The sequence below is a fragment of the Lytechinus pictus genome, chromosome 18 (genome assembly GCF_037042905.1).
Source record: "Lytechinus pictus isolate F3 Inbred chromosome 18, Lp3.0, whole genome shotgun sequence".
NCBI classification, from domain to species: Eukaryota; Metazoa; Echinodermata; class Echinoidea; order Temnopleuroida; family Toxopneustidae; genus Lytechinus; species Lytechinus pictus.
This window is the reverse complement of record NC_087262.1, coordinates 6,974,077-7,046,165: the sequence shown is the minus strand read 5'-3', so window position 1 is coordinate 7,046,165 and position 72,089 is coordinate 6,974,077. Positions and strand designations below refer to the sequence as shown.

General features: G+C 37.2%; 1 protein-coding gene across 1 annotated transcript; it reads right to left on the bottom strand.

Annotated features, from left to right (window-relative positions):
* Positions 1-22,551: 22,551 nt before the first annotated feature.
* LOC129282305 (calcium-activated potassium channel subunit alpha-1a-like) lies at positions 22,552-48,251 on the bottom strand. Its single transcript, XM_054918236.2, has 7 exons — positions 48,197-48,251; positions 45,871-46,003; positions 42,644-42,737; positions 36,052-36,163; positions 26,527-26,678; positions 23,256-23,426; positions 22,552-22,666 (listed from the first exon to the last, which is right to left on the bottom strand). The coding sequence occupies exons 1-7, from the start codon at positions 48,249-48,251 to the stop codon at positions 22,571-22,573; spliced, it is 813 nt and encodes a 270-aa protein (XP_054774211.2). The 3' UTR covers positions 22,552-22,570.
* Positions 48,252-72,089: the final 23,838 nt, after the last annotated feature.

Below are 72,089 nucleotides of genomic sequence, written 5' to 3'. Positions count from 1 at the left end.
TGTAACTGCTGATTTCAAGGGGCTATTTTTGTGCACTGGGCAAATTTGCAGTAATTACAGTATGCAAATATCATTTTTCGGCCGTGTTAAGAATATTGATTTTTGTTGTACTTCGCATGCAGATCTCGAGGGATCTCTAGTCTCTAGAGAAGATGATTGCCAAAAAGAATACCTTTTGGGGGGTTCAATTTGGGCTGTGATTAGAGAAAAATTACCCACTGCCTTCACGTGTTTATTACACAGGTATGGACCCACTGTCAAAGGTATGATCCACATGCAACGAACTCTGTGGAGTGCATTTACCTCGGTGTAATGAAGCGAAACCTAACATGGAATTTGTCTCAATTAGGAGACACAGAAACCACCTAAACATGAAACATGAATTACAACATTCTTGACTATTTTCTCATATTCAGAAGTCTGGAATGTACTCAATCGAACATTAATTGTGGTTTCCATGACAACTACAGCCGCAGTTTCCATGATAATTAATTATATTACGGATATAATGAATTCTTACTCAAACTTAAATTGTCGTTGACAGACTGGATAAGGTGGCGGAGAAAAATGAAAACATTAAAAAGAAAACTACAGTTGAAGGGGAAATAAAGTTGATCTTTCACACGTTCTTCCCATTTATGATCAAGCGAGGGTGGTTTTCTTTCCTTTCCATGATAAAAGCAATAAGGGCCTAACTCACACTTTATGTATAAAGAATACAAGCATAAGAAATCAGCATTAATGTTCATACATGTACATGAAGATACATCCTAAACATTACTCATACATCATGTATTAAACAGCCTCAAAACTCTGCCAAATTAATAAACAATTATGACTGTGTAAATGAGTGACAACATAGATAAATAGATAGTAAACGCAAATCAACTATCCAAAATGTGTACATTACATTCCATTATTATTGTAAATTACACAATACAGATAATCGGCCATACACCATCTTGAATTGACTTTGTTTTTAAGGATTAACTGTTAATAAAAAGTGGACAGGTTCACAAAATCCTTTTATGAAAATTGAATACAGTCAGTAAAGCTTTCGATGTTTGAAGAAGCAAAAAAATCAAATGTTTAAGGTTTATATCTTCATAATACCTGTGTCGACTCTATACAAACGCTCATATTCACCTGGTGAAAATATCAATGAGGGGGTGAGATCGAGGGTGCAATTGATTAAAGTAAAGCAAGAAAAAACTGTTTTCACATAGATCAGATGGTGAATACACTTCATAGTATTTGCTCATGGTTTAATATCATACCCATCATCAATCTATATACACACAACGATGATCGGCCCGCTGCACGATCACGCTAAGGCATTAATCTATTTTGAATGCGAGTAATGATAACATGCTGGGGGATGCGAGCCCTCCAACTGCTATTCTTTCTCTTTCTTTCACTCACTTTTCTGCTCTTTCGTGCATTCCTTCGCTCCCGATGGGAACGATTTAATCAAGGAGAGGAAAAGGAGTGTGACTGTTGCCTGTAGGAGGGGAGCTAGTCTTCCTCACCAGTCGTTTCTATCAAAATCAAGGGTCAATAAAAACCACAGTCATGGGCCCGTATTCTCAAGTCGGGTTTAACTTAAACTCAGGTTTAAAGTTGTGGTTTAATTATGGATAGCCAGTTGTTCCATAAATCACTAACAGAAGAGATATCATATTTCAGCTCATTTGGCTCTCCAATCCTTCATAATTGTCTAGGAAGTATAAATAGATGATTGTCTTCACCACTGAAGAATCAGGAAAGAGCACAGTAAACATAAGAAACATACAACTTAATTTTTTTTAAATGACACTTTTGGCTTCCCATAATTGTAGCAAAGAGTTAGACCATGGTCTAAATTAAACCTGACTTCAGATTACAGGCCATGGGGTCTTATGCCAAGTGAGAAAAAAAAAACTTCACACTTCGAAATTGCCAATTTCATTAAAGTCTTTGTCATGAAAAAGCAACTAATATATTTCCAAAATAATATGATACCATTTAGTGTGAAATGTTTACACTTGGATAATCAGGAGGGATTGTTTAGTTTAAAGTCAAATTAATCCAGTAACCATGAAGCCAATATCATCCGATATGATTTCAAGTACAAAAAGTCAATTAAATCAAAATGATAATTGATACTAAAAGTGTTTATAATTCTCATGTTAATTCATAAATGTTCTTATTTACAACTAACAATAAAAACATTATGTGGGACACTGTCACCTACACAATAGAGTACACAGTCTTTCCAAATGGGTGTTTCATAAAGCTCTTCCTAAAGTTACAAGTAATTTTATGAGCGACTGGAACACGTTCTTAGGTGGCAAAGTTTGAAATGAAGGGATATGCATGTATCATTTAGCACAAGAAAGTTTTACCAGTCGTGCACAAAGTCATTTGTAACTTTGCACAAACAGCTTTATAAAACACCCACCTGACTCGATGGTCCTCTGCATACAAGTAGGTTGCAGAAGCAAGCCTACATGTCGTCATGGGCACGTGTGGAAAGACGGACCCTTCCCCCCTCCCTGCGAATATCTAATATCAACTGCCACCTCCCATTAAGATGTGATAGTCAGACACCATGCGAGCGATCACGAGAAAATCTAATAAATTCATCAAGTGCGTTTTGCGTTCCTTTGGAGCAAAGTGCTCCTTTTGCATGTCATAACGCAGTACAGCCATGAATACTTGGCACAGTGTCTGTCAACACTTGCTGATATGCATTGAGTTTTTCTTCTTTTTCAGTATACAATATCTAGGCCTTCTGCAAGTAAACTAGTCAAAGTTAGAGCTGACAGATGGCCAATCATTGTCTTTCAATATGAGAAACAAACAAAAAATCCTATTTGGTCATTGCAACATACAAAAGTAATTGTTTGAACCATTTTCAGTTTAAGAAAAATAAAACAATGCAGAAAGTATAAGAAAACAAAAGGGAAGAGTGATTGGTGTAATTCAAATATAAAAAAAATAAGTATGAACTATGAATAATGTTTTGTAAAATTACTCTGAATTACATAGATTTTCTGGCCATGAGAAATATATTATGTACAGTACATTACAAAAAAATGAAATTATATTGAACTTCTACCAACTATGACTACAATTATTTAAATAAATGCCTTCATTTCTATAAATACTAAATGGGCTGATCTGATGAGGTGATTGTTTGAATGAAATGTGTCTTGTTTGGATACAAAGAATACTCCACAGGGAGTGGCAGAGGTGCATGGATTTAAACTGCATCCATACCAGGGTTATTTTGAGCCTCTTGGGCAAAGAGCAAAATGAAAATGAATATAATTATTTATAGACTGACAGTGTGTAATTATAAAATTCTTTTAGACCAAAAAATATAACAATAACAATGCCTGTAATTCAAATCATGTGACCGGCTATTGACCAATCAGACATTAGTATCTATGCTATAGCTATCTAATATTATATTTTTCCAAATCAGTGACTTAATATCTACTGCTGATAACAAAAAATATTGAATCAATTCCCTTGATTTCATATTTTCATAACTCATCAATACCATAATAATAATTTCTATTTACCCAGAGTAGCCACTTCAGCTCTACTGAATTGTTCTTCCAGTGGGCCCTACATAACATAATACTATTATTACCCTTCTCCATTCTAAAGCATAGAGTGCTTGACAAGAAAGCAGAAGGTACATTTTTTTTAAGTCTTTGGTATGACTTGGCAGGGGATTTAACCCACGACCTCCCGTTCATGAGGCCGGATGCCCTACCACCGAGCCACCATGTCATCCATAATATCTCAAGACGACAAAGTGAAATGTAATTTGAAGAAAGAGATTCTAAATCTTTTCATACATTTGCACTGTTTGTGCCAGTCCGCCAAGATATTGATTACTAAAGAAAATGATGGCAGGAATGTGTAAAACCCCATTTTTTTTAATTAGTGCCTTTAAATCAATACTAAAAATAAGGGAGCAGGATGTAAATTGCATGAGTGCTAGATACCTGTTGTATTTGTTTAAGTATCGATCCACATGCAATTTGTGGATAGAAATGTTTTTAAAACCCAAGCAAACAAGAACATTGCATAACAAGAATTTTTTTCAAAAGTGCGTTCACATCTACTCTGGATAACTCAGTGAAGTATATGAAAGAAGAGAAATGATTTAAGAACCAAAGCGAAAAATGAACATTGTATTAAAAGAGTCTTTCAAAGAGATTAAAGGCTGCTCACATTCACAAAACAAGTTTAAAATTTTCAAAGATCACAAAAGGAAGTTCACATCTTCTATAGATCAAAGGAGCATTTCATGAAACATCTAGTCAGAGATTTGCACTGACAAGTGTTATAAGCTACTGAAATACTTGCATCCGATTGGCTCTTAACAAATAAGTCAGTGAAAAATCACACAAAAAAATGCCTCGTGAAACACTCCCCTGGTCAGAGCTCATGTGAACAGGGCCATCCCTGAAAATAATGCACAATACTGTGTAACAAATAAATAAATAAAAGAGAAGTCAGTTGGCATTGTCACCAAAGTGACCAAACAGCTCAAGACAATACATTAACTTTGAAGCAGAATTGATGATATAATAATGCATTACTATGGGTCTCCAATGAGGGGCGAGAACAATTATACTCTCCTTTTATTTTATGTATGCAGTCATCTTGGTAAGATAGCTCTAAGCTAGTTCATTAGAATTCCAATCAATATTGATTGGTTTATACAACTTTGGGGCGGCAGCAATTGGTCTTTTCATCAAACAGTCGTATGGCAATCAAACCGAAACATAATCTAAGAGTTAAAAGCAGAGAGCTAATCAAACTGAAATGCTATAGCTTGCGATCAAGCACGGATTATAGTGTTAAGTGATATTTATTACCTGTGGGTTTGTGGCATCCTAACATTACAAATGCGTAACAAGAAAATGGAGGTAGCTGGGGTCTAGTCTACAAATCAGACATCACACGATCACCAAAATAATTTTAAATCTCTTTGCTACATCATATAAACTTTGATCCATATCCTTTTTTTACCATGCCATGCTATATTTCATCACTTTGTTAAAATATAAAGAATGAGCTCTGAACAAAAACATTCAGAGGTGACAGAAATCTCACTGATACAATCGTCGTCTAGAAAATAGACTACTACGCTGCACTTGCTCTAATCCGATTACAAAATGCATTACTTTAAGGAAGGACAGAAGTATCTGTAGCGATACTATGTATGGGGCTATGCTGTTTTACAGGCTGGAGCAATGCAAAGATGAATGGCTTGTATACATCCATAAATAGTTTATGGTAGTCTTTTTTTCTGGCATTTGAGGATCACTAAAGATCACTATAAATTTTCAAGAACATTATTATCAATAAAATAATACTCGACTTTCACATCCTGTATAAAGGTCATATTGGATGAGGATGGAAAAACTAATTTCATTTCAAAATACATTTTGAGACAAAGTAAGAAAAAGGAAAATAAAAACTGCAATATAACCATATAAATTGTTAACGCCTTAGTTAGTTCCCTTCTTGTGTCGACACAAGAAATATGTTTAAACAGACAAGAGAATTATAAGAATTGAATAATCCTTATAAAGAAACTTAGCATCAATGACATTGTACAAATACAGGGAGTATTATTACCTATTATTGCTACAATAACATTATCTTGTAATTTACCTTACATTTACACTTGACTAAATCACAAATGTGTGGTTTCCAGACAAACTTGAAACCACAAACAACCAATTTTAAAATGTGGTCTGGAGAATGCTACTATTTATTGAATTTGAGATGGTACATTAGTCTTTTTGTGTGGCATACTATAAAAGTACCATAAAAGGCATTTTTTATGAGTGTACATGAAAAGATATGCAGTGACATAAAATTGTGGTTTTCATCCTAAAATCCTATGTTAGAATCTTGATTTTCTTTCCAAACTGGCAAATTGTAAAACATACAATAGATTGATTGGATGGATTAATTACAAACTTTACAATTTTGTGAGTCTCTATCTTATTCCACGAGCAACAACAATGAAAAGTTTTCAACAGTAATATGATAATAATACATACACCTAATTTCTTATTTGAATCATGTAATATAGCAATAAACACATTTTTTAAAGTTTGTATTCAGAGACAAGGCTGTACTTTTGGTCCCCGAGTCCAGTCGTGATATGGGGTTTGAGCCTTGAAGAAAAGGGGAGAGGATTTATTTGAACAGCAGTAGCTAGGTGGGCAACGTGATCGGCCCATTACAGAGTGCAAACAAGCCGCTACATCTCTCAGACACGCCAAAATATTGATGACGTCTTCTACCGGACTCTACGACATTTGCTCCTGAAATAATTGTTCAGTGATAATTCCCACCAATTCTTACTTCAATATGAGAGAAAACGTTATCTTGGCTAACAATAATGAATGAAAAAAAAAGTATTTATTAGCCAGTGACGTAATAATATTGTGTGTATGGGTAAGGCTATATTTATTTCATTTGTTTGGAACTCATTATTAGACTGCTGGAGTTATAGCGCCATCTCAGGGCGAGAAGTGAGGAATCGTAGTGTAATCAAATGTCCTACATGTAGCAGCACAAATACAATGATATCTTAACAGTGATGTTGATTGAAAAAATCATATGAAACTAATTTACATGTAGTTCTTAAACTCGTTAATTGTCAAGATCTTTGACTCTGTGAATTTCTCATGTGTTTCTTTATTGCAACAGTCTGAAAGATATCGCAGAAGTGAACATTAGGATCAGTCAGGCACCGATGGACCGGTCAGTTTAAACCACCCAAAATACCAATCGCTGTATAAAGCTGTATAAAATGCGTATAATGTCCTTCCAAGATTCATAATAAGGGGTGGAACCAAGATATCAAAAACCGGGGGGGGGGGGGGGATTGAGGTGAGGATGTTGTGGCCTCACTTTTATATATAGACACTTTGAATCTGTTATGAATGTGCTCTGTACAAGGAATTCATAGTTTACAATTTGCAGGTCATATCGATCTAACATGATTGAGCAAACATCATTTTGGATATACTCCAAAATGGGAAAGTATTCTAAATAATGCACTTAATCTATTCAGCTCTTATTTATTTCTCTACATTGATATTCAAGTGCACGATCCTCTGTTCACTATTCAGAATGTTAATGTATACGACGTTGGTGTACCCTCCAGTGTTTTTAGTTCATAAAGGTCAGTTGCGCTATATGGGGACATGAAAATACATGTACAATGCTGCAGACTCGGTGCTCATTTACAAATTTATGTTTTCATTTCTGCCCCCATCTAAAAATAATTCCTGGTGCAAACGTGACAGCTCATTAGCATGGCTTCATTGAGGAGAAAACAGAAGGGGGAGTGTGGCAAAAGAAAGGGAAGGGGGAAAATGAGATTACAAAAAGCAAAAGGAAGTGAGAAATTAAGAAAAGGATGGGACAATGCGATGTTTGAGAGGGGAGAAAAGAATTGTTAAACGACACTGGAAAAGAGAGGGGGTACAAAGCTGATGGGGAAGGAGAAGGAATATGTAAGTTTATTATGAGAAAGAGAAATTTTAAAATCAAAGAGAAAGAAAAATGGAAAGTCTAAAATAGAAGCTAAAATAAAGATAGGGACATGAGGTAAGGAAGAGGACATTAGACTGCACACAAAAAAACAAAGCGAAGAACGACAAGATCACAGGTATAAAAGAAATTTAAAAATAAATATATATGGTATTCTGCTTAAGATTCTGGCATGCCTTCGTAGACAATGTATGCCCTTAATAACCATTCCTTGGTGAGCATTGAAATAAGTTTTCCAATTCAGTTGCTAGGCATACTCGTCAAACGAAGCAAGGGGAGGAAATGGAAGGGAAAGAGAGAGAGGGAGAAGAGGGCTATATTTCTTTGAAGCATTCATCAATTTGGACAGGTTGAGAGGGCAGTTTTCAAAGCATGCAAGAAAATGAAAGAGAAAAGGGAGTAAAGAGCGGAAAGGGGGACAGTTGAAAATGAATAATTCAAAAGAAAACACACTACTTGCTCTGAGCAAAGTCAAAGCGTGCCACAGATCGTTATGTACACCAAGGCGCTGAGAGCACTCTCATTCATTAAAGGATCCGAGCAAGCGAAAGATAAACAGCCAGATTTAAAGGTTTTGTTTGTAAACACAATAGGTCCATTCAGAATGAAAAATTGTTTGTCTTCAGTTTTTTTTTAACTTTTGGAATAATGATTAAAAAGTAGAAAGAGATAATAAATTAGTTATACTAAATAATGATTGCCACTTGTTTGAATTTCATACTTTTTTTTTCAATGGAGATTAGTGTAAAAATATAGTATGATTTCTATCAAAGTAATCATGTCATGAAAATTTTAGAATGAATTGACAGCAAAACAATGGAATTTCTCTACAGATATTGACAAAACGAGTGAATACTTATATTTTCACTTTCAGAGTGTACCAATTGGTCTTTAAACAGTAATCCATTATGGCTTCCTTATTGACCACTTCACTAAACCAACACTTTGAGGTGCTAATGGGTCATAATGGATTGAAATGAAAATGATAAATCTATGATACATCAAAACAATATTGAACCTGCCTTATGACATGACCCTATTGTAAGGGCAAATAAAGAGAAAATGAAGTAGTAGTAGTAGTAGTAGTAGTAGCAGCAGCAGCAGTAATAGTAGAAGTACTATCAGTTGTCATTGTCATAGTAGTAGTAGTAGAAGTAGTAGTAGTAGTAGCAGTAGAGGTATGTAAAAGAATGAGGAGTATAGTAATAATAGTATTAGCATAAGAAGCAGTACAAGAAGAGGTAGTAGTAGTTGTAGTAGTAGTAGTAGTAGTAGTAGTAGTAGTAGTAGTAGTAGTAGTAGCGGTAATGGTAGTAGTAGTAGTAGTAGTAGTAGTAGTAGCAGTCGTGGTAGTAGTAGAAGTAGTAGTAGTTGTAGTAGTGGCAGTGGCAGTAGTAGCAGTAGCAGTAGCAGTAGCAGTAGCAGTAGTAGTAGTAGTAGTAGTAGTAGTAGTAGTAGTAGTAGTAGTAGTAGTAGTAGTAGCGGTAATGGTAGTAGTAGTAGTAGTAGTAGTAGTAGCAGTCGTGGTAGTAGTAGAAGTAGTAGTAGTTGTAGTAGTGGCAGTGGCAGTGGCAGTGGCAGTGGCAGTGGCAGTAGCAGTAGCAGTAGCAGTAGCAGTAGCAGTAGTAGTAGTAGTAGTAGTAGTAGTAGTAGTAGTAGTAGTAGTAGTAGTAGTAGTAGTAGTAGTAGCAGCAGCAGTAGTAGTAGTAGTAGTAGTAGTAGTAGTAGTAAAAAGGAAAAAACATCAATACTCTATGAGACACCATAGCAATGGTCCCCATTAAGACAGCTAGTGAAGAGTGAGAGGAAGAGGGAGGAGAAAGAGAGAGGAGAGAGAAAGTGTATAGCTTCAATAACACACATTGATATTCCTCCGAGAAGCCTTGACCTGAAACGCAGAATATGGGACCACAGCCATATACCTACTGTGTGATCAATATAGTCGTTGGCTGTAGTATTCACTATAGTAACCTTCAACAGAGTTCAATTCAGTACATGTAGCTCAATGAAATAGACAAATTCTACAAATTTAATAATTATTTAATTATTTTACTGTCTTTGCCATTACTTACTGTTATGAATAAAATTGCTGAATTCATCTATATTTTCTTCTGCTGCTATGTAAAGCGCATGTATGACTACACCAACATGTACACTACTTTAAGTAATATTCTCTATCATCATCATTAATACTGTTTATATATACCCTTTAAGGGAAAAGATAACTTTATTTAAATGTTCCATCTAATCCTAGAGACAGAAATTACAATTCAGTTTATGCACATATTAGGATCATGTACCTATTATGATAGGGAAGAAGTACTTGTACCTATTTCTATTAATAATAATATGAAAGTCTTCTGTGACCGAATTCTCAATTGATCTTCTTCATGGAGAGGGTTATTGTGTACTTATTCTTGTATTTATAACTCAAGCTGTCAGAAATCATATAAGCAGAATAGGCTACCCTGATAATCAAAGTCACCTGTCTAGAGCAGTAGCGTACACATGATTTTTGAAATGGGGGGGGGGGTTCAAGCTGAATGAAATGTTGTCAAGCCCCCCCCCCCCAAAAAAAAAAAAAGGTCTTCACCACAAATTGTACCTCGTTTCGTACCCGGAAAAATTTGACAAGCAAAAAACAAAATTCAAGGGGGGGGGGTTGAACACCTGCAACGACCCCCTGCGTACACTACTGGTCTAGAGTGTTGTTTTATATATTCTCTTTGAAGCCTGTTTTAGACTGCTTTGATTTCACATGTACAGTTAATAGTACACTAATCCAATAATCTTACTAACATTCACAGGTATGTTCCCTATAAACACAACTGAAGGACAATTTTCACAGCAAATCCTTTCTTCACCGCACTCACAGGAAAATACCAGTTTTCCTGGATGCATTCACACAATTCATATAATATTAAAGGTGCATTAATATTCATGTGTACCTTTACTCTATACTCTGCTCTGCACATACTGTACATGCCCTTTAATTTTGTTTAATAACGTGCTTCTTTATTTTAAAGCAAGGTTCATTCATTTTCACTCTGAACAAACCTTGGCATTCTCCTCAATATGGAAATAAACCAGGTTCAGTGCAGTTTCACTGTGGTCTGAACTGGCCCTTTCATTTAGTTTTGATATAAAAAACCGCTGCATTATGCATTTGCCTTGGTCTGAACACCCTTGACACTCTCATTGTTATGGAATAAAATTTCTTATACGAGGTTCAGCAACTTTTATTTGGTGTGAACCAGCCCTTACATTCTATTTTAAAATGTTACAATGTTCATTTGATCTGGTATAAACAGACCTTTGCACTCTCCTCAATATGGAATAATTTTTCTTTTTTACACCAGGTTCAGTGCAATTTTAATCGTCTGAACAGGCCCTGACATTTGGTTTAATATGCACTTATCAGGGGGACATTACCTGACGTCTAGCTCTTAATCTCATCAAAATCGAATAAAATAAATTTGATCAGGGGAGAGTGATCCAGGTGTAATTGAACAAATGAGCTGCAATCCAGCAATCTAACAGTTCTGTCGCATCTTTCATGCCGGCTACCCTGGTGAAATGTATCCAAGGCAACAGGCCCAGTCTGTTGAATGGATGTCTGACTAGCGTTACATGGGGGCTGTTTCACATGAAGTTGATTGTGAGTTTAAAAACGGAGCTTCTACATGTATGGTTTAAATGATAAATAAGTTCTAATCCCCAGTTTTTCAATTTTTTGTAAAATGCAAATTCTGTGTTCGTCATTGTTCTACACATGTTCTTTGGTGAGAAGCATGAAAAATATTTTAAAAGCAAAAAAAAAGTGAAAACCGTGCACGTTCCCTGCGTAGCGGCATTACACAACATACATGTAGAGTTGCCATTTTTTAAATATCAATGCATTGATAACATAATTCTGAGCAGTTTGATACCTTGATCAACTTTCTACGACCAGTAATAAAGGAATTAGCTTCTCATCAAGAAGAGAAAAATGCAATTGTCCATTTTACATGCACTGTAGATTGTACATTAGATAAAGCTAGGCAAACACCTGCTAAACACTGCAAACAGGTCTGATCAGCAGATTTCCCTTTGATACACCGATTTGTTTATTGGATTTGGCATTGATATTCATGATTTTCACTGCAAATCCTTAGATGAAGTATTGTTTCATATCTAGATTAGATGAACTTCACATAGTACAACGATTTCATAGAGATAGCATAAAATGCATATTTAATATGGGGGGAAGTATTCATAACCATTGTTATAGCTAGTGGTGGTCAGCAGTGGTCAGGCCCAACCAGCAGAGATTATTTCTGACCACTACTCATCACTATAAATACTGTTTACGACCACAACTAATTTCAAATGAAAAATGTTTCAAATACAACTCCTGCACAGAGGGATTGTACTTGTGCTAATATCAATATTTTATCTTGTTTTATTTATACAATAAACATTCTTATAATTGATATTGATAGTCTACTTTCAAAGATTTACCATTGTCAGATAGTTCATAACTATGAGTTTTGATGGAAACATAAAAATAGCATTTATAATAATAATAATAATAATAATAGTAATAATTGGATTTATATAGCGCTTTTTCCAGAGGATACAAAGCGCTGTTGATGGCATAAAACAAGTTAAGGTTTATGGTTATACAGTGCGTCCCAGAAAAAACGAAACCGAGATTTAGCGATGATTTATCATAACTTAATCACAAATACAATAGACAAATGACCTACCATTGTAAAGCTTAGAATCTCCTCTTTCATCTGATATTACTTAGATTATTCCTCATTCACGCATGAGTGAGCAAAAACAATTTGAAGAAAGGATACCAAAAACTCATTTGGCGGGGGGTATCTGAATTTTAAAAAGAAAATCACATGCCTAAAAAGTTCAATATCTGCTCTTTAATTTGATACCTTAATCACAAAAAATGGTCAAGAAGTAAAAAAGGAACGTTCCTTCGAAACAATGCTTGTATTTCCATAATTTCATTAAATAAACGTGTTTTCACCGGTTTCCCACAGAAGCTATCGCATGGTTAACAAAAGACTTCATGCATGGCTGATCGTCAACAAAACGGAGTGTCGAGTGAGTTTGAACGCTAGCCTGTAAAACCTCTTCATTTTATGAAATTATTGAAATTCAAGCCTTATTTCAAATAATCAGAACTTTCTTATTTCTTGACCATTTTCTTTGATTGAGGTATCAAATTAAAGAGCAGATATTGAACTTTTTAGAAATGTGGTTTTCTTTTTGAAACCCAGATACAGCCCGCCAAATGACTTTTTGGTATCCCCTATTCAAAGTGTTTTTGCTCACTTATGCGTGAATGAGAAATAATCTAAGTAATTTCAGATGAAAGAGGAGATTCTAAGCTTTACAATGGTAGGTCATTTGTCTATTGTATTTGTGATTAAGTTATGATAAATCATTGATAAATCTCGGTTTAGTTTTTTGTGGGATGCACTGTATAAGTGTGTTTTCAGACGTTTTTTGAAGAGGTCAAGAGAAGAGAGGAGAGATATTATTATTATTATTATCATTATTATTATTATTAATAAGCCTACATGTACTTACGGGAAACCATTTTAAATACTTGTTTTTGTTCCATTCCCTGCTTCCTCCTCTCGTTTTTACCCTTTTTCAATAACTTTATGATGCAAGCTCACTCTCCATTTCAAAGTTGTTATCTTGTCTACGCTTCGCAGATCATTTCAGACATGAAGTTAATGACCCTTGGTGTTAATATGCACGTTGCATACCTAATGATGATGATGATCATGATGAAGATTACAGTGTAGTCTGTCTGCTACACTACATGTAATAACAACAAGGTTATCAAATTCATGATGACCTGCGTTCAACTTCATGTCTGCTATAATCATGACGATGCAAGAAGAAAATTTGAAGCACTGCTCGATTTGAATAAATACAATCCAAAGCCTCTGGCATTTCTTTCTACCTCCGTGGTGACAACATTGCTACACATGCATGGGGCGACTGAAGAGCTTTTGAGAAAACACGATACCACAAGACAAAGAGGAGCAAAAGTCGGATAAATATCTTTCTACATGTGCTTTATCCAAAATTTCCTTCTTCTTTCAACATTCAATCTCAAATTTCCTGCTTTTTTTCATCCTCCCAAACACGAAGTCTGTCCTCTCTTGATATCGTGTCTGGGACAGTGCTCTTTGCATACAATGGGACGAATGGTATGGTACAGTCATTGGAGCATGATTTGTCTGCCATGCTGAACTGATGTGGCTGACATTACATAAACATCATGACATTGTCTGTTCGATGATAGAGACTGAAGCAGGACACATCAGCCGTTTGACATGTCAAAATGAACATGCATGGCTGAAGGCATCTACCCCAGATTGTACATCAGATTGACAAAGCATAGATAGGTGTTGAAGTGGACTATGAAACTACTGTGGGGACCATCAGAGGCATATTCAGTGAGTCCTTGGGATGGGGTTGACAAACAAGCATTCTATTCCTTGACAACTTGTCTTTGCACAGAAGTTTTGCAATGACATTCCAGTTTAATAAGCTTTATAACAAGCTGCCATCAGGATTATTCCTGCAAGGTACAGGATAAAGGTCCTAACCTTCACTTGCAGGACTTCCTGAACCCCTTTGTTTTGTATTAATAGCCCAGAAGTAGGAAGCTTTAATAGAGGAAAACATGCTTAGTGGGAGATGGGGGTCAACAGTGGCTAGGACTCTCAACATCATGAGCATATTCTGCAAGTCTCCATAACGGGGTAAGAAGACGAGCTGCAAAGATGCTTGACAAAAGTCGTGACCATCATAATAATAATAATAATAATAATGGTGGCTACTTATATAGCGCACAGGTTCACCTTTCGGTGCTCATGGCACTTTAAAAAGGGCCCTGCTATTATTACCCCGGCTAAACTAGGCAACCGATTAAGGCGCACGCAGCTTTTTGAGAAATTACTTCCTGCCGGTACCCATTTACATCACCTGGGTCGAGTGCAGCACACAGTGGATGAATTCCTTGCTGAAGGAAATTACGCCATGGCTGGGATTTGAACCCACAACCCTCTGTTTCAAAGTCCGGGGAGTAATCCACTGGGCCACAACACTCCATTAAAATCATCTGCACATATCACAGAGACTTTCTTGAATCCTCATTCTTTTGTTTGTCAGAGAAATGGGAGGATTAATGTGTAAGATACTGAGTGAGATTCAAGCTGAAAGATGGGGTCAACAATGGCTTGGACTTTTGTTGCATTGGCTGTATTCTTTTGAAACTTTTTCTTCCCCCTTGAAACAGTTTTCCGAGGTTTTATAGTTTAAACCATGGTTGCATTCAATCAAGTTTTGGAAGATCGTAACATTTGTAAAAGCAAGTTGAAACATGAAAATTGGAATTGGAAGGTGGTTCTACAGAACCATTGATGTTGAAATTGGAATGAATGCAACAGAGATCGTGATCATGACTCCTCTACAGGCAGTGCTGCACCAGCCCGAGTTTGCTCAATCTCGAGATTTTAGCCCGATCGGACCTCTTCGCGATTAATCATGAGATTCAAGAAACCCCGTCTCCACCATCGCAAGAAGAGCGATTCCTGCTCGGGTGAGGCATCGATGCATTATGGTCTGACGCCATGAATAAATAATCCCGAGTGCGTAGACCTGCACCTGCGAATTAGCGGGATAATTCGTAAAATAGCGCGCTGTTTTGCAAATAATCCCAAGTTGACTTGGGATTGCAATCTAGAGATTAATCCTAAGAACTAGCGCGATAATTGCGTCTCCATTACAAAATAATCTCGAGATTGTTCAGATCGGGATTATTTGCCGGATCAGAAATGGCGCGCTAATTTGAAAACTTGGGCTGGTGCAGACGGCCCTTATGGTCTTTCTCCCAGTTCAGACAAGTACTACATAAACATCAAGGTCGACTTTTGCTTCCTGGGTCAAACCCATTCGTTTACAATGCATGGAGGGTGTGCTTAAAGAGGGGAGAAAACTGCGATTGAACACTCTCCTGAAATAAATGTATTTTGTGCTTGCGTTTTGATATGTGACCCTAGCCTTAGAGATTTGATTGAATGCAGGCTTAGATACACAAACCATGTCCTTTCTCCTGATATCGGAAAAATGTCTTATGTGAAGAAGGCTGACATTCTCTACACCTCTTCTCTGCCAAAGGGTAGGAATGACGAGACAAGGAGGAGCGGAAGTGTTAGAAACATAATATGTCCACATCTAATTTTGCTCACATTAGGGATGGGGCGGATGCCTTCTGGCCACCGGGAAATGCTGGCTATGTAAGCCAGTGTTACGTATCCATTCACAGGGGTGCTAGACCCGTCACTCTTGCAATGTGTACACGAATGTGACATGGCCTGGCAGACGCTGTGAGAGCACAGACATGCAAACTTTGTTTAGTCTGGATGCAGGGGAAACTGGGTTAAGATAATGAGCACCTCTACAAACGAGCCATCAGCTAGGCAATGCGTGTGACCTTTATTTACAAACATACCTCAGATATTGCCTTACGCATTTAGCACACACCCTTGGTGTCAGTTTTCTCACGCACACAAGTATTCGGGGGGGGGGTTACGGCATGGACATAATTTAAAAGGGATTCTTTAAAGGGGAAGTTCACCCTGACAAACAGTTTATTGTAAAAATAGCAGAAAAAATAATAAAATATATTGTTAAAGGTTTGACAAAAATCCCCCCCCCCAAAAAAAAAAAAGGTATTAGAAATTTAATTATTTGATTTGTGACGTCGTATGCGAGAAGCTTTCCTACATATCGTATGGTAAAAAATTAATAAAATGTCATTTTTCTCCGAAAATTGAAAATGGTTTTTACTGTACCCTCAGTACATTAATAGACAAATCATTTCACACCATTTCTAAAAAGAAAACAAAAATAAGCCGTCACGAACCATTAAAAAAATTGAAATTTATGAATTTGTATTGTATGGGGCAGCTGCTCGTTTATGACGTCACAAATCCAAAAAAATTTAAATTCTTATAACTTTCTTAATCTTTAATCGATTTTCCTCAACCGTCATCAATATTGTTTATCATTATTTCTGCTATTTTTACAACAAACTTTTCTTCAGGGTGAACTTCCCCTTTAATATTAAAGTCAATAGACAGTGGTGCTAAAAATTTAGTAAACCCCACCAAGAAATGCACTCCTTCATGCTGAGTGTTGAATGCAGACAAGAACACTACAATGAACGGCAATCCTTGAAAAACAAACTTCATAGAATGTAATATTCATCACCTGACTTTAAAGTCAAATATCTAAAAGATGGCAGAACTTGAACACTTTCAAATATATCCATTTTATGGTGGGGTTCATTAACTTGTTAGCACCATTGTAGGTTACTGAAGCAAAACATCAATTATCTGGATAATAATAATAACAATAATAATAACAATAATAATAACGCAGTTCTTGTATAGCGCATATCGCATTACATATGTCATAACGTCCCTATGCACTTCCAAAGGACTTGGATATAAATATAACTCAATATGAAATAGTTTCTTCCAGCAACTTTCAGGTACCATTCTTTAATGTCACCGAAAGTCGCTGGAAAGTAGAAATAATCATTATGAGCTATTAAATTCTTTGCATGATATTGGGGAAATTATCGTGAACAAAGGTCTACTGCTAAGAATTATTCTTCAAATGCCCTTAATGCTACGCTACAGCTCTAGCAAAGGCACAGATAAACTTTGGCAAGTCATTTTTCTTCAAAATTAGCCAGTTGCAACAAGAGAAGTACATCTTAGCTCCCTTCTGAGAAGTTTATATCAATTTCGAGTTACAGCCAGTCGACCACCAATTAAGTGATCTACAAGCATGGCTTGTATTTGCCGAGTTAATGTTTTGAGAGGGCGGTAAACAGACGAGGCCCGTCTTTAGCAGAAGCAGTGACAAACAATCGAGTGATGCGACCTGAAGGCTACAATAGTGGATAATCCATTTAAAATTTGTCATCCGTTTTGCCATCATTGGCTTTAAGTGGCCTGCCACCCAGTTCTCTATGTGTGCCACTAACTACAGCAGCGGAGCAAGGGAATTCAATTAAGGCTCTGTTTTCACTAGCTGAAATTGGTAGGTGTGTTGAATTAGATCTATCAAATCAGATGCTAGAGATTACAAGGGATCAAGGTATGATCGCCGTTTGCCTTGCCGGCACTTGTTCACAATAAGTTTTAGCTAATAATTAATCAAAATACTGATTTAACAGTCTTAATCATATGACTTTTAATAGTCAAGGAATTCCTGAGGCCTATGTGATTTCCTTAAGTGCTTCCCCGTTAAGAATGTATTAAAGAGAAATGCCAGTAGTTGCAGTAAACACTGATTTCATGAGAAAGTCTGTAAAACCAGGCTTAATTGTCAGTATATCATCGAGGATCTAGATCTGGTACAGTTACATAAACTGAACTTTGTGAAATCTTGAAATCTACGCTGAAAAATGTTCACACTGAAGATCACCAACACAGATAGGCACACGTGGGACAGTATTATTATTGCTGGAATAAAGACCCGACGGAAGTGACCGAATCCGCGCTTATTTTGCTTATTTCTCAGCAATTACACAATTTCTTCCAGAATCCTTTGGCACATATTTTTTATTCATACAAACAGACACTTGGGTGGTCATTATATTAGATTCTGTAAAAAGTCATTTTGAGATCGTTACCAGAACTGGAATTTATCTTTAATCTCCAACTTCCACTGAAGATGGGAGTATAGATGTATCAAGCATATCAAGCCTGGTATTTACCCTTCCCTTTAATCATAAAAGAATAAGAGAGCATTTTGTTAATAGTTTACTACCAGGTAATTATTTTGCTTTACAAATTTGAATAGCATTTTTTGGTCATAAGAGAAAGGCTCTCAACTAAGTAATGTACAGTCCTATGTAAAAATATGCTATACAAAAGACTTTATGCATAGCAGCCTTTCAAAAATGTGGAGCAAATTGCGATGCGATACCAGGAAAATTATTCCCTGACTACTATAAATGACACACAAGTGTAGCTTCTACAGAAGTCTTCTTATAACAAAATGAATAGGATGGATCAATGGCTTTTAGCATCATTCATTTTGCTATAAATTCATAGATATTCAGGGCAATAGCAAATCAATTGTGCATTGCCAAATGCAAATCTCTTTAAAAGTAACATTATTCATCCGTTTATTTAGATTGGAAGATACTAACGTCACAGAGGGTCTAATCGTGATTAGAGTACATCAGCACTTATCAGTGGTTTGCCCATGCTTGACTCTATTTGAACGCTGTGCCACTATCGAGGCGAAGCGTATTAGTACGCCAGTGCAAACAGGCCCATTAAACGCACACCGCTTGGACGGCCAATAAAACACTAGGAGAACACAAGCACAGGGTTGATTAACTCGATTCTCGGGAGAATGCGGCGAGCGGCCACCCCTACCCGCTCCAATCAAGCCCAGACGATGTTGACACAATAACAGATGCTCCGTACAGTCTCTCATCATCTAAACAAATTTGAACACCATAAACACGGCTTTTACACGCATAGGGCTCCCTCGCTCAATCATTTATCCAACATCTTGATTAATGCCCTCTGATGTAAACAACTGTGAGTATATACACACCCCCTCAGAAGTATTCTGCAGTTTGAAAAAATATCATACACGACTCCTATTATTAGAGAATCATATCATAGTTTTAGTAAACTCTCGCTAATTTGTTTTTCTAATACACTCCCCTAAATATTTTATTCAAAACTCTCTCCCTAAATATGTTTTTCAATACATTCCCCCCTAATTATTTCTTTTGAGCTGGGGCCCCATTTTCAAAAGAAATTTATGGTGATAACTTTACCATTGTGGTGACTTCTATACGAATCTTGCTTTTGATCGATTGCTGAGCTATAATCAGAAGTTTTCAATGAAATGCGGGCTTAAAAACTATAATAATAAGAGTAAATACTATAATTAATTTGCATTTATAAATAATGAAGAGCTGTTAAAAACCAAATGGGCCACTGTGGATTTGATTTTATATCCATTTTACAGATAAATATGAATGTCTTTTCAATGTGTTATCGCTACATGGGACTAATATCTATTAAAAACCTAGAATTCTATGACTAGTTTCCTCCAGGCCTAATAAATTGACCATTTTCAGTCGCATATAACGGTAGCTTATAACCGTTTTAAGAAACCGGGTCCCTATCAGTGTGAAATTTAGCAGATGTTGAACGCAGTGCGTTGCAGACTGAAGGGCTGTTTAATGACTGTGCCACTTAGTTGTTATAGCTTTCACATCACACGCTTAATCTAACGCAAGACAATGTCTTGTAATTGCACTCTCGGTCGTAACTATCCAGATGGCACTTCCCAAACACTATTGGCGGAAGATATTACACCTTTTCCAGGCTTTTTCATTTCACTAAGCCATTACAGGAGCCTAGCATTTTAATCAAGATGGTATTAAATTATCCAAGATGACAAGAACCCCGCTGGGTTAGTTGGAATTTAGTTCAAGGTTTGTAATCCCAAGATCAAGTTGGTGGGTTGGGTAAAGTAGTGTAAGTTTTGTGGTCCTGAAGTATTAAGACTTAAAAGTATTAAGAAAAGTACTCAAGATTTGGGTTGGTTTTTTTTTAGTTGAATGATGTCTTGGATTCATTATTTTAGGTAATTAATGAAGAAATTGAGGTTCCTTTAAATACTTAAATACATATACTTGGAAGGGAAGTGTTCTAAATATAACAAACAATAACTGATGTGATCACTGCTGCATTATGGGATCATTCTTGGTCCAAAGGACCTAGATGGCTCATTGATGCATAACTTGGTCAATGCCTCCTAATACAAAAGGTCAACATTCTTCGAGACAGCAAGCCCTTCAAATGAATTAGATATTCGCCATCTCTTCCGCTACGATTCTCTTCCAGGTTAGGATAATCACTCACACAGGGCCCTTTCCATTAGCCTGAATTTTCATACTTATCCATCAACATTTAAATACCTATATACACATCTATTCAATGCTTCCTACTCATAAATGTCAATTACTCCTCAAGTACTTTAATTTACCATTGCCTACATCCAATTCCTTTTCTCTCTCTCTCTTCCTTCTTTCAGAGTAGATTTGCTGCATTATAATGTAAATCGCGTCTACTACTTTTATGATGATCATTATTATTATTACTATCATTATCATTATTATTGTTATTATTATCGTTATCATTGTCATTGTGATCATTATTACTATAATCATTATTATTATTAGTAGTAGTAGTAGTAGTAGTAGTAGTATTATCATTATTATTATTCTTATCATAATTATTATTGTAATTATTATCAATATCATCATCATCATTCTTATTATTATCATTATTAATAACATCATTAATACTATTATTATTATCACCATTATTATTATTATCATTATTATTAGTATTAGTATTTTTATGATTATTTTACGATTCTCTTCCAGGTTAGGATAATCACTCACACAGGGCCCTTTCCATTAGCCTGAATTTTCATACTTATCCATCAACATTTAAATACCTATATACACATCTATTCAATGCTTCCTACTCATAAATGTCAATTACTCCTCAAGTACTTTAATTTACCATTGCCTACATCCAATTCCTTTTCTCTCTCTCTCTTCCTTCTTTCAGAGTAGATTTGCTGCATTATAATGTAAATCGCGTCTACTACTTTTATGATGATCATTATTATTATTACTATCATTATCATTATTATTGTTATTATTATCGTTATCATTGTCATTGTGATCATTATTACTATAATCATTATTATTATTAGTAGTAGTAGTAGTAGTAGTAGTAGTATTATCATTATTATTATTCTTATCATAATTATTATTGTAATTATTATCAATATCATCATCATCATTCTTATTATTATCATTATTAATAACATCATTAATACTATTATTATTATCACCATTATTATTATTATCATTATTATTAGTATTAGTATTTTTATGATTATCCTCATTATCATTATCATGATTATTTTTACTATTGCTGGTCTGGCGAACCATCTCAATCAGCACAATCACAATATATTTCGTAATGAAGACACAATTCAGGTTATTTTCCGGGGCAACTTTTCACATCCGATTGCCTATAAAACCTACAACATTGGATAAGCTTTAACATTGCAGTAAATGGGGAATTTCAGGGGATCTTTCGAGCATTTCTGGGGTGAAATCGCCGGAGCCACGTGTCATTTTTTCCCTAATTAGCACGTATGGGTGACATCAGAACAATGGAACAGTTGGTGCACATGTATTTTGAAATGCATGAATTGGCCTCAATGTAAAACCCAAAGACTGAGCGATCTTCGGCTGGTGGAGAACGCTCTGTGGATGGAGCACATTAGTAACGCATCAATGGAACATATATCCAACATCCAAGTCTGTGTTTTGGATGTAAACAACTCTTTCCATCAAGTGTCAGGCAATCGGCAGGGTTCGCTTTGATCCGGGCCGCTGTTAGCCATGGCCTTGATGAAAATTTGATTTTTAAATCAGTATACGATTCTCCGCTGACTGGGCATCAGAAGGGAATGTATACTATATATATATATCTTTTTAAGAAAAATTTATAGAATAGTACATTTAAATGAAACTAGTAATTCTATAATGAGCAGAATGTCTTCATACATAACAAAACATTAAATATACAATGTCTATCTTAATTTCTAAAACTGTTGAAAATGTGCTTGAACACTTTTAAAAACTTTATGACATAAAATTTTGACAAACTTTCTCTTTATATTGTAACCAAAAGCAAGGGCTGGTTACTGTGCACTTCTGCGAATTGGTTGGATCGCCAAAATTTATGCTTCATTGACATTCACACACTCCACCAAGGCAAGCATTAAAGCTGAAATAGGCATTTGATAAATCTAATTGTTGTAAATGGACTTACTTTTTGCCCTTCTCTGATTGTAATGATCCACTGTATTTCCCTCTCTGGCTTACAATTTCATAGATTTCTGGAACCACTGTTGCAAACATGGCCTGGAGAAGGATGAAACAACGACAATGGTAAATTTTGATGGTGGTGGCGGTGGTGGTGCTATTGGTGGTGGTGCTGGTGCCGCTGGTGGTGGTGGTGGGATTGGTGGTGTTGGTGGTGGTGGTGGAGGTGGTGTATGTGGTGGTGGTGGTGTTGGTGATGATGATGATGATGGTGATGATGGTAATAGTGATGATAAAGGGGTGTTGAAAAAAATGATGATGAAGATGATCATGATGATGATGATGATGGTCATAATGAAGATAATGGTGATGATGGTAATAGTGATGATAATGTGGTGTTGAAAATAATGATAATCATGATGATAATCATGATGATCATAATCATGATGATGATGGTGATGATAATGTGGAGTTGATGAAGATGATGAAAATTATCACAACTGGGAAGAAAAAAATTATACTAATCCCCGAAAGAAATGCAACAAAAACATTTATGCCAGCTCTTTGTTAATGTACCTCTTCCACAGATTTATCAATGCAACATGGAAAGTGTTTGATTAAAAAAAAATTATTGCCTACTACTTTATATAAGAGGTGATCTCTCAAACAGTTGGCTCAATCAACTCACCAAGCCACCGAAGATGAAGGTAGTAGCAAAGATCCTTCCAAGAACTGTTTTTGCATACACATCTCCATAGCCGACCGTAGACATGGTGACGACCAGGAAGTAAATACACGTCCAATAGGAGAGGGGTTGCTTGTTGGCAAATTGCATCCATGGGTCACCCGAATTCTCGACCTGGAAGTAATCATTAAAAATATGTGTATAAAATCAATCATGAATACTGTATGCACAGAGCATTCATGGAACCCTAATCAAGACTTCACAGACATGAATTATTTTTAAATTCAGACTTCCTATTCATATACCTTTTTTTTTAATTCAACATCAGCCCAATTTTTCAAGACTTTACAGACAGGAATATTTTTGCATCCAGATTTTATATTATTAGAATTTTGAAAAACTATATGGGGTAATACAGTATAGCATTGGCAACAGCAAGTAATGGCAACTTTAGATCCCTCAGAAGCAGAAAATATTAATAATGGAAAAGTATGTTCAGTATCGAACATTTATCTCGGAGCTTTCACTCCCTATCAAAATTCTACAACTGCCATTGGCAAAGGCAATTCCAACCGGTAATAGAATGACAATTCTGAATTTTAAGGGTTAAGTAAATTCCAAATAAGTTGATAAGACAAAAATTGCTTTTTCAACAAATCATGTTCTTAAAGCAGGTATTGAAACAGACTTCAAAGAAAGATTAAAATAAAATCAAAAGAATCCCTCTTATTACAATTTTATGCACAAGCCCCCCCCCCCCTCCTCCATATGAAAACAACCCAAGACCCATAATCATTTTGATAATCATTTTATTAGTATGCATCATATATTAAAGATAAGTTGATAGCTGGAGCATAAATACACTTTTAACAGAGCACAGTTGAGCTACTGTAAACATGAAAGAAATGGGATTTTTTATTAATGTACAAATACATAAATCAGGCTTTATTTTGACAGCACTTTGCCAATATAACAAATCATGAATGGAAACCAAAGGCTGCGAGCCCAATAGAAACAAAATCTAATTAACGAAAGAAGCATGGATCTAATTGTTATTTCAGCACAACGTCTGTCATCCATACAGGTGTGTATGAATACTGCATGGGCCAACTGAAATGAACGAATGCAAAATTCAAAAAGCCCCACACCGAAGGTTTTCATTCCGTTCACGCACTTGCGATTGGCAATTACCTTGCCTCACGCCTGCACTGCCAAATTGCTGCATGTTTTATTAGAATTCCCGCAAATAAATCTCATTATCCGAGAATGGATTCAGGCCCGTTTCAACATTCACGGCTGGCGGGGTACATGAATTTTGCTTGGGAAGATTTATTCACACACAATATATCTGAATTTTATTCTTTGAATGCATAACTAATCCACCCCCCTCTCTCTCTCTCTCTGCTTTCAATGATGGGCAATATAGTATTTCGGCCTACGTACTGTGTGTGTGAAAGTGAATGAAATATTTATTTGAATTCATGATTGTAACATACATTAAGAAGATGCATGCAGTCTTTACTTCTATCTCTCATCAGATTTTCTGGAGCTTTATGCAGACTGGATGGTTCACTTTTTTTAAGACTAGAAAAAATCTCTTTCTCTCTTCTCTCTTCCACTTCTTCCTCTTCTCCCTCTTCTTCCTCCTCTTCCTTTTCTTCCTCTTCTTCCTCCTTTTCTTCTTCTTCCTCTTCTTCTTCCTCGTCTTCTTCCTCTTATTCTACTTCCCCTCCACTTCCTCCTCACCTTCTTCCTCCTACTCCCCCTCTTCTTCCTCCTTCCTCCTCTTCTTCCTCCTCTTCTTATTCTTCTTCTTCTTCTCCCTCCTCTTCCTCTTCTTCTTCCTCCTCTTCCTCTTCCTCCTCCTACTCTTCCTCTTCCTCCTCTTCTTCTTCTTGTTCTTCCTCTTCTTCTTCTTCTTTTCCTCTTCTCCTCTTCCTCCTCCTCCTCTTCTTCCTCTCCTCCTCCTCCTCCTCTTCTTCCTCCTCCTCTTCCTCTCCCTCTTCTTCTCCCTCCCCCTTTCCCTCTTCATCCTCCTCTTCTTCCTCCTCCTCTTCATCTCCCTCTTCTTCTCCCTCCCCCTTTCCCTCTTCATCTTCCTCTTCTTCTTTTTCTCTTCCTCTTCCTCCTCTTCTTCTTCTTCCTCTTCCTCCTCTTCTTCTTCTTCCTCTTCCTCCTCTTCTTCTTCTTCCTCTACTTCTTCTGATGCAGGAAGCTTGAGTGTTAGCTCAAGATAAAGCCAGTGTAATAATAACTACGCTTTGGCTCCTCTGACAGAAAGTGCTCTATAAATCCAGCTTTCATTTTTATTAGAGGCCAGCATGGTGGGAATCAATAATTTCTCTTTACACCATGATTATTGCAAAATGTCATTAAGGAGACATCATTCTACACCAACCTCCAACACAAACTACCAGAAATATGTCCTTTTTTACCAATTCAATCCCAATGACAAAGTAATTTCAGGTTCTTATTGTGCTGGTGTTCATGTCACCCCAAGCAGAAATAGAAGAAAACATCAAAGAGAACAAAAGACATTATCATCACATTAGATTGATTAAACATGCAAAGAGTTAAGAAAACTTAAACCCGGCACACACTACACAATCCGCTGCAAACCGCTTTTCAAAGAAATTGTAATAGCATTTGATATAATAAATAATAATAATGTGCAACATTTATATAGCACTTAATACAAATGTTTCTTCGCTCTGCATACTATCACCCCGACTTTAGCACGGCTAACCTGATCAGGCGTTATAGGATTCAAGGAATTCCTTCCTACCGGGTACCCATTTACTACACCTGGGTGGAGAGTGGCAAATGTAGATTAAGCCTTGCCAAAGGACGGAGTGCTGCAGTGGGATTTGAACCCCAGACCTTGTGGTTCAAAGTCAGGAGACTTATCCACTGAGCCACAACACCTCTACATGATATGAATGATCCAACCGATAAAATATGAGTTCGGAATACATGTTATGGGAAGAATCCTGAAATCAAAATTCCAGTCTTTTTCAAGCATCCCTGAAGGAATAGAAGCAAAACCAAATCCAAATCGTAATGATGTCAATATCCGCTGCCATTTGAAGCCGAATTGGACTTTTCTCCGAGGCTTGTAGTAGAGCAGAATTCTGATTTTAGCATTCCTAGTAGTACGTCAAACTTCAAATAAAATAATCTAACTTCTTGGAACTTTTAATGCAAAATGGGATTTGTACCAAAAGTTTGCATCATAATGGATTGTGTAGCATGCGCTAAGGTTTAGACTCCTTACCAGGTGTATGATGCCTGCAAATCCCAGCCATAATGTTAATAAGTGTGTGACCAGGTTGAGGAGCTTGATGGAGTTGCTGGTTCTGAGAATACTCAAGAACTGGAGAATCTCTGACAGCTGCATGAGACGCAATGCCCTTAAGAACCTTAGGCCTACAGACAAAATAGGAAAAAAGTTAAGATGTTAGAAATCACTTTATTTATTTATTTGTTTATTTATTTATTTATTTATTCATAAAATTTAAGTATTATCTTACATACATTATGTATAGTAGCTACATCAGAAATGGGCTTTAAATATGTTTTTTTTTTAAAGAAGGACCTGTTTAAAAAATAATGCTTCATAGAACAAACTGCAAGCTTTCAAAAAATCAATTACAATCAAAATAAACATCATTAACAAAGGGTAAATCACTAATAAATCAGGTTATCTCAAAATTAGAAAATTAGGCAATAAGAAAAACTATAAGTTACAAATTAAACTTGAAAAATCATAGTATATGATATTGGTTAAAATATCAATCAGAAAACTTTTAAAACAAATTCTTGTTCATATATGTTCAGAATATTAAGTATTAACAAAGCTATTTTCCAATGTGTATTTAACTCAAAAGGGGTTCATATCTACTTGAGATGGCTAATTCTAGTACAGGCCTATTGGAGGCATTATTATATTTTTAACAACGAAAATATAAGCCTATTGTTTCTAAGGATTTATTGCAATCATTCCATTGAAACTTTTTTTTCCAGAGAACACCTAAATCTCAAAAGAACTTCACATCTACTGAAGACACACCATAAAGTATAGTGTTGAAAATAACTCCAGTCGGTGTTGTGAAGGGACCACATCAACAGGTGTTGAAAATACACCATAGAATTTCAATACGACACCGTATTGTGTAAATATGGCAAATAAAATGTGTTGTAACACCAATCATGGGTGTTGAACTACCATCATGAATTAAAACTGGTGTAGTAACATGCTTGATGCAGTCCCATCACAACAAGTGACAGTGTAATTCAACACCATCATTTTGCATCACAGATGCTTTGGTGTTATATCTACTGGAACCCTTCATACAGAGCACATCTGTTTGTTTTTTTAAGTTCCATATTTATTTCAGGTTAATGGATATTGTTTAAAAAAAACAATAATTTTTCTAAGCTAGTTGATGGGTTGTAGAAATTCTTTCAAATATTTTTGCATTGGTTGACATTAGAAATAACAATTAGCTGCTAAAGAAATCTGCACCTGTATCATTGGAAATGTACATTATCCAAATGGTAACAGAAAAACATTAAGGCTGTGCCTTTATTAAACAATAAGGATTGGATTGGAAAGAGGCTGTGGATGAATAAAGAAAAGGGCAGCTAGGATAGATTACATGATAGATAAAAAAAGTACACATGTTGAGAGAGAGGGAGAGAAAAGAATATGATAGATGGATGGATGGACGGACGGACGGACATTACATTACGACAGACAGACAGATAGATAGATGGATACATGTAGAAAGATAGATAGATAGATAGATAGATACTGTATACAATAGATAGATACATACATTTTGGTAAATAAAACGTGAATTAAACTGAAGAACTAAAGATTATGACAAATATTATTTTATACAAATTTGCCTTTTAATCGTTTAAATAAGCTTTGCTCGCCTGCTGAAGCTTGAATCTGAGATAGGCCATTTTTAATCATAGCACATGAAATTGGGAGCATCTCACAATTAATCTATAACCTTTGAAGAATTGACTACAGCGGAATTTGGAGCAGTTCATGGCTGCCTTTCTTTCTTGAAAGATTTCCTCTTTCATCCCCAAATCTGTTTTCGCATGCACAGTACATTCACCCTGGGCTACGTGACACGCCTCTGGCTTCGTCAAGATGGGGACCGAAGCCCTCGCCTGAACCACCCAGGGTAGATTTAGGGATATTCTTCACGTCACTCCCAATTCATTAAGGCACTCTGCGCAGTTCATTAATAAAGAGAGGGATTACCGAGGACCGAGTCCATTTTTCTTCATGCACATTTGAATTCCCGAACATCGATCAGTCAAAAGCATTTCTAGAAATGCCATGAACTGAGAGTACCAAATATATGTTAATTCCCAAGATTCTCTCTACAGGCCTTTTCTTCATAAGGGCCCAAAAGGGGTGTTTGGAAAAGATTTTTTATATATATATGTGAATTAATGTAATGCGGCCCAAGGCTTTTTCTTCATAATGCTTCTTAAAAACAGTTTCTTAAAATACCCTTTTTTCACATATTGTATAGGTAGATGTATATTGATATCATTATCAATGATATCAATAGTTATTTAAATTATTTAATTATTTTTCACATTTTTCATTATGAAAAATGCTGTTTGAAATAATTTATAATCAAGAGAGAAAATTATTTTTCCTGCCCCAGAGCAACATAACCACGCATATCATCATAAAAAAGAAATCCTTTATTATTATGTATTAAAGTGCATTGATGTGTGTCGGTAAAAGATACTGGGAAATCAATTTTTTGTTCTCAACAGTTTGGAAAATTTACCACAAATTTTTTTGGCTATGACTGATCGTTTATGATTTCTTCAGCAAAGCTACAGTGTAGATCAGGGCCCCGTCTTACAAAAAGTCACGATTCATCCAATCAATCGTAACTCTATGGAAATCTATCGGTGTCATAATTTTTTCTACAGGAAATTTGCAAAATGTCCTTTGTAAACATAGGAGATCACACCAAATTGTCAAGAAATCAATGAATTTATGGATATACATTCATATCTAGAATTTTTTTTTAAATAAACATGCATTTTATATGTTGATTTAGCTGGCTTTCCATAGTTGCAATTGATTGGATCAATCACAACTATTTGAAAGATGGGACCCAGATAACATCGTTGATAAAATCTGCAATGGATGGCCAAAAATTTCAAGGTAAATTTTCCAGTGTGCTGGGATAAAAGTTTAACTTCTCAATTTAGTACTTACTACTTTTACTATTAGTGTTTAACATACCAAATGCTCTGAGCAGCGAAATTTATCATATCTAGTACATTGAATAAAACAGTTATACAGTATATCTACTTAAGATAACTTATAATTTTTAAATATATTTTCACTTTATTTTTGCAAAGCTCACATCATATTTGGTGAACAAGGCTCCCGTTGTGACAAATTCTTCAGAACACTAAAATTCTAAGAGAAAATCACTTCATTCCTTATTTCACAAAATAGCATTACCTACAAGGTTTTGTTTTTATTACACGCCCTTTTTGTAATTTTGTTCTTAAATAGCATTTGTGGGGAAATGGTTGTATGTTCTGACTGTAAAAAATGTGATGGGGGTGCAAAATTCACTCCAATGCCAATGGTGTGGTATCAGCTGAGAATTAATGCATTTCCAAGTCAAATTCGCTCAGAAAACTAGTAGAGTTATACCTCCTGGTTGAAACCACTGATCATTACCCACTCCTTGGAATGAGGAGAGTCCTGGGGAGCATTTCATGAAAGGACTTGTCGGACGTTTTATCCGACAAGTCCTATTTTATCCGACAGTTACTATAGTAACAGTACTTCTCAACCAATCAGAATCCAGGAAAGTTGTCAGATCGGACGAAAATATTGATGAAACGCCCCCCTGGTACTACGTAACAATCTCCTTTTTCGACAATGCTCGATACATAAAAGCCATAATTCTTGTTCTGTTATAAACCAAAGGACAGATACACTATAGGAGCTTACATGTATCTATTCTTCATCTGGACAAAGTAATTATATGTATATGAGAGTGAAGCAATAGGTCTGATGCTAGTTGGCTGTGCAAGCCCTTCACTCCAGTTAAGGGTCTGAATGTGCAGCCTACCCCTGCCTTGTGTACTGAAGGCCCTGTCCAGCAAGTTTTGTGTGTGCTGGTCTTTGCATGGAGACACACTTGTGGATCAAAGTTTCAATCAGGGTCTGTGCCTGCAGACTAGTCTGATGCTGCTTTTCATACTTTGCGAAGGTTTTTTGTTTTGATGTGGAAGAGGTTCATCGTGGTGAAGGATTGAGTAGAAGAATTAACCAGTTGTCTCACGCAAATTGACTTCTGATGAGAGTGCGCTGCTCGCCAAGGGACTTAACTTTTCAGTAGCCCCGAAGCGTGTTCCCGCTACCGAGATTGTTGCGAAGGTGGAATCCTCCATTCGTTCACTTGATGCCGAGACCATCGGCTCCGTAAGAAGAGAGATAAATGCTATCCTCTCCTCCGCCGAACCGCCTAAACCTAACATTACTCCCGGCATGCGCAAAGCCTTGAAATCGCTCAAGGAAGACGAGTCTATTATGATTTTGCCAGCAGACAAAGGCCGCGCCAGTGTTATTCTGGACACCGATGTCTACCGCGCCAAGATGTCCGAGTTAATTGAATCCGGCCCCTATCGCGCTATCGGGAAGGACCCGACCGATCGCCTCTCCCGCAAGCTTACCACTATTCTTCGCGGCTTTCACAAGAATGGTGACATCGATGATTCTACCTACCGTAAGCTTAAACCGTCGCAGAAGCAACCGCCCAGGATCTATGGACTTCCTAAAATCCATAAAGCTGACATTCCGCTCCGTCCGATTGTATCATGCGTGAGTTCGTTTGCTTACAACACGTCTAAGTATCTCGCTGATATTCTTGCTCCCTTAGTCGGGTCCAATGGACATGCTGTCCATAACTCTGCATCGTTTGTTGATTTCCTGCGCAGCGAAACCATACAGGAACACGAGGTCATGGTTTCATTTGATGTGGTGTCATTGTTTACCAATGTACCCATCGACGCCGCATGCAAGGTCGCACTTAGCAGACTCGAACGCGATGAGAGTCTACCCGAGCGCACACAGTTTGAGTTTTGTTTTACAATCTACGTATTTTATGTTTGCCGGCAACTTCTACGAACAGCAAGAAGGAGCAGCCATGGGCAGCCCTGTTTCCGCAGTAATCGCTAACTTGTTCATGGAAGCTTTTGAGGAACGCGCACTGAGTATTTGCCCGCCCGACTGCGCCCCTAGAGTTTGGAAGCGATACGTAGATGACACGTTTATTATCACGCATAGATCCGCCGCCGATGACCTTTTGAGCCACATGAATTCACAGCAGCCATCCATCCGTTTCACCATGGAGATGGAGTGCAACGAGCGCATTGCCTTTCTAGACACTATGGTGCACCGTGACACCAGCGGCCGATTGTACACCACATTGCTTATGATTCGCATCACCCGAAGTCTGTTAAGCGCGGGGTAGTGAAGTGTCTTTATGACAGAGCTTCATGCATCGTTACTAAGCCCCATTGCACAGCTACAGAGAAGCAACACATCACCTCGGCTCTTATTTCTAACGGTTACCCGCGCTCCTTCGTTAACCGCGTTGCTAAGAAGAAGAGCGCTCCGTCCGAACAGCCTGCGCAATTTAAATCCGCTATAGTAATCCCATTTGTTGATGGTATCGCGCATCTTCTCCGCCGGCGCTTGGAGAAGCATGGCATCCGAGTTATATTCAAGTCCGACAGCATCCGCAGCCAGCTGGTCCGTCCGAAAGACCGCCCGATCCCCGACAGACGCGATGGGGTTGTTTATAAGATCCCATGCTCGACTTGCGACAAAGTCTACATCGGTGAGACTGGTAGACCTGTGGGGGAACGCATGAAGGAACATCGCCGTGATGTTCGGCTTAGGCGCACTGATAGCTCTGCTGTTGCAGAACATGCTTGGGACTCCGATCATCCACCTAACTGGGATGAGGTCAGCTGCGTTGCTCATGATAAGCATTGGTATACGCGGCGCGTTAAGGAAGCGATTCAGATCCGTTTGCACCCGAGCAATATCAATAGGGACAGCGGCATTGAGATCCCTGATGCATGGTTACCGGCCATCCGACGGCATACTGCATCCACCGTTCACAGCGCACGGCGCCCGCACCAGCGGGTGCCTGACACTGATTGGCCGGCCGCATCGGCCAATCACAGCGCGCGGTGCACGCTCCAGCGGACACCAAGCACCAGCGCGGACCCTGATTGGCCAGCGGCTTCGGCCAATCACAGCGCGGCTCACGCCCGAGTGGAGCCAGACAATAGCTCCCGACGCTATATAACCCGTGCGCAGCAGCGTCTTTGCTCATTGCCTGACGAAGTCTAGCAGCTTGCAGACGAAACGTCGCTTTCACACTACATTTGTTACATCGTGAGACAACTGGTTAATTCTTCTACTCAGTTTTTTGTTTTGTTCTGGATTTTTTTTTAAATAACCCTACATCCCTTCAGTATTACCTTGAGACCCCAAAAGACTCAATGTGAGACACCCAAACTGTTAAAGAAAGTACAGACTGGTATATGTAAGGCCAGACATGTTATGTTATGCCATTCAGCAAAAGACAGCCTCACAGATATTGCACAACAGGGCAGTGTATCATGGACAATGCTGTTAAGACCAGACCTAAGCCGTTTGTAAAGTTACAAGGATGTTGCGTACAACTTTAAACGCATGACTAAACAACTGGAACATGTTCTTTGGTGTTAAAAAGGCAGTTAGGGTTTATCATTTAGCATGAGTGGGGATCACCAGTTGTGCAAAGAGGTGTATAGCTTACAAATAACTTAATGAATTTATATGTCATTCTGATCATATGCCTCGGAAATGATCAGAGGTCCTATTTCACAGGATTTCAAGTTGATTTTTGTCCTGTGCATAAAAACGGCACTCTCACTATTATCATCACCGAGTTAAGAACTTCATGACCTTTACCAAATAATGACATACGTACACCACATCTTTTTGCATGATGTACTTGTACACGTGGAAGAGCGATACGCTTTGACTGATCGCGTGCATTGAAATAACGGTCAGGGTTGTTGTATCCCCTATGGGCGTTTTAGTACAGAGAAAATCTAAACTGCTCAAACCAATGTCAAGCAATTGTCTTGCTCTTTCCAACTATGTGTTTTTCTAGCCATGATTTTGTTGTAAGGCTGGGAAACAAAGTGTGGAAATTATAGTAAACTTGAAGTCAATTTTCTCTAAAATGGGTTTGCACCGTCGTATGTGTGATACGACAGTTCGGATGACCGCCAATGAAATAGCTTACAGTGGGCCTCATTTGCTCTCAGTGGATGTGCATGTAATATGACATCCTAGGAAAGTATTGCAAGGAGATACATGTGCAACTGATCTGTTCAATCTGACCTATGGAAATACATTGCTGTCATAATTGTTCATGTTGTATATAAATATATATACATATATATATATATATATACATATATATATATGTCCTCTTTGAAAAAAAACGGCACTGATAAAATTATGTCTACACTTCATATTAATGAATTCTCTGAAAAGATATAGATGCATTCTTAATAATGTTGTTGCTGGCTGTCCATAGCGGAGATTTATCAAATCAAGGAGCGCCCAACTTTTGTGTAGTATGGAGTGTTGATATCAAGATGAATGATTCTTAATACAGAACCATAACATCTACTTATAGCAGGAATCATGCTCGGCGTATTTTCCTAAAACTTACAGAGCTACGGCTATGCCCTTCTGCTACCAACGGATAAGGGAAGCAAATGACCTCCTGGTAGCACAGTGAAGGATCGCTCTAATGATCAAAAGGTTTTATAGACCATTACACAAATATCATTTAAGCCTAATTGAGGGCTACGGATGTGATTAATACATCATTCCATCTCATAAAACACGTAATTAAAGGCATTATTAATGACCCCTTCTTCCTTGCTCCCCTCCCCCTTTCTCTTCATCAGAATAAATATTCCATTTATCATATCCACCCTCTCTTTCTTCCCTTGCATCATGTCAGACTGGATTTTAAAAAATTCTGTGGATTTGAAAATCAATAAGACAGGTAATAACCTTAACAGTTTATTGTTGATCACTTATCACAGAGGAAAACAGCATTGAATTCATAATTGTTTATGAAAAACATCACGCCAAAAGTATTTACGGTAGTTTTACGTTTATGTACATGCAAGTTAAGTTTAACCACTAGAACAAAATATGCTCTATTTAAAGCTACAATTTTTACTTTATTCATATAATGAATATCGATAAGCCTTTTCAATCAGAATTTCAATTTGCATTTTTGTCATTCTTGATTTTAAAAAGTACCAGTACGGTACATAAATCAAATAAATAAATAAAAACAGAACATAAAAACTTAAAGTCTTTAACACTAGCCGGATTCTAGAAGTGGACCTTTTCATGTTGGTGAATATGCAAAACCATCTTTTTTTTTTAATCACTTAATGATGACATACGGAATGGAGAACAAAAAGAAACCCTTGTTGGCCCCCTGTCCTGGCCAATATCACCCATGGATGTACTACGGGAAGTAGATGCTTGATCTTTCATTTGCACGGTTTCTACTCGACTCCCAGGTGTATGGTACATGAACACCTGGACAGCTGGGTAAACTCCAAGAATAATGTCTTCCGGAGCAAGAAGATGGAGAAAGGATGAGATGGAGAGAAGCAGATAGAGGAGAGACGGACAGCAAGAGATTGAAGCAGGAAGAAGGAGAAAGAGAGCCGGAGGAGATGGATCAAGAGAGAATGAGAGTATGTGAGCAAAATAGAGTAAAAGAATGGGTGGCAAAGAGTGAGTTTGAAAGAGCATGGAGCTACCTACCAGCAGGTCCATGATGAAAGGAGGGAGGGACAGAGAGCAACATAGAGGGAGAGAAAGAGAAAGAGAAAGAGAAAGAGAAAGATAAAGAAAGAAGGAAGGAAGGAAGGAAGGAAGGAAGGAAGGAAGGAAGGAAGGAAGGAAGGAAGGAAGGAAGGAAGGAAGGAAGGAAGGAAGGAAGGAAGGAAGGAAGGAAGGAAGGAAGGAAGGAAGGAAGGAAGGAAGGAAGGAAGGAAGGAAGGAAGGAAGGAAGGAAGGAAGGAAGGAAGGAAGGAAGGAAGGAAGGAAGGAAGGAAGGAAGGAAGGAAAGAAAGAAAGAAAGAAAGAAAGAAAGAAAGAAAGAAAGAAAGAAAGAAAGAAAGAAAGAAAGAGGGAGAAAGAGAGAAAGAATATGGATAGACATATTGAGACAAACAAGGACAAATTAACAAGCAGACATATGGGCAGACAAATAGACATAGGGGACAAAAACAGCGTAGAAAGTTAGAAAGACAGTTATCAACAGATACAATTTACATGAAGTAATGAAGATATCCATGTATAACTGTCATGGGGTAGACATAAAATAAATATACCAGATAAATCAGCACGAATTAAAAAGAAAAGAAGAAATGTAAAAAAAAAAGTGTTCAGAAAACATAAAGATGAGACAAACAAGGGGAAGAGAAATTAGAAAATAAAGGAAAAGGCACCAGTATAAAGAAAAAAACATGGCAAATAAAGAATAAACTCCGAGGAAATACAATAAGCCACAGAAAGACAAAAGCAACTTTTCATAGTGTTATGAACGAAAATGAATAATTTCATAATGATTTCTTTCCAGTGTTTAAAGCAAATCAGAAAATGAAATAAAATCAAACTTACCAAGCCATGTTCTGGACATATAGATGGATACAAATATTGGAGGAATGGTGAAGAAATCTACAACAGAATTCAGTGAAAGCCAGAACCAGAATTTGTCCTGAGCAGCTACAAACTGCAAAAAAAAATCATATTAAATACAAAAATTAAAATATTGAAATTAGTGCAATAATGATTATACATCGACCTCATGCATATGACATCATAATCTCATAGCGCCCTCCCTCAGAGGATACAGGAATACATGTAAAAGGAGTTGTCAAAGATGCGCCAGTTGCAGATCACCAACGCATGCAAGGCAATGGCTTCAGCCTCTAAGATGGTGGCACTCTGACGTCAATGCAAAAGGTATATTGTTTCAACAATTATATTTATAGTGTAACATGCTCAAAAGAACAACACGACACAAGCTCTACTAGTTTGAGGGTGTTTAATGTGCAATGCGACTTCACTCACGCTATGCAGTAAATTCATTCGTGTGAAACATGTTACACTAGATTTTGGGACTTACGCTAGAGTTGCAATAGAATCAACAAGGACTTCAGAAGGGTAAGATGAAACATGTCACTGTGACCTTGACCTTTGACCTCAAAATCAATAGGATTCCTGGATTCATGCAAGGACAGGTTCATACACATCAAATTATATGAGCCTAGGTTCAGTTAAACTGAATTTATTGCATTTACAAGCGAACAAATAATACACCCGCCTGCAACACGGAAAATTGAGTTATTGGTCAAGCAATAAAAGTAGAAGGTGGCGACTTCACCTTTGACCTTCTGACCTCGAAATCAATAGAATTCTTGGGATCTATGCTAGTATCATACACACCAAATTATATGAGCCTAGGTTATTAAAGTAAAACTAAACTTATCACGTTCACAAGGACTTCAGAAGGGTAAGATGAAATATGTCACTGTTATCTTTACCTCTGACCTCATTAACTATTAGGCTTCCTGGGATCCATGCAAGTATCATACACAATTACATGAGCCTAGGTTAAGTTAAACTGAAGTTATCACGTTTACAAGGACTGCAGAAGGGTAAGATGAAAACATGTCACTGTGACTTGACCTTTGATCTTTTGACCTCAAAATCGATAGGCTTCCTGGGATCCATGCTAGTATCATACACACCAAATAATATGAGCCTAGATTAAGTTAAACTGAAGTTATCGCATTTACAAGAACTGCAGAAGGGTAATATGAAAGCATGTAACTGTGACCTTGACCTTTGACCTTTTGACCTCAAAATCAAGAGGCTTCCTGAGTTCCTGACATTCATGCTAGTTACATACACACCAAATTTTATGAGCCTAGATTAAGTTAAACTGAAGTTATCGCGTTTACAACGACTGCAGAAGGGTAAGATGAAAACGTGTCAGTGTGACCTTGGCCTTTGACCTTGTGTCCTCAAAACCAATAGGCTTCCTGGGATCCATGCTAGTATCATACACACTAAATTATATAAGCCTAGATTAAGTCAAACTGAAGTTATCATGTTTACAAGGACTGCAGAAGGGAAAGATGAAAACATGTCACTGTGACCTTGACCTTTGACCTTTTTACCTCAAAATCAATAGGCTTCCTGGGATCTATGCTACACTCCAAATTATATGAGCCTAGGTTAAGTCAAATTGAAGTTATCGTGTTTACAAGGAAAAGTTAATGGACGGACGGACACCGAGCGTGATACCATAATACGTCCCGACCCGTCGCCAGGCGGGCTTATAAAAAGGAAGTTACTTGTAACGCCCCAATAAAATTGCATTTTTATCACATGAATCTTATGAATAACACTGAACATATACTGCACGATCTAGTTCATGAGCAGAGCACTTGAAAACAACATACACAACCTCAAAAGCTCCATGATCAAGGTTATTCAAACAGCCACTTTATTTTCTTTCAAGGGATATGGAAGATATGAAATTCCAATATGGTTTACAAATCATTCGACGAAAGGTCAAAGATATTAAATGTGATGTTTCCTATTCAAAGCAATTTTTCACATTCCACAGACTACATGTAGATTGTGTCGCGCTGAAAAAAAAAACAATCTTGCACAATTGCTAGGAAACGTTGTCCATTTTGCGTAACAGAATTCAGCCTCAAATTCACTCTAAGGATAATGCCCAGGTACTATGTCTCAACTCTCAACAGCCAGAAGGACCTTATTGTCCTATATGTACATATACAGCATGGAAAATGAATGTCTTTATGGGTATAGATTTTTTTTCTGAAGGTTCATTACAGATTAAATATGTTCTTCAGACCAAAGTGAAAAAGGGTGTGTTAATCCAAACATTTCTGGCATTTATTCCGAAGGTTCTGAATTGTAACCGGAATAGAGTTGACTCGCTGTTATTGCAATTATGAGCCAAGTGACACCGTAAAAATTAGAGTACATGTGCACAAAAATTATTTTTTAAATTTACACAAGTAGATTTCATATAATACAAGAAATATCTATTGTAATATCACAGCTCACTCTTTTGCAAGTAAAGCAAAATAATGCAAACAAGTGCTATAGTTTGTTTTCTCCTGGTTCTTCTTTTATTATTTTACTGTTTGATGCGTTTTAATTTTCACTTTAACGATTGAATTTGGCATATAGACAGAGTTGGCCTTTAAAGAAAGCTCTTCCTGCAACTTTAATGATTCTCAGAATGGTATTTCCTTTAGAGCCAGCAGGACATTGAATCTGAGTTGAATAATAAAACCCTTCTAGCTCTAAGGGATGTGATTGTCCCCATATAGCAAGTAGGTCCCAAGTAAAGTAAAATGATAGTTGACGTAGTGTCATTTAACTCTGAATAGACAAAGTGATACAGCCAAGTAATAACTCTAGACTGTATCATCAGATAGGTCTTAAAGCCCTTCTAGCTCTCAAGAAAATTGATTGTCTCTTGGATCCAGACTATGCACGGACTAACTTCAATATGATAAGACTCAAAGATCTTTTTTGCTCTTTGGATGGCACTATCTTTTAGCTAGAGAGGTATATGAGTGCTAATGAATATGACTTTATTAAAGCCCTTTTTGCTTTCAGGAGATGAATTCAGGCAATAATGGTAACAGTCACACCGATAAAACTGACTCCAACCGGACCAATGGTCTATCATTGGTAATGACGCAATAGCCTTTTTTGTCGGTCTACAGTCAATAGGGAGTTTCAAACCGCCTCAATCCCAAGAATCCCTGATAAATTATGATAACTTTTTCAAGCTAAACAATATCCATTATTAATCATTCCCACATTCACACCGCCCTAAAAATGCCCTTCGGGATAAGTTCCAAAAGTTACGAGCATGCGCAGTATGATCTGATAAGAAGGCAAGGCGAGAGATTCAAAATCGCTAGCTCAGCAGCCGCACCCACGGCACCCGCGCCCAACTACGCACTGGGCTAAAAGTTCCTTTGCTTTCACATTACCAAAATACCTACGACCTTGGAAAAGTCCCCAAGAAAGTTCTCGTCTTTTGGAAAGTACCTACATGTACTATTTAGCGGGTATTTTCTGTCGGGGAGATTACGCGTAATTTACTTTCACGCTGTCAAAATACCTGGAACTGACAAACTTCCAGGCCATCTGAAACCACCTATTTTCGCTGGTGTGACTGTAGTATTACAGCCAGAAGGGCGCCAATGCTGCGTCTAAAGAAATGACTTTTGAGCCCTTTTAGCTGTCATGGGGAGACACAGCACTCTAAATGCCAGGGAATTTAATTCCTACAATTGGATATTCCTATTATCCTCTGTTAGAGGCACAGCCTGGCTTTAGAGGAGTCTATTTCTGACGAGGTGGCATGACCCTGGGAAGCGGGGGTCCTTGGGGGTGCTACGTATGCTATTCTCCATAGGCAGCACCCCAAGGTGTGTAAAAATTGAAAAATGTAACCAAAATGGCCCTCATTTAATAGTGAAAACCTTTTTTTGGGGGGGTTTCAAATTTCTCAGGACCAATATGACCTCCATATTGTAGTGAAAAACTTTTTTTTCTTTTCAAATTTCTCAGGACTAATTTGACCTCCATTTTGTAGTGAAACCCTATTTTTCTTTGTTTTTCATATTTACTTCAGCACCCACAGTAAACAAAATCTTTCCTAGGGCCCTGCAAGGTGGAGGGGGACGGGGTAATATGGAACACTACATTGTTGTACTAGAACTGCCAATAACTAAATCCTGGCTCACCAATGTGAGCAGTTTCAGGATTTATTTTGATATATTAGTTTTTAATCCAAAACATTTGTCTCCTGAATAAAATACTGGTACTGCCAAGTGAGTGTGTGAAATTTTTGCTATTTTTTATTAACTTCAATAAAAATTAAGGCTAGGAAATAAATTTTGGGGTTAAAATTTGACTGTTCTGAGATTATTGCAAATGAATAGATCGGACACATTTTAGCAACTTTTGTGAAATTGAAACATTGTCTCATACAAATCCCTAGCTATCTCACACATGTTATTAAACGGTGTATATATCATTCTCCTTCTCTCCTCTTTCTTTCTTTCCCTCTCTCTCTCTTTCTCTTTCCTGCTCTTCTTTATCTTTTTTTCTTTGCCTCTCTTCTTTCCTTTTCTCTCTCTGCCTCTCTGGCTCTCCCTCTCTCATTCTAAAACGAAGGCGGCTCTTGAGTGGTAAATGAGATTAGCGGAAATGTTATCGGCAGTGATCCATTTCAAGTAAATATGAAGGAGGGTGTTTCGCACTGACCTTCTCTATTTGTTACCAGACCCTTGGTATAGAGGCCTACGTCAGGTACATGATAGAGAATGCATATGCGAGCACAGAATATGAATACATTGCACATAAAAGCATATTATCTGAGAGATTTTTTTGTTTTCTACTCCTATGCATCATCATGCTCCTTCATCATCATCTTCCTCTTCTTCATTGTTGTTTAATTCTTCATCTTCTTCGTTGTCTTCTTATTCTTCCTCAATTACCTTCATTCATGTTATACCGTCATCATTATCAACAATGTAGGGACAGTGATTTTCCGTTTCAAAAAATTGCCTTTTCCGTTTCAGAAAATCTCAAATTCCGTTTCAACATGTCAGAAAACGGAAATTCCGTTTCCCCATAGACTTTGTACACACGGAAAAGTGACAATTCCGTTTACACATTGAATAGCAAAATCACAACACGTACACTCGCACTGTTCAAAATTTGTATCTGCTACTGTACCAACAACACAATAGAATCCGTTCTAATCGGATCTATACGGGTGCATAAAATATTTTTACAAGCCCATTTAGCATGCATACATCCTCACCTTTCACATTATTAGCATTATTTCACGGTGAAATGATATTTCATCAATAATTTTGGGGGTTTTTGGACATCGTTATCATCAGTCAACGGCTTTTGCCAATCCGCCATCTTGGATTTTAGGACCATGATATCGTGCTGTTACATCTTCAAACGTAGAGGGCAGCAACACACGACCGTGTAGTTGAACGATATGTGTGCATGTGAAGCCCAACCCGGCCGGCCGGCCGGGTACGGGTGCGGGGCCGGGGTACAATCGAGTGTGCTGATTTCGAGAGCAGTCACGATGTGTAAATTGTCATGATAGTAGCGAAGTGAGATCGTGTTTTCTGGGGTTTTGTGGCCATTTAATATTCTCATTTTGTTGTGATTTTGGAGTAATTTCTGTTGCTATTCTGTGTATTTTGAGGGAAGATACGTTTTCCGTGATTTTCTGTTTGAAATGCCACTTTCCGTTTCAAAAGGCCCTTTCCATGAATTCCGTCCGTTTTCCGCGATCGCGGAAAATCACTGTCCCTAACAATGCAATCGCCTAAATCATCACCACCATAAATTATTGTCTTCTCAATCATTATCAATCATTTATTTATACCATGAAATCACTACCCGGTACCAACATTTTTTTTTCATCATTATCATCATCACCACCACCACCACAATCATCACCTGTCATTATCATCATTATTTTTACCACCATCACCACCAACACCATCAGGCACCATCATCATAACCACCACCACCACCATCAGCACAATCATCATCATCATCGTCATCTTCATCAATACCACCATCATAACCATCATCGTCATCACCTCAACCACCATCACTGCCATCATCATCATCCTTACCACCACCAACACCATCATCACCGCCATCATCATCATCATCATTACCACCACCACCACCATCACAACCATCATCATCATCTTCATCAATACCACCATCACAACCATCATCATTTTCATTACCTCAACTGCCACCACCACCACCATCATCATCATTTTCATCGATATCACCACCATCATCACCACCACTATCACCGCCATCATCATCATCTCATCACCGTCATCATCAATACCAACACCACCATCATCATCATCTTCATCAATATCACCACCATCATCATCATCACCACCATCATCATTACCACCACCACCGCCGCCATCATCATCATATCATCACCGTCTTCATTAATACCACCACCACCACGATCACCGCCCATCATCTTCATCAATACCATCACCACCATTGTCATCATCACCTCAACCACCAGCACCACTATCACCATCATCAAATATTGAGATCAAAAGAACATACTTACCCTCAGAATAAAGTACAGGAGAAAGAATATATTGAAGGCAAGGTCCACCTGGAAGATATGATCCTCTGCTATACTGAAGCATCTTTCTATTGGTCTGAAGAAAAAAATTCAAAGACAAGTTTTAGACAAACTATCCTTATTATTTTCAAAGCAAAACAAGTATAACTAAAGTGAATAAATGATAAACACAATTTACTGATAGAATTTTCAGGGTTAAAAAATAATTTGAGTCTTTGATAATACTAAGTTTAAGAAAATGTTTTTTTTTGGGGGGGAGGTATTTCTTAACGCTCCATTATTAGCACAATCTCTTATAGAAAAATATATATATATACCAATACGAGAACATCAATTTTAAACTGGATAAGTATTTTCAAATCAGGTTTTAGATGCTTTGAAATTGCAACTTTATGAGTTGGTGCCTAGATACTTGCAACACTCACATGCAAAAGTTCAAACTAAAAGGTCTCCATCCTATCCTGACATAGGATAAAGTAATAAAAGTAATGATGAAGCATACCTTGTTAATGATGTATCCTAAAAAGCACTTTAGCAGCTTATTAAACATCAATAACTATGAAGTTCATACATGTATGTATCTCTACTGGGTTGTACATCATAGTGTATACAACATCTCAATTGATATCAAGATGAGATCAAAGCATGAAAAATAATTTTTGAATTTTGGAAGAGTTATTTAAGGCAGTCATGGCCTGTTTTAATAGATATCACTGGAGTAAATCATTGCATCACACATATTGTTCAGCTAGGGGGATGGAACAATAGATCATCCCCACCCCCCTCCCCTGGACAAAAGGTGTGACAAGGATTTATGCCAGTGTTAGGATATGATTGAAAAATCCCCCAAATTATTTCAAGATTTAAAATTTGGCACCTGGGTAAATTACACTGTATGTAAATGAAAGAACACACATCAATTTTTGCCAAGGATATCTTTGCTAAAAGCTGCAGAAGGGAACATGCTTATTTGTATCTCTATCTATTGGAGTAACATCTCCTGGTTTGGAGATGGATTACATATTACAGTTATTATTATGGTAGACACGACACAGCATGAGGGTTTTTTTTAAGGGATCTTGAAATCACATCAAAACAAGTGTTTATTATTCATGTTATAAAGATGCAAGTTATGTGAAAAGTCACAGCATTACAACAAAGAAAAACAGACAATAAATGGAATATAAATTATATAAGCATGCCTAATATAAGGGTGACGTTTAGATATGTGATTAATGAAACAACAAATATTGAAATATATCTAAATAATCAAAAGTGTGAAGATTAGTAGTAAAGGTAAAAATACATGCAATGCTAAATAATGCCAAGTTATCAATGCAAGCATTCAATATTCATGCAAAAAAAATAATATGAAAGAAACCAGCATACTACTAACTACATTGGATGTAAGAAAGGCAATATATATGTGGAAAGCAGTTCTGGGTAATATCCTCATAAATTCGGAAAAACAATAGAATATCAGAGGTGTATCCAGGATTTATCATTATTAATGGATGATTTTAAAATATAAAGGGAGGTGCATAACTTGCCCACACCCCCCCCCCCTCAATCCGCCACTGAAATAAGTTACAATTCAAAATAAAAATAGAAATTGTCCATTATGAAGACAGGAAATTCTGTGTTCAGAGCTAAATCAACTTGATATTGCGATTGAAGGATGAACTTATTTAAAATAAGATGAAATGAAAACTGGACAGCCACTTTCGGTCAGCTGCCATCAATGTCAAAAGACACTCGATAAATCTCTAAGATATACATGTACTCTTAAACTGCTAGAAAAAATTACACCTCTGGGAAATATACACACTGTGAACACTCTGATCATGCATCAGTCTGTGTTCTGAGAGGGCCACTCACTCAGGTGTTCAAATACACTTGGATGTAACACCAAACAGAGTGGAAATCACAAACAGAATGTGGTCTTACAAGACCAATGGGTGTTGAACACCATGAATTTTAACACTGGTGAAAAATGCTTGGTGTTAAATAAAAACAAACAGAATGTGTTTCAATATCAATGGGTGTCCAGCTTACACCATAAATCAACGCTGGCACAAAATGCTTGGTGTTGTCCTTTGTAAACACTGGTGTAGTTTTACTATTTAACATCACTGGGTTTTTTTTGCAGTGCATGTGTAAAGTGCCAATGTTAAGAAGTACAGTAGGGATATCACATGTGCTCAACAAAATACAGCACTTTGGAAATTATGAATCTTTGATGAGTCACCTATAAAATGCAGTTATTGCATCTGATTCTTATTCATTTTCCCATCTTCCGACCATCTCATGTTTTCATTACACCATTTTAGACGAACAACTTGTGCAAGCATGATATTGCTGTCTCATGATTAAATAAGAGCATTTTGACATTTCAATTGAATTTTCTCCATTCCCTTTTACGTCTCTTCTCATTTACAGAGAGGATCTCACAATGAATACCCAATACACATACAATAAAAAACACATTTTCGGATATACCCAGTTGCCATGGCAATGATTAAGGCTCGAGCGTCATCGTGAACTTGGAGAAGAGATCGTTCCCATCTTCCTGACAGTTCTAAAGCTGGTATCGTGGAACAGGGCAAGTGGTTTGCAGTTTGCTTTTTTTCCTGCGAGATCGTCAATGTAACATGTCCGCTGTGGACGATTTCTAAGAAGGATCAATCCCCCGCGGCCAGCCAGAGTCTAAATTACATGTATGATAATGCTCTTAAACAGTGAACACAAAACTCAAATTATACAATGTAGGATGAACTGCTTTAATGTACACAGTTAATTTGTATGTTTTTACGATTACTCTACAGTAGTTTTACTGTATTTGATATTGAAATTTATACCTTGGAATTACATATCATGTATTAAAGTTGACAAGATTTGAATTAATTATAAATGCAGATGAAAATTAAGAAACAAACAATTCTGACTCAATAGGAATGTTGTAAACATAAATACTTTCTGTCAAAAAAACATATCTACAATTCTGTTTGGGGTGGGGAGTATTCAATGATGAGGATGCACCCTCCCCCTCACAAGCTTGATTCGCCTCTGACAGCCCACTCATATTTCCTCTGGCAAATTTCCTTTCTCTTGGTCACGGTGGTGGTGGTTTGGGGATGGGGGTGTCATCGGCGATGAGGAGGTTAATGCAGGGCTACTGGGTATAGGACTGGAGGGGTTGCTATGGTAACCTGCATCCCATCTCAAAAGCTACGTCATTGGGAGAAGCAGTGTCTTTGATGATTGATACTGGAGGTATGCCGTCATGGCAAACGAAACCGGGGATATTTGCCCTCTTCCTCAGTTCTAGTCTCTCTCGTAGACCTTTGACGCAATCAAAAAAAAACTTGTGAAAAATCAAACCTAGTTTAATACATTCAAAACTGTCGATTAAAGCCATCCACAGGAATCAGAAAGATGGCCACTGAAAACAAGTGGCCCTTATATACAGGTTCTATCTATAACACACATCCCTTTTAAATACGAGACAAGTTTGGTGGCCACTAAAAACAGGTTTTGGTGAATAAACACGAGGCCTCCCAGACAGGTTTGACTGAAGTTTTGATATTCTCCCTCAGGGCCACCACAAAAATCTGCATTTTATAAATAGAATAACCATAGCCCATCAAGATCACTGGTACAAAGCATTTGCTCACTAGACTGACCGGGAACCAATCAAAATTGCACTTTACTTTTACCAAAATTTCTCTTGTGGGCTGTAGAGAAGTGAACTCCTGACAGAAACTCATTGTAACATACAAATCTGAATAAAACATCTGAGGAAATACAATACGGCACAATTTGTCCTTGGGTATTTTCTGTAAGTTTTGATAATCACGATATATTTATACTATGCAAAACCTAAAAATCATAAATAATTTGGATTTCTACAAAGGAAAGCAATGACTGTTGCATATGATCAATTGTAAAAATTCATTGATCAGCATTATAAAAGTCATGTGTAAGTTACGAATAGCTTTAATAGTGAAACACCAGCTATTGTACATGTAGCTATCTCAACCAAGGTCTAAAAGCTGCGACTGTCCACCAAACTGCGCCGCTTTCCCAAGGCTGTACCTCCATCAAATTGAGCAGTAAATAATACAGTGATCAAAAAGGCCAAGTAGTGAGATATTCATTGAAATTGGCTGGGGATTTGGACAAACTCAAACAATGCAGGGGGACGGACAGGAAATAATATTTGCTAGATTCAAGGCTCTTTGGATGCTGTCCATCCTGCCTTCCTGCAATGAAAGGAGACTCGCTGAAAATTACGGACTGAAAGCTGGATCGCTGAGATGAAAGTTTTCTCCTATGAGGCAGATAGTCGTCAGCTCCTTCAGTTCTGGTATGGCCACAGAGATGCTAATATTATGACCGGTGAAGAAATGAATGAGAATATAGCTTAAAACAAAAATGTTGATTTTTTAAACTAAATACGTCTTCAGTGTGCTAACAGTACTATCAAATAAAAGTAAAAATTTATGTTGACTTCTTTTAAACTGAATACATGTATGTCTTATAAAGTGTGTTAACAGTACCATGACAGTATTATCAATTAAAAGCAAAAATTTTCTCCATCCCTGCCCCACCCCTTCCCCTCACTTTATGCTCTCTCTCTCTATCTCTCTCTCTCTATCTCTCTCTCTCTTTCTCTCTCTCTATCCTTCTGGTCACATTACTGCATCATCTCTGTTATCACCATGTTTCAGCTTAATCTACCACAATCCAAATTTGATGAGACGTTCCCATACACACATGTATTTTACACATGACATTAATTGCTCCCAGTCTCCAGCCTTGGGTACGCCTGAAAAGCAGAAGGTCGCAAGTCCATGCCATCACGTGTGCCTACAAGATAACAAACAACGCACCACCACTCTACATGTAGACACGGATGCTGGCTCGATGTTTCATCTAAATCAATGCATTTTCATTTGCAGAAGGCCTTCGGGTATGCATTCCACAGAGGCCTAGTGACTTTCTTCCACCCAGAACACGACACATAAACCATCCACCTATCACAGGAGTAGACGCGAACACAAATGCGAAATGTCATATGTAGTGGATATAGGTTAGATAAATAGCAGGTTACGTACATGTCCCAATAACTCTTCGAGGAAGAGGTAGAAGGAACATACAGAATTCTAAAGGTATGATGTAGACATGAATCGGCTGTCACCCCCCCCCCCCCCATTTTCCTTTTCTTAATCTCATTCCCTGTTCATAGTCACACACTGGCATAGGTTCAATAGTTGGATGGTGAATAGGACAAAAGCCAGCGTTAACTGATTTTGGAGAAAGTGCAATACCCAATACAGAAAATTCCCAGGGATTAAAGAATGTACAGATACAGTTGCTGGGGGGGGGGTCACTGCCAACAGCAACCCACCCCCCCCCCTTTATGCCCAAAGCCTAGACAAAAAAAAGTAGAATGATGTATCTTGGAGTATTCTCAAATCACTTTCAAAGGAATTAACACAGTGCACAATTAAATACATTTCCACTCCACTCTACCAAGAACAATCCACGAAAAGCCAATATGTTCAACTTCTCCAATCTCTCGAGCCATCCCTTCAGATAGTTTTATTGAGGGCAATTGATTTAATGTTCTTATCTACGTCATCAAAAACTATAACCCTAAATCAAGGCAGAGGAAAGGTAACTCGGCTCATCCTAAATCACTCACTTGTTTGCCCTCACTAAATTTTATTTGGAGTCAAAGAAGCAGGAGATAGCAGGATGTATTGCGAACTGGAAGAATGGTTAATGATGGAAGTGATTACCAGTAGGCATTAGGCATTCAACATTTCGTGCTCTGTAAATGTAATACTACAAATCATATGAATTAAAATTATGGAGTCGTTTGAATAAGTCGTTCGCATTCAATTTTAAAAAAAATATTGCAAACATATTTAAGTAGATCTTGATCACTAAAAAAAGAATGTAACAATAACAGGCACCAAATGATAACAAGACTTTGACACCTCATATGAAATGCTCACTCAAGTAATCATCAATCATAGGACAATAATAAAGAAATAAACAATTTACAAAAAAATAATTAGAAATATTTTTTTTCAAGAATCAGTTTGATTTTGATATCTTTGGTAGATGTGAAAAGACTCTAATTCCTGGATCACACTAGTCTATGAAGAAACGTGTTAAAGAGACATGGATGTGTTCAGACTAGTTTCTTAAGCTACGGGCACAACATGGATCACAACTATGGGACACCCGTAAGCATTTTCCTTTCATCAAGCCCATTCATATTTTTAGGAGCACCACAGTGTAGTTTGACCCAGGAAGTATACATGAAGGTCATCTTGGAGTGTGTGCAATGCATTTCTCAACCAAAAGCAGACCAAATGCTCGCATTGTAGAATCATGATTGCGATCTCTAAAGCCTTCAAGTGCTTATAAATGGCATACAGTAGATGGCATAATCATCTTCCAAATCTATCTTTCTCAGCAATTCATGTTAGCATTCTGAAAGAGATTCATTTTGCGACCAATGAAAAATACCTGAATGCAAATGAGACACGGAGAAAAATAAACCAAACATCTCTGAAAAAAATGTGTTTTGAAGGAAAAAAACAGAGGTGACTGAATGCAGCCTTGAAGAACATCCGAATAGAGTTCTCCCAGTAACATAAAGCTTAGCAAATGATCGTGGAGCAGATTCTTACAATTGATTATACGCAATAATCAATGCAATCAATCGTAGATATTAGCCCCAGCTGCCCCATAATCAATCGTGAGGCTTTAGGTAACAGGGACCCAGCTTTCAATGGAGCCTTGTAACTAATGTGTAAATCACACCCTACCCCATCTGTGAAATCATTGATGTTCCTAATAGACACCAGGGGGCAAATTATCCCCCCTCCTGAGCACCAAAAGGGCAATCACTCAACTGTAGTGACATAGTATTCTGGCAAGTGTTCACAGTAAGTGGTCTTGAATAAGTGAGTGGGTGTCTTTATCCGAAATGGCCTCTATAGAAATAAAAGTGTGGGTTTAAATTCATGTATCAGTCTGGCGCCAGATGGGATAATATTATCATGCATTTTTCCTGATATGTTACCTGTAAGGTAATCATTAAACAGGTACAATTCTTATTCATTGTGTTGGGGGGGCTTATGGGATTTGTTTCTTTATGCACTTTCAATGGCTTACAGCTTAGCGATGTGCTCACAAGGCATTTATGCATTTTTCCTGAAATATGTTACCTGTAAGGTAACAATTATACAGGTATACACAATTCAATGTTGATTCATTGTGTTTGGGGGGGGGGGGCTTATGCGCTTTGTTTCTTCATGCACTTTCAATGGGTTACAGCTTTATAGCGATGTGCTCACAAGGTACATGTCCCTCCAAAATACTGTACATGCAGCCTCAAAACTAGCTATTGATAAATGCATGTCATGAACAAATTAGAAACAATTCATTTTACAAAATTAATTTGTTGGGCCTAATGAGGCACAGTGAAATACACACAGAACTAATCATAATGAAAGGCTAATTGTGTCTCCATGCACTTTCATTGGGCCACAGCTTGGCGATGTACTCTCTGCACCTGGCATTCATGTTTCCCAGTCACTCTCATTACACAGCACTAGTAGGCAGCACTGTTACATGACACTTGAGACATTAGCACAGTCAAATGTCAATGCTTGTATGTTGACTCGCACCTAGCCTCTCATGCTCACTATCTCTCCTCTTCAGCTGAACGCAAGAAAGACCTATCTACCTTTAACTAAACTAAGCACCCTTCTGACTCTAAGTTTTTCTTCTGACTATTTTCTAGCTTACCCCTCCCTACTTCCGTTGGGTTCGCAGTTAAACTGATATATACCATTCTGTAGATTGTGCTTGTTTTATTTTGTCTTAAATCAGCACAGCACATAATTACATTGACAAGGATTTGACACCTTATTGCTCTGAGCATATGGGCTCTTATCTCTTGCTCTCTCTCCCCTTTCTTTGGTTCCAAAATTGACTCAATGCACTTTCATCATGTGCTTGTTTCAGTGTCACAAGGGCATAGCGCACATACTTTTACATGAATGTAATGTCCTTTTGAATACAAGCAAGCTGTGATTACTCCCTCCCCCCCCCCCTTTCTCCTCTCGAATGTGTTACTCCTTATGACAGGAAATTGCCCTTGCATGATTTTGTCCTTTTACTCCTTTAATAGGTGCTTGTTTCAAATAATGTTTTATTCTGGTTTACAAAATTATCCATCCATTTTTTTAACTAATGCTTTTCATTTTTTCACTCCATCCCTCACACTCTCCCTTTTTTATCAAAAAACATAATTCTCTTTTAAAACTCACCTAAAATATACATCTTCATGTACTGTACTGTACATTATCTTATTAAACTTTCTATCCCTCTTATTTGCTGCTATTTTCTTATCCAATACACTAATCTTTTGATCCATCTATAGAATAAAACTTGATCCAATCATTGAATAACACCAAGAATCTTTTTATTAGCTGAATTATTTTTATCCATACATAGAAAAAACAAGAACGTTTCTTATTGAGCTTTCTTTCTATCTATCTATCTGTCTGTCTGTCTGTCTGTCTGTCTGTCTGTCTGTCTGTCTGTCTATCTATCTATCTATATATCTCTCTATCTATCTTTCTTCCTTTCCACATATTCATCCAACCATAATACCTTTGCATTCATCAGTCCATCCAATCTATCATTCTGTTCACTACATTCCTCTACATACCGGTACACACTCATTGATGTCAGTGACCTCGAATACAAAAAAAAAATCAAAGCCTATCTTGCAAGTTCCCAGGCTTCAGCTCAAATCCTCTTTACATATCCATTCACCCATATAGCCATTGGTCTGCATCCAAGCACCACAAACCAGCTTTTATGCACCACAAACTTGCTTTTATACCCTAAAATAGATAAAAAAAGCTTGTAAAGAAGAGTTACAACTTATCTTATTTTGCATTATTGTAAATTTAGCGCATACATTAGTCCTCTACAAAGAAAAATCGACCATTTGGAACAAGACATGTCCGACTCATTTCAATCATAATTCACACTGCATTTATAAATGATGAGGTAACTTTCCTATCTACATTTTAAAGGTAATTAAAGAAAATAAATTACTCAAAAGAGAGACCTCTATCTAGATCAATTCATAGAAATTTCTTCTGCGAAACATAAATAAGACTGTGTATCATGCCTGTCAACTTCAACAACTAGTTTTAACTTTTTTTTTAGTTTTAAACAAGTTGGTTTTTCTAGCGATTGTTTTAAAGTTTAAGCAACTTATTGTTAGAGTGACTGGGTTAAACAACATTTTTGAAATTTCAAACAGCATTTAGGCCACTTTATTTTAAATTTGCTCAAGATTCTTTCTTTTTTTTTTTTGAATGGGGGCAAGGGGGAGTCATCACTATTTACATTGCGACAGAAAAGGGCCCTGTATAACATAACACAGTACCAATGAATGGGACTTATTTCTACAATTAATTACATTTGATTAATGTGCATGATCAATTGTAAAAAATCAGGCAAATAATCAATTGCTAAGATTTATGTTAAAGGGTCCCAACACAAAACAAGGCATAAACGATAATGTGTCTCGCTCACTTGTGAAAATGACCAGAAATATCGCGATTTGCAAGGGCACGCAACAGAATTGTATCAAAAGTTCATTGTGAAATAACAGGGATGGAAAAACATTTGTCGCAAGACTCTTGCATACATGTAAACTTTAATATTGACCTCAAAATTACCTTTGACCTTTACCATGTGACCTCAGAACACAAAGCAGGTCTCCTAAGTACAGCTACAACCCAAGTTTGATTTGAAGGTTCTTGCCTATAAACAAATTGAGGAGTTTACAAAGTGGAAAGAAGTTGTGGAAAGTACATGAAAGTACATGTTAAGTAGGGTATGGAATTACAAAATCCACCAGCAACTTTGCTGAGTGATCTCACCCTGCTTTCCCTTACACTTCTACTACAAGAGATATCGTAGAAATATGATAACCCTAAAGGGCATCAATTCAATGTGAACATCCTTGTTTTCTGGAAACACCTTTAAATCAAAATCTTGAAGAAAAAAATCGAAGAACCTGTTCCGGGCCCTGTTACCATAATGGTATTTTTTGCCATACAATTGTAACTTGTCTGGAATCCTTGATTTTGATTGGTTGGTGATCAGCGTTACCATGGTAGTTACCATTGGTTGGCAAAGATTAACCATAATAGTAACTTTTTTATGCAACAGGGCCCTGGAAGACTATAAATATCCCAAACTGTGAAAGAAATATTTTGAACAGAATGCCCATGTAACCTAAACCAGTGTCTACAAATCTACATGTATACACTCATTCCAAATTTTCCAAAGAATGTTCATTTCAATGCTATATAAAGCCTATCAGTTATATATTAGTCATTGTCAATTGGTTTTGTTGAAGCTCCACATTTGTTATTGGAAATATGTGCTATGTAACTGTCCAACTCATGTTCTCATGTTGGAGGTGAAGCAATAAAGGGGAAGTTTACCCTGAAGAAAATTTTGTTGCTCAAATATCGGGCCTATTAATTGCCCCAAAACTTCTGTTATCAATTAATATAAATAAAGAAAACACAAATTAAATAAAATTTATGAAAAAAATGGGAAAATGTAATTTGGGCTTACATGTGTCACTTCACAAGGCCTGTTACACTGTGAGGTTCATACATATATGCCACTATTGAGAATGCCTAATATACATACAGTCCACACAGGGATTATTTGTACACTGTACATTAAAAACACTGTAAAAAGAGTGGATGAACAAAAGTCAAACTATTCCTAACAAATTCCACCAAAGTTCATCTTCTCATTTTGTATATTGTTGTATACAGTATAGTACTTGTATAATAATTCTTTGAGACACTGTATATCATACAAAAGCACACTGTATTATTTTTTAAAGGTCTCTCCAAAATCATTATCAAATCTGATACTTTCAAATGTCAAGGCCAAAATATACCAGCAAATTTTACTTAGAATTACATACTGTACTGTAAACAAAGAGAAGCCATTCTGTACTTTTATAAAACTACAAGCTCTTGTCTCTATTGAAATTTGTACAGATTTAAGGCTACAAAAGTCTTGCGAAACAACGTCCTGGGTAGATCATTTAAAGAGTTGTGATTGATTCAAAACCAACTCGATTATTTAATGGAAGTTTGAGATCAATATTACTTTGAAGATGATGAAAACATATTTCAACTCATTAGAAGGCATCCATACAAGAAACCTATTTTGATTTGATATGATTTTACCTGTCGGACATAACCAGAACCAAGTAAATATGACGAAAGTAATACTAGATCACAGCTTAAATGGATCCCGAGGAAATCTTCAAAACATTCATCGAAATTGACCATTTCCAAGGGGAAAGAATAAAGTGAACATTTCATGTTACACATGTCCCTGCTTCAAACATCCATGGTTCATATTTCATGATTTCTGTCAGCCCATCTGATCAATGACTGCATGCATCGTCCCAAATAAGGCCAATATACTCATCCAAACAAACAACCGACAGAGCCGCCACTGTTTTTTCAGCTCTAGTTTCATCTGCCATGACAAGTATCGGCTTTTATTCTATTAGGCCCGGGACCTAAATTGGCCTGCATCGCACATGACTCGCGAGCCGTAAATCTGTCCCGGAGAGAGGGGGGTACGGAACCAGGATGCCGTAGTCACCATTAAAGCGGCAAGATGACATTTTAAAAATGCGCAGTTTAAGTGGGCTACATCTCTTCTTGTATACATAAACATATTTCCTTCATATGGAGGCAGATACACTGTAGATATCAATCAAACAGCTTACTGGCACTTTGCATGCAATATCCATTGCTATTGTACATTTTGAAAGGCAATATCAATACTATTTAATGATGGCAGTGGAAGTGTTGAAGTGAAAGCCATTATTCCTTATAAGTCAAGGAAATGGAAACACGGTAATCTTGAGAAGTTGTCACCTGAAATAGAAAATGCGGTGGCCCACTTGCGCTTCGTTCTTTGTCAAGGGTTGGTGAATCGAAACAGCAGTTTCGTCGGTGAATCTGGAGAAACAGCATATCTGCAATTTTTCGTCACCTCTGAAACGTAAGACAAAACCGCTGTTCCAATTCACAGACCCTCAACAAAAACTTCATAGTTCTTTGCATTTTTAATGTATTTGCAGCGTTGAAGGATTCATTCTGCACCACTGTGCTAAAACTCCCTAGTAACTATTAAAATAAAATATGAAATATTGGACCCCGTAACATAAAGCTTTAATAGCAATTGACCATCGGGATGATTCCTACGATTGATTGCATTCATTATTGGCCATAATCAATCGTAAAAATCAGCTCTGCAATCAATCACTATGCTTCATGTTAAATGTCCCTCAGGTCGAGGTAACAGACTTCTGGAACATAAGCCGAATGCAAAAAATGATTATTGATTGCAACCATAGTTATAAAACTAAACCAACCTTGACCAAGGATCATTCAATTATTTTAAAATCAATATTGCTTGAATTATTGATATTATACGGCCCTAATATTGATTGCAACTCTATTGCTTATTTACGACCCACTCGTGGATCAATTCGTTTGAAGAGCAAGGTCATATTCTACATATTCAATAGAAACAGTGAATAAATGTTGCTCTCACTTGTAAATTTTTATCATAATTGTGTTGTATTTGTGCAAGAACACCTTAAGTGCTACATTTCATTGCTAAAATGCCACCATGGCATACCACAAACTAATACCCCTTTGATACTGCCCTCTTCATTTTTAACCGGCGAACTTCGCCGGCAAACTTCTCTGCCTCGCATTCCTCACTTCCCCGGCGAAGAAAAAAATGTACCCTTTCGCACTGACATTTCTTCTCCGGCAAAAGTCAACGGGCGATTGGCCTCATTCGGCATTTCCGCGGCACCACTATTATTTATTCCTTTAATTGTGGAGATCTTACTTGTTTATAGTAAAGTTGTCAAGATGACGGCTAGATCTAGTAAACAGTGTCAGTATTCCCTTGATTTAGTCAGTGCTCGGCACGTGCAGACCAAACGAAAGAAATTTGTAAACATTTCTTATTACCTATTACAAAGAGGTATACACAAAAATTAATTAAAACATATTTTGGAAGTATTACGAGAAAAACAAACAATATCACTTTGTTTTTATATTTTAGCGTATTTTATACATGTAAAAGTGCTTTTTAATAAATAATGTTAGTAAAAAAAAAAAATGTTTGAGGGTATCTACTTGGCCATAGCATTCAGCTGAGCTTGCAACTATCGCGCGCAATCTCGGTACAGGGGACTTCGGGAGAGAAAAAAAATTGACCTCTGACGTCATTAAAGAGGAGAAGTTCTCCGGTTTGCTTTCATACTGGCCTTTTCATTCTACCTTTCATTCTGGACACTTTCCCCTTCGCTGGCGAACTTCGCCGGTGAAGTTTGCCGGTGAAAAGCGCAATATGAAAGGGGTATAAGCGTCCAATTTCAAGACAAACTTGAGTTCTATGAAGCTTGCGCATTCTCCAGCCAATATCATTTGATTCTCTCTAATTAATTAGGTGATTACTATGCCAAAACGACTCATTCACAACTGCAGGAACATCTATCGCACAAGCCGGGAGAGAGTTCTGAACAGATCAACAGCATGGGTTTTAGTTCCAGGTCATATATTTTTTTCTTGGACAGAAATGAAAAGCGCTGAACAAAGGCTCAAGCTATTTTGTGGATTGTTTCCATTTACATGTGTGCATGTACTGCGAGGATGAATAGAAGACTTCACTAAAAGAAATCTGTATAATTCGATACAATACTTCTACTTCATTTGCTTGAATAACTGCTTGAATTATGCAAATTTATCCTCAAATTTATTGATCATGGGCATCAGAAAAAATGGGGGAATATGTGGTGAAAAAGACAACTTGCATCAACATTTATGCAGTGATAAAGGCATTCTTGCAACCATACCATGAATTGTCTTGCAAAAACAAAAGATGAAATGCATATACATGTAGTAGTTTTTAAAATTTCATGATTTTATTTTGGAGACCTTAGAAAATTTGAGATTTCATAATCACACTGCACAAGACATTATGAGTAACATCATATTAGAAGCGATGAATTTTCAATCTCTGATATGATGTCGTTGCTTTGAGCTTTGGCTTTCATGCAGCAGGCAGGGAGGTGTTAGAATCGATGGTTTCCTGTTACCATGGAATACATCGATTCACGTGATATGCAATTTGATTGGAGTCTTTCAATAAATTTAAACTCGGTCGACCATCTACAACATTTAATCAATTTATCAGCCTGCAATGTCACCATCATTGCAACTGGGTCAGCTTGAAAAAATGTTCAATTTGAAAAACCGTCATCTTTCCCTTTTTTTGGTGAAGCATACAGTACATGTACACTGCCATCATAATATTCAAAATTAAATCAATACTTACATTTAAATAGAATACAGAATAGAGAGATTAATAGAGAGAGAGAGAGACCAGGGAAAAAATTACAAGGGGGCTCGGATCGAATTCGCCCCCGAAATGCCCTAAAGAACCCTCGAAAACTAAAAATAGGGCCCCTGAAATTCATATTGGGTCCAATGTTAACTTTGATACAAATTGGGATATTTGAGCTGGTGAGCTCAAAAGTAGCCCTGGAAAAAAAATATTAATTTTTTCCAAGACTAGTAAAATCGCACAACTGATTTAAATTGTTATTGTAAAACTATTAAACTCCTTTCAAAATGCATTTTGTAAAATATTCTCATTAGATGTTGATTTCTTTACTACACCTTTTCCTCTCTTCCTTTTTGTTTGCTCTTATTCTAGTCTCTTTCTTACTTGCTCTCATTCCATCTCTTTCTCTCTTTTTCTCTACTCACCTTCTTTACCTTTCTCCCACCCTTGTTCTCCCCCTCCTCCTCACACCTCACTCTCTCGTGGAGCTCCCCCTTCCCTCTCCCATCCCCCTCTCTATCTCCATTGCCCTCACCCTGTCTCTCCTATCCCCTTCTCTCCCCCTCCCTCCCTCCATTGCCCTCCCTCTGTCTCTCCCCTTCAATTCCTCTAATTCCACTCTCCCCTTCTTCCCCCCCCCCTCCTTCCCCCCCCCCCCCCTCCTTTCCCCCCCCCCTCCTCTCCCCCCCCCCTCCTCTCCCCTCTTCCCCCTCCTCTCCCCTCTTCCCCCTCCTCCTTTCTCCTCTTCCCCCTCCTCATCTCCCCTTTTTCCTCTCCTCTCCCCTCTTTTCCCTCTCCTCTCCCTTCCTCCCTCCCTCCCTCCCTCCATCACCCTCCTTCCATCTCTCTCCCTCCCTTACTAATTGCAATCTCTCACCCCTTCCCTCTGTCTATTGAAAGGAGAGCATCGCAATATGCTATTTACGGATCACCTTGGTAATTAATCAGCTACAACTCTGCTTCATCAATTATTAAGACTTTTCAGAAAAGCTATCAATTAGAAACTACTCCTTTACAATGCTCCAGCAAAAACAGGTGATTGACAATTTTGCCTTTTTTTCTCAGACTGCTGCCTCAGGGTCATTTTAAGGTTATGACTCTAAAAAATACATATACTTCTCATACAATTTACTTTATTCACCCATTCTGCTTGTAATTCTTTAATATCATTAAATTTTAAGTTCAAACTTTCTTGCAACATAGGTGTGGTACTTAACACCAGTTTTTACAGTGTATTTATGTATTTGTACCTCATGTATCTATACTAGGTTTAATGTTCAACAAAATAATAAGAAAAGGATATAATATTCTCTACATGTGGGACTACAGTTAATACTTCTACACAATTAATATTCATGTATAGGAGTTTCACAATCCCTTTTGCCTCGACTATTTACCATCCTATTCAAATCCGGAAGCAATTGAAATCAATAAATGCTTGGTACTATTACATTCAGGAAAAGGAAAAAGAACCTTTTCCTTCCCTTTTTCCTACGATGAAGAAATGCAAGTGAAACTTGTTCGTACTCAAAAAAAGCTAAAGCCCGATTAAAGTGAAGCCGGGCTGAGCCGAAAAAAAAAAAGGCCAAATGCCATACCACAATTGACCGCGCATTTGGCCCAGCTCTGAACGCTGTCTTGGCCCGGCACTTTTTCACTGAAAACAAGCGCAGACCAAAGTCCAATACCAAATATGCATTGCCGTTACATGTAGAGTACCACTACAACAGAATATGTGGGCGCATGGTGGTCTAGTGGTTCTGACTCTCACCTTTCAAACAGAGGGTCGTGGGTTCGAATCCTAGCCATGGCGTGTTTTCCTTCAGCAAGAAATTTATCCACACTGTGCTGCACACGACCCAGGTGAGGTAAATGGGTACCGGCAGGAAGTAATTCCTCAAAAAGCTGTGCGCACCAGAATCGGTAGACTAGCTTAGCCGGGGTAATGGAGTGCCTTGAGCACCTAGCAAGGTGGATACGTGCGCTATACAAATCCTATATTATTATTATATTGAAAGATTGAAATTTAGGACTCGGTCCCAGAATGGGTGATGTATAGCACCCCCAAGTGGACTCAGGCTGGCATGAAGGTGAAAGTGATAGCAAAGAGTACTTTATAGCAACAACGCATCATTTTATATGTAATGTCAGGTGACTACTATCACATGAATATGCAATATGAAGCAGGCCCATGTATTATTTAGTGTAGACACACAATTGTGGGCCTCAGCCCATGTGTAATAGGGTATAATGATCTCGAGATGGGTTAAAATTGTAGGTGTGAAGGCAGCTCCAAAGCCAGTACCGGGTTTGGCTTCAAACCCGATGCATATGTAACAGGGGCCTATAAAGAGACTTCACCCAGCCCTTTTCGTTGGAGTTTGGACCATGATTGAAACCAACAAGTGGGTCTTAGCACCACAAGACTAGCACAGCTACAACCTGCTGTTTCAATTCCTGAGCAGAGTGCAGTCACTGCCAATGGCATAAGGCTGCATATTCAGACAACATTCTTCAAGTGAAGGATTTGCTCAGCAAACTACCCCCATATAAAACTTCCTTTTAAAAAATCATGAATGTGCTATCGGGGCACTGTGATTACCATGAGCATGTAATTTCAGGGGGCTATCGAAAAAAATACACCATTCACATCTTCTTTCCTGAACTGGTTTCCAGAACCACTTCAAGTAAAGTGGTCCTGCTGCTATGGGAACACTCTCAGTGGAGTCACATATTTCACGCAAAATTTGAAACAGCAGCGTGGGCATTCTGTACAGTGTGTTAAAATAAAATCATCATAATAACGTTTTATTTACCCAGGGTAGTGTACTGAGAAGGTCACCCAACATGCACACACTCTTGTACTTCTACATGTAAGCAAAGATCGCTTCCCGAAAACCGGTAGCGTCTGCATCTACACTTAATCCAGTTTCACGGAGCAAAGCGCGGTCTTTGAAAACCACATCGCGAGGCGGTCTTCCAAACTGGTTCACAAGACCACTTCAGATTGCTTCCAAGGCCGCTTCAAGCATTCCCATTACACATGAAACTGGTTTCCACCAAACTAGTTCAAGGAAGTAGATGTGAACAGGATGTCAATGCCAAACTCTCTCCAATACACAGTAGCTTGCTGATAAATATGTGAAAGACGACCGGGAGAAATAAACCATTCCAGGAAATGTTCGGAAATGCTTTCAAATAATATCAAAAATTTGCTGAGAGCCTGTTTCATGCAATGAATTTCTAATCCTTTGCCCTTGGAAATATTCTCTGTCGCATGAAGGTCTAAGAAGATGTTTTCCATTAAAATGCAATCGATCGGATTGGGTTGCATCTAACGAGAAAATTCCTATTCAATTTAGATTCATATCATAGGGATGAGCATCCTTGAGCGAAATGTAAGATGCAAGGAGATGAGAAACAGGATTCGATACGAATATTCCTTCACTTCAATTTCTCTTAGAACCAGAAGGTCTCATTTGACTGTTCATAGTCATACGGTCTCCAAGCAGTTGGTCCATTTCTCAGATACTCTAAAAACCAAGTATCTTATATCATAGGAGTAAAAAGACGTAAATATTCCATATTTCACATAGCACAATTAAAATGACACAATATTCAAAACAAATAGTGTGTGATATCATCGGTTCCGTCATTTGCGTACCACCCATACTGAGCATGTCTTCTTCTTTTTTTGTCTTCTTTTTCTTTTTAATTAAGCAAAACATCAAAATTTACAATTTTTTTATTTCTATTTCTCACTACAATTTTGATGAACATTCATTAGCATTAGGCTTGCTTGATTTTTCTTTATTTTCTATTTTAATACTTATTTGAACTTGTTGTCCAGGTGGACTTGGCCTTTCCCGGTATATGTATTTATTTTAATTGAATTCAAACAATGGTAATAATAATAGCAATATTCTGCTTTTTATAATAATTCATACATTGGAACAATGTCTTGAACAATGTCTTCAGGCAGATCACTTGATTCTATAGCTTTCCTGAACACAATGTAGGACTAGGTTATGGACATGTTCGAATTGCAGAACATCCTACCTCTATTATTGCCCAAATCGGAAAGTAATTAAAACCATGCTCTCTCTTATTTCCGACAAAGTAAAATGAGGTCTCTACAAACAGGAAAAGAAACTGAACAGTAGTGCCTTGCTGGCATTTCCTATTCCTGAATATTACACACACAAACTCCCTCTCTCACACTGTTAGAAAATTTATCCTTAAAATAAAAGAAGTTCCTGCAGCAGAGTCTCAAGAACACCTGTAATCTTACCAGATTGCGTAATCTTACAGGAAATTGGTATTTGGTGTATGGAATCTTACAAATTTAAACAGACCTGTTCTGTTAAATTGCAGAAAAATTCCTGTTTTATGAATTTACAGAAGGATTCTGTTATTGCCTTCTGCAAAATCTCTTTTATTCTGTAAAATCACATATTTTTTTTAACAGTGCACACACTGACCCTCTCTCTCTCTCTCACACACACATCAAAACTAATTCCTGGGGCATGTTTCACAAATATCCAAGTGTGACTTACATGTAGAGTCGCAATTAAATTTCCCAATTTTGCATACAGTATATATAAATCATCACCGCATTGGTCAAATCATGCGCACGGGACACGTCCTACAGTGGATCCATCAATCGGATTACGAGTTAAATAGCACGTGCGCATTTGCATTTAAGCGTAACCTTAAGTCAAACTAACAATGTAACTCTTTGTGAAATGCCCCCCCCCCCCCGGTCTTTTTTTATTATCTGGAATGGAGTGTAACCCCAACAGACTAATTTCAGGGCCCAATCTGACCTGTACCTGTAGGACTTTGCCCATTCACCATGGTTTGGTGGCATGTAAACAAAGGAATGTCTTTTAAGATTCTACCCTACTACCCTGGTCACATTTGCTCTACGGTGGCCGTACGGCGAGTCGAAAACAGCCGTTTGAACATTTTTTGTATCAACTACATATAGGTGGTTTGGATCAAGATTAATAAAACGGCTGTTTTCGACTCGCCGTACGGTCGCCGTAGAGCAAATGTGACCATGGTATAATTGACAGGCAAGAATTAGAATCACTAAATGCATAATGCATCAACCAGTGTAAAGTTTAAAATATTTTTTGAGAGACTCCTTAGGAGACTTTCTTTAATTATACTTCGATATGTACAATGAACCATGGACAAAGCTGGCTTGAATATTTCCATATCCATCAGTTTGCAATAAAAATAATATTTGCGCCCCTTTGTCATGTAAAGTGTTGCTTACATTTATAGTAATTGTAGAAAAATACTCAATTTGCTCTCAAAAAAGGAATATATACACAAAACAATACCCACTTTGCTTTCAAAAAAGGAATATGCACAATTGATGAAACAATTAATTAAATAACGCCTATCATTTTCATGACGCAGTTTTAAGTAAACACATTTATTTTCTACAAGATTCAACGATAAGACACTGATAGTGATACTGTGCAATGCAAATATTTTTTAACGCCTATTTGCCAACCACGTCCGTCTAGCCAAGGTGGGGATTCAATCGAGAATGGTCTTATTTGAACAAGGATAAAAATCTATTCAATAATATTGAACTCATTATACCCATTAATAATTGCCTAATTTCATTAATTATTAATTGCCACTCTGGCGGGAATAGATGGGAACTGGCCAGGCATGAACCAATCATTGCTATTATCAATGGGAACATGTGTAACATAATGTTCACAGACCTCATTATTTCCCGATCAGAGAATACCCGGTATACTCTCTAACTGCAAAGGAGCTAATCTGGCCCCTAATCACACTCCTCTCAGAGTGAGATGAGGGACCAGTCCTGATGGAATGATATTTTATCCTTTCAAGATTGAATTTTTACCTTTTTTGAGTGGAAGTGTAAAAAAGATGCACACAAAAGGTAAAAATTCACTCTTGAAAGATTGAAATCTCATTCCATCAGGAAAGAGTTTTTTAAAAAATGTGCACACTTCCACTCCAAAAATGTAAAAATTCACTCTTAAAAGATTGAAATCTCATTCCATCAGGACTGGTCCCTCGTCTCACTCTGAAGGTGGTTTCAAACCGCCTCGATCACAAGAATCCCCGTTAAATTACGAGAACTTTTTTAGGCTGAAAAATACCCATTAATTATTCCTGCATTCACACCGCCCTGAAACATACCCTTCGGGATAAGTTCCTGAAGTTACGAGCATGCGCAGTATGGTCTGATAAGCAGCAAGGCGCGAAATTCAAAATCACTAGCCCAGCAGCAACCCATGCACGGCGCCGCACCCAACGACACGCTGGGCTAAAAGTTCCCGTAATTTGCTTTCAGACCGCCAAAATACCCACGACCTTGGAAAAATCCCCGCGAAAGTTCTCGTAATTTCGCCAAGTACCTACTATTTATCGGGTATTTTCTTTCGGGGATATTACGCGTAGTTTGCTTTCAGACCGCCAAAATACCTGGTATTTTCTGATCGGGGTAAATTTCCCGATCAGAGAATACCTGGAACTGGCGAACTTCAAGGCGGTCTGAAACCACCTTGAGAGGAGTTTGATTAGGGACCAGATTTAGTTTAAGATCAAACTTGGTCTGAAACCCATAATTCAAAGATATATTGAAATACAATGTGTGCTAGTACTCAAGAGATTACCATCAAATTAGGCCATTGCATATTGACGCACCAAATATGCAAACCACTTCACATTCCATAAAATGAATTGGGTCCATAAAAAATCAGAATTATATGGTTCTGTTTGATTGTTTTTATAAATGGTACCTGTATATATATCACAGATATTGAGTACTGTATCAATATTCATAATCATTTATATTACTATTATCATTCTGTCAAAGAACGGTCCTTTAAACACTTATCTTTATACAAATCAAGTGATTGCATGCAGGCATGCAAAAGCTAAACAAAATTATTTATATCCCAATATCTTTCTAGCCGATTCCATACTTGAAAATGGTATTTCATTATTAAAGGGGGAGATGAAGTTCATTTCATTTTGGCCAAGACAAAAATTCTTTAAAAATTAGTAAACTCGCAAATACATTAAAACAAGTTTCTATTTTATATCATAGACATCATGATTTTGCATTATAACACAATGAGAACCAATTGTTAATACCAGGCATTATTTCATGTACTTTAATTGATCATTTGACAGCTGCTATTTTTAATACACCTGTTACATAATAAGCTGTGCACAGCTGTGTTCTATCAAAACATCTATACCAAGTAAACATGGTTTTGAAACACATTCAATTCCACTTTCACAGTTGCGTTAAAGCTATTTTTGCTGGCTTCAAAGACAAAAAAATCCTTAAAAGGGGTGTTCGAAATGAATTATTTCAAAACCACTGAAGTTCAAATTCATTTGAACACAATGGAGATCTAATGGTTCTACAATGGATTTTTCTTTAGTCCTGTTTCATTAATACATGTTATATTCAAAGGACAAGTCCACCCCAGAAAATTGTTGATTTGAATAAAAGGAGAAAAATCCAACAAGCATAACACAGAAAATTTTGTCAAAATTGGATGTAAAATAAGAAAGTTATGACATTTTTAAGTTTCACTTACTTTTCACAAAACAGTTAAATGCACAACTCAGTGATATGCAAATGAGAGAGTAGATGTTGTCACTCACTCACTATTTCTTTTGTTTTTTATTGTCTGAATTATTCAATATTTCAATTTTTACAGATTTGACAATAAGGACCAACTTGACTTTGCCATAAACTGTTATAATAATGGTAATTCCATATGTTCAGGGAGGAATATAATATTGTTTCACATGACAATGAGAAAATTAGAATTTTTCAATTTCATATAATAAAATACAAAATAAATAGTGAGTGGGTGACGTCATCAGTCTGCTCATATGCATACCGACCAGGATGTGCATATAACTCTTTTTTTAAACTAAGTGAACCTTTAAAATGTCATAACTTTCTTATTGTACATCCAATTTTGATGAAATTTTCAGTGCTATGCTTGTTTGATTTTTCTCCTTTTATTCCAATCAACTTTTTGTTGGGGTGGACTTGTCCTTTAACAAATACAAAATTTCTATAACAAATTCATTATCAGCCAATCCGATCTAAGGATTTCAGCAGCTTTTAACGGTCATTGCAAATTAGATATTATAACAACTTAATTGAAAAAGGCCCAAGATTTGGACAGGTATTGCTTACGACCCAAGTTGATTTTCACTTTCAATATCACACTCATTGTAATATGTTGGGTTTGGAATTGATAACATGGAGAAAAAGTGTGATTGAACATGCTCCAAAAGTAAACCTGTTTAATAGCCAGATGTATGTGTTTGCGTTTAGATAGTAATTCATGTTTCTGATATAGCATAAGAAAATTAACTGAATGGACCCAAATTTGTATATTGTACAGGTACCATGATCTGGAATGTACCTGTTACAACAAAAAGTCATTACAGATGTCATTGCCTTTACGTAATAGACTATTACATTTCATAATCTGCTCTCTTATCCAGGGTAGGCCTATTCATTAATGTGCGGGCATCTATCGTTATTTTCGAATGTAAAACCATTTTATGAATTCTAATGAATGAAATACCTAACTACAGGAACAGTGGGAGGAAGTCAGGAAGATACTACCATGGGATGGGTTAGTCTGCAGACACAGACCCTGATTGAAACTTTGATCAACATGTGGGTCTCCAAGCAAAGACTAGCACATTCAAAACTTGCTAAAAGGCCTTCAGTACACGAGGCATTATAGGCTTGACACTCAGACCCTGAACTCGAGTGAAGGGTTTGCACAGCTTCTGCTGGTTAATTGACATACTCAGGGGCTGCGGAACGGTTCTGAAAATGGGGGCTGACCATGCAAAAAATAATAATCAGATGGTCATTTGTACATTAATGTACATGGTTTTAGGAAAAAGATGGGGGCTGAAGCCCATCCAGCCCCCCCCCCACACGTTTCCGCAGCCCCTGATATTTACACCATGAAAATTATGGTGTTGAGAACAAGACTAATTTGTGTTTTGAGAGGACAGCACCATCAGATGTCAATACGCCGTGGACTTACAAAAACATAGACCAACACTCCATGATTGGTGTTTGTGCCGAATGTCATAAGCAGTGCTTAAACATTGGAAAAAGAAAAATAAATCCATAAACTTGTACCCCATACATGTAGTACATTACCGCAATTTACTATGGAAGTTCAGTTACTGTCTCATTAGAAAAGTATGTCTTGTAATTTAGCCTCATGGCCACTCTCTGCTTGCCTTTCCGTTAATGATAAACAGTCAGTCCGCAAGCCCTGAAAAAGTAGCTTCTTTTATCCAAGTGATATTCATGACAAGAGGGTTTTTGCATAGTTAATGAGCTTGGTGCGAACCAAAACACCTCTTTTTATTCGGCCATTGCTGCTCTAAATATTGACCAAATTTCATGTTTTTGGTATCTTTGTAAAGAAGAAGAATTATTCTTTTAGGTCATGTGTTTGGATTTTTAAAAGAATGTTGTAATATATGAAAAACTTTTGATCTAAAACATGAAACAAAATATTTTTTTTCATGCAACAAAAGTTGTTGTTTTCACACTTAATTTCTGTTTGGGCACAAATGATTTTTAGATCATGATAAAGCTGAAGATCTAAGCTTTAATATGATATAATTTTTATAAGAAGATGTCTTTTAGATGGGTCAGCAGCCAGCTTTTCATAGACCAAGTACATTTTGCAGCTCGAAAACAAGAATACTGCGCTCTGATTGGTCATAGACCACACACCCACGCAAATTCCAATGTTCCCCACACTGGGCCTCTGCAAGGTCACACTCACCATGTGGTAATCTCTTCAAATTACCCGCGCCTGTTTGTTTTGAAAACAGTATTCAGCCAATCAGAACTCTGGATTTTATGTTACTCAGAAATTTCAGAAATCTCGTCTTGCATCTTGATGGAAATAACTGGCTGCTGACCCATCTAAAAGATGCCACATATCAAGAGTGACATTGTAAGAAAGTATAGAGTTTGAGCTTTCTGATGATATAAATAATGTTGGTGCCTAAAACACAAAATGTTGCACAATTTGCAAGTGAAAACAGAGGAAGAAAATTCTGTTTGATGCATCTTTTCAGGTAAAAAATTCACTTATTTATCAAAATATTTCATTCAAAAGAAATGACCAATATAAAAGGGGAACATTTACTCTTGCCCATGGTACAAAAATAATCAATATTACTCAAGGAGAAAGTGGTTAAATTCTTTGAGAAAGAAAGTCTCACAATTCACGAGATTTTGCAGGGACATGAATTCAGCCACGAGAGGACTTGGATAAATCTTGCTCATTTGCTCATTAACACAGGGGCTTGCGGACTGACTGTAAACAAACCCTCAACATCCCGAAGAACCTCCCTTTGAAAATAGCTGGACACTTGATCACCTAATGCTCTTAAACTCTTATCGTATCGATCTCACATTACTGGCTCAAGCTAGAGGCTCATCCTCATTACATTAGACAGAATAGAACTTCCAAAGCAGCCACGTATATCAGCAGATTAATTCAGAGGGAAGCATGTATATATGGGCAATTCCACAGGTTGGTGGACATGAGCTTAAAAATTCAAATTCAATATTTTCTTGAATTTTTTAATACTTTAAGTCCTTCATACATGATAGTTTCAGGAACAAAAAATAAAAAGTTTATTTTCATACACTGTATCTATACTTTAGAAAAAAATGGTCAAAAGTTGTGTCTTCCATTCTGTACCAAAATACAAGAAAAATAGTGAAAAATGAAATATGCCTTGTTACCATTTTGTTATTGCAACAACATACCACTTTATATATTTCTGAAGTTTAGAAGAGTCAAATTACCTAAAATACACAACAGCTTTTCAAGTAAATTTGTAGTACTCATTCAAAAATGAATATTGCAACCTGGTAAGGTGATGTAACGTGAGTAACCGAAAAAACTGACTTTGTTTTCTGAGAGAAAAATTCTTCACAGTTAATTGGTGGAATTTTAAATTCTCTTCCTTCAAACAATCTTTGACACAGTGATGACTATCAAAATCATTAAAAAGTACAATTTTTAATAAAAATTATGAAGAAAAACTGTAACGTGAGTAACTTTGTAACGTGAGTAACCATCATGTAATGTGAGTAACCAGTAAAAATTATGCAGTTAGGTAACATTTTCTGTGGGATGTCAAGTTTTAAGTCTCATGGTGAGTTGTGAAGTTATTTTTGATTAATTAAAAGCAAAATGAGGGTACACCTCTTTGATGTGACTCTTTGTTCATCAAAATATCAGTGGTCATACAATCACACAAAAATTAAATATTAGTAGAAGTATTCACAATGCGAGAGTGCATTAGTAAGACTTGGTTTCGATTAACCAAACTTTAAAGAGTGTTCGAACAACACATTGAATGTCCTTACCTGTAACCCTATCTAGGCTGGGGTATTTTGGGAGTTAATATGGCCCGGGGGGGGGGGATGGGTGGGGCCTCCCAGGCCCCCCTTGAGATCTTGGCCATTGGCTGCACGATCACGCCAAAAATTTGCATGCAGGTTGTCTTGGACATAATCTACAATACTATACAGTAATTTACTTCATGCAAATTGGTATTAAGCAATTATGCTAATTTATGCATAATTAGTAAGCAAAATCATACTTTTCCCTCTTACTTTCTAATAAAGCTCCGATTGTTCCAATTTTTTTGTATAAAATCTCTTTTTGATGTTCCTAGCAATGAATTTTACACACATTGAATTTTTAATGACATTTGTGTTGTTAATTATACATGGACAAAATGTAACGTGAGTAACCGTAACGTGAGTAACCATATTATCTGCACCCCAAGTAAAAACCATGTGTTCTTTATTTTTTAAATTATGTACAAAGTTTGTCTCCCTAATATACTTCTTTGAAATGGATATAATCAACTTTCATAAAAGCCTTGTATGAGGAGACTTTTCACTTATGTTGACTTTTCATTTTATGCATGTCCAAATCATGTAACGTGAGTAACCGACACATTCAAAAGATTTGCCAGGAGCATAATAAAATTTCCCAAGTTTTGTTTTTATACAAAGGATAGTCAGACTGTGTACTTTGTTGTGATAAGGAGATGTTTAGTTCCTATCAATAATAATGTAGTTACAGCTCCCAGTATGAGTCAAGGTGTCTCCAAATGTAACGTGAATAACCGTGGAATAGCCCATATGAACATTTTCCACTTCCTGTGGAGTGTCCATGCACGGCACCCTGACACTATCTCTGGACAACATTATTTCTGAGGAGTCAAATTTCAAACCAGCTGGGAATCGACTCCGTTTTGAGTCAAAGTGACTCTTTTTCGAGTAACTTTGACAATTTTATTGAATTTACTACATGTACATGCATTTCAACTTATTCTTGTTCATCACAGAGAAATCAAATATGACCATGATTTCATATACAGATATCTTGAAAGTATATGCACAAAATTTGATTTTTTTTTTTCTTCCTGGGTTACTGTTTTGTAACGATATAAATGTAAACAATATTAAATGCAACGCATATATTCTCTTTTTTGGGGGGGGGGGTTAACAAGGCATCTGCAATGTTTAACCAATGTCTTTAAACTCAAGCATGTTTGGGCTAATGTTAACAAACCTTCAGGTAAATCATACTGTGAAGGGATCTGTATAATAATAATAATAATAATATAGAGTATTTCTAAAGCGCCAAATCCACATTGATTATGTGCTCAAGGCGCTGAAATATACTTGGTATATTATTATTACCCCGGCTGTAGCTGAGCGGCCATATAGGCGCTAAAGCATTCAAGGAATAAATCCTCCCGGGTAGGCGGGTACCCATTCACCTCACCTGGGTCGAGTGCAGCACAATGTGGATTAATTTCTTGCTGAAGGAAATTACGCCATGGCTGGGATTCGAACCCACGACCCCTGCCTATGTAATCACCACAATGCTATTTGCATGACTCCTGTTTTCAAGAGTTGCATTACCACATTGTAAGTCACACAAGCACATAGTACAACACCGTCCCGGGGGGGGGGGGGACTTCCATTGACGAGTTGATACCATGCGTGACCATTGGGTTTCGAAATGCACCCTAAACAAGTATTTTCCATGTTCTGAAAATGCACCCCTTAACAAGTATTGGCGTGTGAAACCCTACCCTTAACAAGTATTGGAAACAAAACGGTACCCTTGTCAAGTACTACCTGAATTGACCCCCTAAACAAGAACGATATCTTAATTGTTATGTCACGGACATGATCACGGACGTCAGCTTTACCTTTACTTTCATTAGGTTTAGTACCACCCCACGCACCTCGCTCAAATCGGACCCTAAACACGTAGTGTTGGGGCAAAAAGTACATCCTTTTTTTTAGTCTTTTTATACATGTACCCTCGCAAATTGGACCGTAAACATGTAGTTTTCCTAGCAAAATATATGCCCTTTTTCATTATTTTAGTGTTTGTGACACCCTTATTACGTTACGTACGTACCATGACCTATCTTGAAAAACAGATCCTTTGTAAGTGTTTTTGGTCTCGAATGGTATCCACTTGTCAATGGAAGTGCCCCCCCCCCCTCCCCCGGGAACACCATCTCAATCATGAACATGATACATAGCTGCCATCAGGTCTCCTGCTTTTGTACTTACGGTCATACAATAAGTCATGTACCAAACATACTAACTACTGATAATTTCAGGATACATAGGCCGACATCAATATTCTGATGACCTTATTGTAATAGGCCAACGCATGAATACCCCTATTAAAAAATTAATAATTTACCAAGTGTAGTCAAATACCTTTACCCTTTAAAATCACAATAACTCGTATTTTAACTTCCTACAGAGAATCTAACAGCAAAGCACTTTAACTATATTGGTGGACATTACTAAGGCAGAGCTGCCAAGTTGTATTTTGCATTTTCAGTATTCTTATCCCCCAAAATCAGTATTTTGACCAAAAAATCAGTATTTTTACCATGTGAGATAAATATGCAGACCTGCCAACCTCTGGGAATGAAAAACTGTATTCTGTGATTAAAAAAAATGTATTTTTCCCCAAAAAAGTGTATTTCATAATAAAATGCTTGGCGCACTCGCTCATCGCGGCGCTCAAGCTGCATGCAAGCTAAAATGTGCACTGCTCTTGCACATGAAAAAAAAAACATTAAAACCTGTGTATATCTTCACCCTGGTTTTAACAAAATGATTGAAAAAAAAAACAAGTTACCTGAAATTACATTGATCTAATAACCATATTTGTGTACGTTTTATGAAATAGAGACATATAGAGATTATTTTTCTCAATAACTTACGATTTAGTAAAAAAAAAAAACATATTTTTCAAAGAAAAAAGGTTGCAAAGTTTTTGGTTGCAAAAACGTACTAAATACGGCTAAAACGTACTGGTTGGCAGGTCTGCTAAGGGGCATCAAAAGAAAAACACAAGCACTTTCAATGGGTTATGCAATGAGCCAGGTACATTGCTATGTCTGTATGTAAATCACTGTTTGTTTGCGATACTTAAAGCCCCCCTCCCCCCCCCCCTTAGAAATTACCATACAAAATATCATCCACACCGAGTTGGTCTACACAGTATTTTGTGATTGTACAAACATACAGAACTTTGAATTTGCAATCGAGTGGTGTCCTCAACTTTGTAGTGTGACATGAACATACGGTACACATTATTCACTCCATTGCATTCCATCTACAGCAATCACATACCAGTATCACTGGAATACTTTTTCAGGGAATAGGGGCTCTGTGATACAAAGAGATGCAATCCATCTTTGACCAATTCTAACTCCTTATTAAACGGTTTGTGATATAAAGTGACATCAATTTTCA

Excerpts from the sequence above, each read along its gene's own strand:
- LOC129282305 (XM_054918236.2), bottom strand. The coding sequence starts at position 48,251 with ATGGCTCGAGAGATTGGAGAAGTTGAACATATTGGCTTTTCGTGGATT. Across the intron at positions 36,164-42,643 it reads TCCTGTACTTTATTCTGAGG|TTTGTAGCTGCTCAGGACAA; the intron begins GTAAGTATGTTC and ends TTTTTTTTGCAG. Across the intron at positions 26,679-36,051 it reads TATGTCCAGAACATGGCTTG|GCCTAAGGTTCTTAAGGGCA; the intron begins GTAAGTTTGATT and ends TTTTGTCTGTAG.